The sequence below is a fragment of the Gymnodraco acuticeps genome, unplaced genomic scaffold, assembly GCF_902827175.1.
Source record: "Gymnodraco acuticeps unplaced genomic scaffold, fGymAcu1.1, whole genome shotgun sequence".
NCBI lineage: Eukaryota > Metazoa > Chordata > Actinopteri > Perciformes > Bathydraconidae > Gymnodraco > Gymnodraco acuticeps.
This window is the reverse complement of record NW_022990341.1, coordinates 573,316-645,404: the sequence shown is the minus strand read 5'-3', so window position 1 is coordinate 645,404 and position 72,089 is coordinate 573,316. Positions and strand designations below refer to the sequence as shown.

At 41.8% G+C, this 72,089-nt stretch overlaps 1 protein-coding gene across 2 annotated transcripts; it reads right to left on the bottom strand.

The window, feature by feature from the left end:
- Positions 1–22,313: 22,313 nt before the first annotated feature.
- tle5 (TLE family member 5, transcriptional modulator) lies at positions 22,314–68,784 on the bottom strand. 2 transcript variants are annotated; one of them, XM_034223508.1, is made up of 7 exons: positions 67,867–68,784; positions 51,080–51,168; positions 45,297–45,360; positions 39,493–39,537; positions 28,137–28,199; positions 27,367–27,441; positions 22,314–25,788 (listed from the first exon to the last, which is right to left on the bottom strand). In XM_034223508.1, exons 1-7 carry the CDS (start codon positions 67,891–67,893, stop codon positions 25,561–25,563), a joined length of 591 nt encoding a protein of 196 aa, XP_034079399.1. In that variant the 5' UTR covers positions 67,894–68,784; the 3' UTR covers positions 22,314–25,560. The 2 variants fall into 2 exon arrangements, with proteins under 2 accessions (XP_034079399.1, XP_034079400.1); XM_034223509.1 differs by having other exon boundaries at positions 22,314–25,785; positions 67,867–68,782.
- Between the last annotated feature and the right edge of the window lie 3,305 nt (positions 68,785–72,089).

Genomic DNA, 72,089 nt, shown 5'->3' with positions numbered 1-72,089 from the left:
GTAAATGCAGCGTTTCGTTTATGCAGAGCTTTTTAGAAAACGCTGCGTATGTTTTGTCAAGTTGGTGAAGATGTTTCTTCATTTCAATGTGTTTTGGCACATTTATGTTTTTATATTTGCATAGTTTCTGAAGCTACGGTGCGTGTCTCCTAATGGTACAGTAAGGTTTTGAGTCGTGTGGCGTGGTTACACCTGTCGGTCACGTTACTAATGTTTGCTAATTAGCACTGAGCACAAAGTAGAGCTGAAGCCAATAGGAAATAAATCATTGGTCATTGAGAAAAGTATTTGACTAAAACTGTTTTTTACCAGATGAAAATATTGGAGAGTCACAAAGGTTATTACACTTCATCTACAAATCTAATGCCAATCATATAGGCCTTGAGATATTTGTCAACAAGTGTCAGACCCACAGACAGATATGTGGATCCCTGGAGCCATGACGAAACAAAGACGAACAAAGACGGTACAGAAGAGACAGAAATAACGTACACTGAACAAAAATATAAACGCAACACTTTTGTTTTTGCTCCCATTTTTCATGAGATGAACTCAAAGATCTAAAACATTTTCTATATACACAAAATAACCATTTCTCTCAAATATTGTTCACAAATCTGAAAAAATCTGTGATAGTGAGCACTTCTCCTTTGCCGAGATAACCCATCCCACCTCACAGGTGTGGCATATCAAGATGCTGATTAGACAGCATGATTATTGCACAGGTGTGCCTTAGGCTGGCCACAATAAAAGGCCACTCTGAAACGTGCATTTTTGCTTTATTGGGGGGGTCTGGGGGGGGTCCGAAAACCAGTCTGGTGTGAGGGGTAGGATTAGGGTTAGGGTTAGGGTAATGTTGTGAATTGAGTGGCCTGTGTTCGTCGTCCATAACATACGCCTGCCCATACCATAACCCCACCACCACCATGGGCCACTCGATTCACAACATTACCCTAACCCTACCCCTACCCCTCACACCAGATACTGACTGGTTTTCGGACCCCCCCAGAAAAAATGTCTGATAGTGAGCACTTCTCCTTTGCCGAGATACGGCAAAGGAGAAGTGCTCACTATCAGACATTTTTTCAGATTTGTGAACAATATTTGAGATAAATGGTTATTTTGTGTATATAGAAAATGTTTTAGATCTTTGAGTTCATCTCATGAAAAATGGGAGCAAAAACAAAAGTGTTGCGTTTATATTTTTGTTCAGTGTAGAAGAGAAGGAAGACAGCGGGGCTTCTCTTGCAAAGAAGCAGTCTCATGACATTTCAATGTCAGCAACCAGAACTACATTTTTGCCTGTGCAATGTTTTTCTGGTCAAATCCATGTAACACACCGATCCAGTGACAAAAAGTGAGGAAAATATCCATGATTTTCTTGCATATCAACAAAGTAATCCCAACTCTCCATTACACACATTGCTCCACGGATGGTCCCCTGACACAGTGTTAGTGGAGGGAGTACACACACACACACATTAGCGTGCCAAGACCATTTGAGCGAACACAGCCCAAGTGGAGTGGGGTTTGGACTCTGCAGTAGGTAATGGAAACTGGCATGACAACCCAGCGCCTCACACTGAGCTGATTATGAGCCACATTTTCTACTTTATTACTGCTTTTAGTTACTGCAGCTGTGTGTTTAGACAAAGTTCTTTACAGTGGTTTTATTTAATTTCTTTAGCTTTGTTCTCAGTGTGCAGATTAGGACATTACAGAAGATCTAATTTGACTGTTGTTTTACTCCAAGTTTTGTTAGCCAAGCGCATTGTGTTTATTTGTTTATATTCATGTCATAAATAAACAAATACCTCCATCTCCTAGTGACCCATCAGAGTTTCTGCATTACACACGTTTTTTTTGTATGCTTCATCAAAAGGTATTTAAATACATGGAGCTTTAGGCCTCCTTTCAGGTTATTGTAGACCAAGTTTAATATGTAACTCAATGTTATTCATACGTAATACAGGGTCCCTGCTCCATTTCTCTTTTAGGTGAAGGGTCTTTGGGCTGAAACACATTGAAGACCCCTGGGTTAAAGGTTTCATCAATTGAGTGGTGCAAGAATGAGTCCTAAGACCCAGAAATTAGTTTGCATTTTACAACTTCCTGTTCCCTCGTCTCAAAATCAGTTTTTCGTATGCCTAAAATAAGGTCTGTGATTAACCCAAGCTGAGGAGATTTTTACGTTTTGTTCTATAACATAAACTACGTCCGTCACTCGTGAATATCCAACATTTCTATGTGTCATAAAAAAGGCGGTTGTTAACAAGTGACTAAATGAGACAGCTAAACGTCATCACGGCAAACATTAGCCGCCTTTAGCTTAGCAGTGGTGCACAGCCATGCGACCCTTATGTACTCTGGTGATTTACTTAATGGGATTGCATTTAAGTTTGGAAAATGTGGTGTTACTAATTAGATATTATCCTGCTGAACTATCGTGTTAAGTATCATAAATGACTGTTTGCCACCGATCAAATCCAATGGGGAAATCCCATCGGCTTTTTGTCAAGGTAGTCCTTGTGATGCTAACTTTGGGGACAGCCTACACAAATGTGTCTAACTGCATGACTCTAGATCAGCTGCAGCTCTGCTCTCATGCTCTGCAGCTACCGCTCAGCTTTGAACTGAACGTAGGTGGAGATAAAGAAGATGATCAGATGTTGTTTCTACTTGTGGCACCTACTGCCCTGACATACTATCATGTACTTCTGCACACATAAATGATCAACACACACATGCACACACCAACACTGAATGAGCATAGTGGTACACACACATTAATGCACTATGGGAAGCACAAACACACACACGTGCATGTTTAAACAGAAACTCATATCTATGTCACTGCAGGCAAATGAGCACACATATCAACACAGGAACTCAAATCATTACACACATAACACACACACACACACACACACACACACACACACACACACACACACACACAGTTAAACAGAGTGACATTAGTAACGCTAACCCTCTGAGACAGATCCACACCGTGCAAACCAGCCATCAAACGCAGCTCACCTCCCCAAACATTAACCTAGTTTCCTCCCAGACTCCCCTCCTCTCCTCCCTCCTCACATTCCTGTTCTCCGTGGCAACCGTATCCGTGACTGGGTAAAAGGAGGAAATGGCATCATCCGGAGCGAAGAGATATGAACTGAAGGGAACACGAACATAGAGGAGGAGTGAAGGGGAGTGAAGGAGTAAAAGGTTATCAGTCGTTTTGGCATAAACTGTTAAAGGAGAGGTTTATCCAGAGTAGAGGCCCTTACACACTTTTAAATAACTATTTTAAATTGCATGTCAGTACATTTTCTCAAACTGTAAATACTTCATCACAGAACAGGAATATTTAACAGTTCCTAAGAAGATTTTTGTGAGCTGTTGCATAATGATTAAACCATTATAAAACTACGACACTGAGGCTCCACAACTTTATTACTTCTTTCAATCTTGACAAGGCCATGCCAAAGCCACTTTTTACCTTTCATTATAAAAGCCTGAGACATATAATATTGGCAGGTTGTCATTTCACATTTTCGTGCCATTCATTCATACTGATATTCTGGAGGTTTGGGGGTCTAAATAAGTCTTGGGTGAAGTGACCCTTTGAATAACTCGAGAGTTTTGGGGTTTTTTCAGGCAAGTGGAGCAGAGTAACCTTGTCTGGCCAAATGACACCATCTGGCAGGAAGAAGGGACAGCGTGGTCAGCCAGAGAATGTGTGTATGTGTGTATGTGTGTGTGTGTGTATGTGTGTGTGTGTGTGTGTGTGTGTGTGTGTGTGTGTGTGTGTGTGTGTGTGTGTGTGTGTGCGTGCGTGTATGTGTGTGTGTGTGTGTGGAGTGGAAATTGCTTGGGAAATCAGGGTGCCTGAAAGAGAAATGAAAGAGGTTATGTGTCAAAATGTTTCGTGTGTGTGTGTGTGTGTGTGTGTGTGTGTGTGTGTGTGTAGAGTGGAAATTGTTTGGGAAATCAGGGTGCCTGAAAGAGAAATGAAAGAGGTTATGTGTCAAAATGTTTCATGTGAACAAGTGTGTGTGTGTGTGTGTGTGTGTGTGTGTGTGTGTGTGTGTGCGTGCGTGTGTGTGTGTGTGTGTGTGTGTGTATGTGTGTGTGTGTGTGTGTGTGTGTGTGGCCTAGCATTACTATACTTGTGGGGACCTAAATCTGTTTACATAGTCACGTGTGGAGACTCACCTCCCTTATGGGGACAAATTGGAGGTCCCCATGAGGGGAATCATTAATTTTAGGGTGAAGATTTGGTTAGGATTAGGATTAGCGTAAGGTTTAGGGTAAGGGTTAGGGTTAGGCATGTGTTGGTTATGGTTAAGGTTAGGATAAGTCTCCAGGAAATGCAGAGTATGTAATGTTCCCTGAAGTGATGTATACATGGTATGTGTGTGTGTGTGTGTGTGTGTGTGTGTGTGTGTGTGTGTGTGTGTGTGTGTGTGTGTGTGTGTGTGTGTGTGTGTGTGTGTGTGTGTGTGTCCGGTTGGATGATTTTCTGGCAGCAGACGAGGAACATCCAACTAAAAACAGTTGTGTAATATGTTCCACATCCATCACTTTGAAAAGGGAAACTATTAACAAATTGTAAAAAAGGGCAAAAACGTTGGCCTGGAGATACAATCCACAGATGAAACAACACATTATACAGAATGCCTACTTGTAATATGATGTATTATTGTGTATATTTATACACTACATCGTAATCTTGTAAGAATTTGCCTCCATTTTATGGTACAGCGTCCTCAGTGACAGCAACGTTCCCTCAGAGAGTAAATGTCAAAGTGACATTGAGCGAGTATCAAGCGGGAGGGTGTGTGTGTGTGTGTGTGTGTGTGTGTGTGTGTGTGTGTGTGTGTGTGTGTGTGTGTGTGTGTGTGTGTGTGTGTGTTGTATGTGTGTGTGTCCTCGTCTGAGCATCCCCTGGCTCTGGAGCTGGCTGACTGTTCCCAAGCTGTCAGCAGACATTGACTCAAACCCTTATACACTCACCATCTATCCATCACATCCATAAACACACTGAGAGAGACTTTGAATCCCCGCGCTGAAGGGAATTAAATCGTTTTTTAGCTTCCTCAACTGAATTATGTTAGAAAGCAATACTTTTTTATAAATATCTAATTTGCTGCGTCAGGATTTGAATTTGTTTCGAGGAAATATTTGATTATTGAACTCTCTGCCAGTCCTATTAAGGTTTCAACGATTTCACTGAACAACAGGAAATCTCTCTTCTGCATTTCTGTTCCCTCCTGCCTGTCTTCACTAAATGATTCTTGTTGAACTCATGGAGAGATACTGTGCAACTAGATATTGACTGGATGTTTGAAATAAAACAGTTTACACAGTGTGCAACCAAACATTGTTTGTGAGGTAAGATGGCCAAACGTGAAGACGGAGTAAAAAGACGGTTCTTGGAGCTGTATCATTACATTACATTACATGTCATTTGTTAGACGCTTTGATCCAAAGCGACTAACATACATTCAGTACTGTTGACAATCCCCACAGGAGCAATTTGGCGTGAAGTGTCTTGCCCGGGGACACAACGACATGCTGACTGCAGTGGGACTCGAACTTGGTACCCCCTGATTCGAAGTCCAGCACACTACCCGCTGAGCCACAGCCGCCAAAGTGGCTTTCTGGTATATATGCGGTACAGGAAACACTTTTGTATTCCTAGCCAATCCCTGCTTTCCATGCATAAACAGGAAAGGGAAAACCCAAAAGCCAAGAGGTTTCCCCCTCATTTACCAAGATGTGAAGATAAATACACATAAAAGAGGACAATACTCGGTAAAACAACCGCACAGTGAAGAGAAGTTGTTTGAGATCTTGAATTAGCCAGAAAAACAAAGAGTGTCGGTCCCAGATAACTCTGTCTTTGGTGAACGAAAAACAAAAGGCACATTTTCCAAGTTCAGAATAACCTTCTTTGGGACTCGAAGCATAATCTGACAAGCTCTTACTGAGACTCTCACAGTCACTCACAGAACTGATACGTTAAAAAATGAGAACGGAGCAAAGCTTCCAGAAAAACAGACTTTGTGAAAGCTTCACAGTCAGCATGGAGAGACAATCAGAGAGGCTGCTGCTGCACAATGAGCTCATCAAGGACACCAGCACATTTATGTAAGAGCAAGGAGGTAACTAAAGGCAAGGCAAGGTAACTCAAGGCAAGGCAAGGTAACTCAAGGTAACTCAAGGCAAGGCAAGGCAAGTTTATATAGCACATTTCAACACAAGGCAATTCAAAGTGCTTTACAAAAATGAAAGACATTAAGAAACATATTATAAAATGACATTTAAAAACCCTAATTTAAAAGCAAAGATAAAAAGATAATAAAAGTTACAGTTCAGTTTAAGATATGAATAGTTGAATTAAAAGCAGTAGCAAAAAGAAAAGTCTTCAGCCTGGATTTAAAAGTAGTCAGAGTTGCAGCGGACCTGCAGGTTTCTGGGAGTTTGTTCCAGATATTTGGAGCATAATAACTGAACGCTGCTTCTCCATGTTTAGTTCTGACTCTGGGGACAGAAAGCTGACCAGTCCCTGAAGACCTGAGAGATCTGGATGGTTCATAATTTAGCAGGAGGTCAGAAATATATTTTGGGCCTAAACCATTCAGTGCTTTATAAACCAGCAGCAGTATTTTGAAATCCATTCTTTGACACACAGGAAGCCAGTGTAAAGACTTCAGAACAGGAGTGATGTGATCCACTTTTTTAGTGTTAGTGAGGACTCGAGCAGCAGCGTTCTGAATCAGCTGCAGCTTTCTAATAGATTTTTTAGTGAGACCTGTGAAGACACCATTACAGTAGTCGAGTCTACTGAAGATAAAAGCATGGACAAGTTTTTCCAAATCCTGCTGTGACATTAGTCTTTTAATCCTATATATATTCTGTAGGTGATAGTAGGCTGATTTAGTAACTGTTTTAATGTGACTGTTGAAACTCAGGTCAGAGTCCATGACTACACCTAGATTTCTGGCTTTATCTGTTGTTTTGAACATTGCAGACTGAAGCTCAGCGCTAACTTTTATACATTCTGCCTTGCCTCCAAAAACCATTACCTCAGTTTTATCTTTGTTTAATTGGAGAAAGTTCTGACACATCCAGTCATTGATTTGTTCAATGCACTTACTCAGTGTTTGAATTGGGGCATAGTCTCCTGGTGAAATGATTATGTAAATGTATGTGTCATCCGCATAGCTATGGTAACTTATTTTGTTGTTTTTCATTATCTGAGCCAGTGGCAGCATGTAGATGTTAAAGAGAAGAGGCCCCAGGATGGAGCCTTGAGGAACCCCACATGTCATATGAACTTAAAACAAAGAACTGAGACGGATAGACGTCATCTCATTTTCAAAGACTGAAGGCCTTCACACATCTTCAATCGAGCATTTCGAACTTTGTGTCGTCTGTTGGTCACAGATCTGTATCTTTCATATTGACGGTATTTCGAGTATTTTAAAATGCTTTACTGTTTTCACAACATGTCTAATTTGGTATGCTGTGTTAAAGGCTGTCTTGTCCATGCTGCTGCACTATGAGCTTGTCCTTTCTGTAACATTTATTGTACAATCTTCATCTTTGAGATAATAACATTTTGGAGGATTTTGCCCTCTGTATTGTATGTGTTTTTTGTGGGGGATTTTATTTAATTGTCTATGTGTTTTAAATGTGTTATGACTGTTGAACATTTTGTAGCTGTGTTTTTTAGAAGTGCTCTATAAATAAAGGGTTATTATAACATTATAATCATTGTTATTATTTTGACTAAATAGTGTATCTTGTATGTATGTGCGGAGAGAGCACAGGAGAAAAACAAGGTAAGGTGGATTCATTTGTTGTCAGCGGCAATGGATAAATCATAAAACTGAGCACTAAGCTCCCCAAAAATACTTCTTAAAAAGTGTTTTTTCAGAGTCTAATCCCAAGCCTCCCGTTCTCCCAGAGATCTGAGTCTCTGTTGTTAAAACTCAGCAGACAGCACTGTACAAATATAGCTGAGTAACTAGGCCTACTGCAAATAGAACAGAACTGAATTTAATCAAATCAACACAGCGTGCTCGATGTTGAACATCCAGCCTCTGGCAGCCCCGCTCCGCCTGCTTCCTCTCCATGCCTCACACACACATGCACAAAGAAAAGACACATGCACAAACACACATTTAAGCGTCAAACATGACCTTATTTCCCCCGTGTCTTATCCCAAATAACCCGTACACCAGGGGCCTTTAATCAGCCCATAGGCAAGCCAGGTATATACAGACCTGTTTATGGTGCGTACAAAACTAGCCCATTAAAATAATTATACATAGGCGCTATTTCGCCATTATAGAAAAGTACACAGTGATTTAGCTCAGGATTGCTAGCTTAAGTAATCTGCACATAATGATTCATGGGTAACAGTTTGTACATTCTGTCCGATGGAGTCCCGCAGATCTGCCCGTGGTTTCATTCACTCTACAATCCTGGTTTGTTTTTTGCCAATAGTTCAGCGCCATTGGTCTGTAAAAAGTTAATTATATCCAGGTTGGTAACGCCAAAACTCCTCAAAGTCATCACAATTTCTTGTTTATTTCTCCTTTCTCTGCGACAAAATTGCAGAGGTACCATGCTGCGAATGGATCTGGCCCTTCCTACATCCAGGACATGGTTAAACTGTACACCCCAGCGCGTGCACTACGCTCTGCATCAGCCAAACGACTCGCTGCACCCTCGCTGCGAGGGGGACCCAAGTTCCCATCAGCAAAAACACGTGGGTTTGCTATCCTGGCTCCAAAATGGTGGAATGAGCTCCCCATTGACATCAGGACAGCAGAAAGCTTGCACATCTTCCGGCGCAGACTGAAAACTCATCTCTTTTGACTCCACTTCGAGCGATAGAATTACTAACAAAGAACTGCTAACAGAGCACTTATATACTTATATACTAATAAAGGACTGGCTTATCTAAAGCCAGTTGAGTAGCACTTGAAATGTTTGGCTCTATGAAACCTGATGTACTTATATGATTCTGTTTTCTTCAAGGTTGTGTCCTCCTGGTCGAATGTACTTATTGTAAGTCGCTTTGGATAAAAGCGTCAGCTAAATGCAATGTAATGTAATGTAAAAAATGTGTTTGTTGTCCCACATTTTGGGCTGTATTCAGACTCTGCGGACATGGCGGATGAATTTATTTGTGTCACAAGGACAACTTAACAAACTATAGCGGACTGCGATTTGGCCTTTAGACTCTCGTCCATTTTGTGTTAGTTGGGCTTAATGGGTTGTTGTTTAAACAGATAGACTCATCTTTGCTGTAATGTGTATTTTCTGATATTTAATTTTTTTAAATGTATTATTTTAAAACATTATCAAACAATAACTTATTTGCCACTTTAATGATAATCTCTTTTCTTTTTGTCTTGCTCCACTGTATTGAAATGTATCTATTCACCAGCTAAATGCAGCAAAAGACACACACATTTGACGCACCATATAGCCTACACTTTTGAACATGTATCATATTTCTCATCAAATGAATCACGCTCAGCTTTATATCACTGACCAGCTTTCTGCAGGTTGCAATTATCACGTCATAAATGGTGTTTAGACACAGGGAGCGTTAAGCTGGAGCAGCAAAGTGACTCTGAAGGCTGGCCTCTGTTTGCACCGACACTCAGTTAATGACAGGCTTGTGGTGGTGGTAATGTGTGTGTGTGTGTGTGTGTGTGTGTGTGTGTGTGTGTGTGTGTGTGTGTGTGTGTGTGTGTGTGTGTGTGTGTGTGTGTGTGTGTGTGTGTGTGTGCGTGCCTTTGCTCTACCGCCTCTATTACTGAAGACAGCCGTCAGTCAGTCTGCAGGCGGAGCGGCCGGGTCCAGACGGGGTGAAGCCGCCGGCTGAGAGTGAACCGCAGTGCAAACACACCACACAGAAACCACATCAACACCCGGATATTTACTGCATCTGAAGGGAGGGAGAGGAGGGAGGGAAAGGAGGGAGAGGAGAGAGAGGGAGAGGAGAGAGAGAGAGAGAGGGCGAAGTCTAAACGAGGTGTTGTAGAGTGTAAAGGGAAATGAATCAGAGGTTGTTTTTTTGTCCCACAGCGGGGACATTAACAGCGTGACAACTGCAAAAAGACATAGCAGCTGAAAGGCAGGGGCGGTTCTAGGGGGGGGGGCAGTGCCCCCCTAACACTGACCTCTGACCCCCCTGTGGCCCCCCTAACAATGAAAAGTGTTTTGTTTTTTTTAAATGTTAAATGTGTTAGTGCAAACATTGCACTATAACTTAAGCTGAAGCTAACAGTAATAACTATAAGATCTATCTGAAATAAATAAGTGTACTGAAACAAATACCAGTAACTGTATTGCATTGTTTTCTTATGCGCAATTACTTCATACTGTCTAGTTCTCTTTTTCGTCCTGCATTTATTGTGCCCCCCTCAGAAAATAACTGGCCCCCCAGTGGCCCCCCCCCAGTGAAATTGGTCTAGAACCGCCACTGCTGAAAGGCAAAAAAAAAGAAGGAAGCACATGTGTAATACACAATGATAGGTGTCATTTACTCTGGGGACACTGGGTACATGTTCCCGCAAATTATTTAAATCGCTAGACTCAAAATGTAGCTAATGCATTAGATTGACTGAGCAGCTAGTAGCTAGAACAGCCTTAAGTATCCTTTGTTTTTAAGCGGCCTTCACATATGCGATCTGCTCTCTGCAAGGTGGGCGCAGAGCCTTGTAGTGAAAACAGCTAGTTCAGTTTTGTTTCTATGGTTAGCTCCCCTGCTAGCGAGCACTACTTCTTACACCTGTCATCTGATTGGTTGCATGTCAACAGGTCAGTGGTAAACTACAACAAAATCTGAAATACATTAACTTTCATCACGGGGCGCTAAGTGACAATTTCAAGCAGCCAGTATAACAACAGCTAATAGTATAAAGTGTATATTGCATATGAGCAAAGTGGTTGCGACAGTCAGTATTGTGTGTGTGTGTGTGTGTGTGTGTGTGTTTGAAGGACACAAAAAGGGAGAGAAACGACAGGAGGAGGAGTGTTGGTAAGAAGGATGAAAATAAACTGTCGGTAGAGAAAAAGAGGAGAGCAGTAGGAACGCAGTAGACATTTACACAGACCAAGAACCAAATTTAAGCATTAAAAAAAGGATGTAGTAGCTTTCCATCTTTATCCCCTCCGCCTGAAGCCCGCTATATTTACTACTGACAACCGAGTCTGGAGGAGTCTCCGTGGAGAAATGATTTATTTGAATAGCCACCTTCATGCATCCTTAATGATATATTGCAGGTAACCGCAGATATCTACATCGGGATGCTATGTCCTAATTTCTCTGTTTTTATATCATATTAAACTGAATATATTGCGGTTTTCACTGACAAAATAAGAAATTGCCGTCATTACCTTGGACTTTGAGGAACTGGGATGTACTTTTTAACATTTATAGAACAAATATGTCATCTCTTTATAAGGAAAATCATTGTCAAATGAACCGATAATTAAATAAATTGTTGGTTGCATCCTTAATCCTTAAACTCTGCCTCTAATGCAGAAAAAAAAAGTCAGAATTGTTGGCCTGTGGACATTTATTACAGACTGCAAAAGAAAATGACCTAAAAGAAGTATAATAAACCTAACAAGATTGAGTGCTTTCTACTGCATGAGCAGCAGCTTAACTGTGATCCCTGCATTTTTAATATGAAGAACAAAGAACACAGAAAATCAACATGATTATAATCCTGAAGTACAAGCTGGCAGGAGAACATTTGTGAAGCACACAGACGAGCGAGAGGATCTAACATTAGCATCAGTGTGTTCAGGAGAGTAACTAGCAGACCATTATCTTGTGTTTGTTTGGCTCTCGCTGCAATGCTTTTAGGGCCGAGAGCGGATAGAAGCAGCAATAAGGGAAAAGCAGGAGTGAAGGGGAAAAGAAAATGGGCAAAAGAACAGTAAATACAGAGAATAATGGAGGCAGGAAACAAGGATATTGATAGAAACAGAGAGATGAGAGATGGAGAGAGAAAAGTACAAGTGAGGTTTTTTTTTTCAAGGTGTATCAGAGGAAAAGGGTAGAAACAGGGAGGGCGAAAAGGTGTAAGAAGAAGCCTAGTGTTGTGGTGCGTTAGCCCGAGGTGTTTTCATACTTTGAGCTAGCGCTGATGGATGGAGTTCATAAGCAGATGAATTAGTGATGAGGATCAGGAGGAGAGTGCTTTCCAGAAAACTACAGGGACGACCAAACATAAGGATTAACACGAGAGAGGGAGTGAACTCTTGAACTGTCAACACACATCATACCAACACTTCAGTGCGATCTGAAGACGCGTCAGTGTGAATGCTGGTTCCATTTGGTACAATGTGGGTTTAAGTCAAGAGGTTTTTGTCTTTCTTAGACTAACATTTTCCTGGATTTAAAGCAACATATTGGTATTCAGGAGACAGAGAGTTGTAACGTTACATGTTAGTTCTTGTCACAAACTAGCGAGGCGAGAATGTTGGTCAAAATAAAAAGGTAAAATAAAATGACGGTAGAAAAATAAATTATATCAAAGAAGCGACTAGTAGCCTACTGTAAATGCAAATTATTTAAAAAATGTTTTATAAGACATTTAAAAGTCAATAATTCATCCTGCCTAACACGTCGCTGCAAAAGTGTGAGTAGAAACCAATTAAAAACATTTAAATCAGTAGTTAATTATCTTTAACTTCATATTAAACGTTAATGCAAATATCCTATAATCGGACTATCAACAGATTGTCTTTAAAGGTGGGGTAGGTCATTTTGGAGAAACCAGCTCGAGTGCGCTAGAATTTGAAAATACACAGCCGGAAAAAATCTTCCATTTCCTTACAGAGCCCCTCCTCCAACACACACGAACGCACACATGACCAATGAGGGCACGAGATAAGTTTGTGCACAGATGGAAGGCTGACAGGCAGGTAGGCCATCCAGTTACTTTAGCCGGGCCGGCTCAGATGATTGGTCGTGCTTTTTACAGCGCCACGGCTTCCACAGATGAATGAATGAATTTTTATGGATTTTTTGTCAAAGTACTTAAGATATTCATTGCTATCGGGATGTTTAGAGCATTCCATGGAATATAACAAAAAGTGTATCTCGAGCCGGTTTCTCAAACTTACCCCACCTTTAATGTAATACCAATATCACTTTCAGATATTATTTGGCTTCCACTGTTTGACAGAATAACTTACAGCACAGAGAGAACAGGTGAGAAGGTTTCCTGCCAACTTATCTTGGCATGAAGGAGGGCCTTTTTTTAAATAAACATGTAGCTACACAGTGCTCTGCGGTTTAAAAAAAAGCTGTCAGTGAAAGGAAAACGTTATCCAGCTCCTCCATGATGACTTCTCTCTGTAAGATTGTGAAATATTGGCAGGAACTGACAAGCTTTGACTCCGCTCATTGATTACGTTCCGAGTCTAAGTCTCGGGTTTCACTGTCGACATTTTGGGCAGCTGAAAAGAAAATATCTGTCAGACCTTGTTTCAACACTGGAAATATGTAGAGGGGAAGTGCTGTTGTCAGATATTTGGAAACATTAGAAACACATACATGTACAGCAGCCACAAAAAGGGATCCCAGAGGGTTTGCATTATAACTGCTGCATGTACTACTGTTTGAAAGAAGTCAATATCTTCAAAGAATAAAAGGCATTTGGATGTACAATACGCAACACTTATGCATTTAAATTGAAAATAAATATGTCCTTTCAATCAAGGTAACCTTTGTGCATGCGCTTTGTATTCGTCTGAGTGTTCAAGGTAAGGTTACAAATCACGTGTCTTTCAACCACATCTCAGTGGAAGGATTTCAAACTCCAAGACAAATGAGCGGACTATGTTGACAAAAAAAGGATCATGAGACGCATCTGAATTTGACTGTGAATGGATATTCTGAATGGAGTTCTTCCTTTCCTTCACAATTACTATAATTACCTGTTCATTCCCAGTTCATGTGGGTGTTTGTGAGAAATGTTTCTTATCACAAAAAACAACAAAAAAGGACACGTCCAAAGAGAGAACTCTAAAACATATGAAAGAATAAGAACAAAATATGAGAAAGACAGAAGATGGAAGAAGAGAACAAATAAAAGCTGGTTTCTCCTTTTGCAGCCAATGGAGGAGGAAGAGGAGGAACCGTTTTTCAAGCTGCAAATAGAGCTGGAGAAGAGAGAAAGAGAGGGCACTTGCTAAATGAATTTGGCTTTCAGCAATGGGGAGTCTACTCCACTGCTGTGACGGTAATGTGTGTGTGTGTGTGTGTGTGTGTGTGTGTGTGTGTGTGTGTCTCCTTACACACGAATGATTTTGCAAGTATGTGAGTGGAAAACATTAGCTTGCGTGTTTATGCATATCTTTTGGACAGGCGACTAAATAATGTTCCTGAACGTTGGTGGTGGAGCAGGCGAGGATGTGTGTGTGTGTGTGTGTGTGTGTGTGTGTGTGTGTGTGTATGTGTGTGTGTGTAGGTGCACTGTCACCAGGATTGGAAGTGACAGGCAGGAAGTATCAGAGGCAGCTGGGTAACAGCCCACTAACCACACAGGGGAGGGAACTACACTGGAAAACATTACCAGAGAGAGAGGGAGATACACACATGGACGTAGATACACACATGGACGTAGACACACACATGGACGTAGACACACACATGGACGTAGACACACACATGGACGTAGATAAACACACATGGACGTAGATAAACACATGGACGTAGATACACACACATGGACGTAGACACACACATGGATGTAGATACACACACACATGGACGTAGATACACACACATGGACATAGACACACACATGGACGTAGACACACACATGGACGTAGATACACACACATGGACGTAGATACACACACATGGACGTAGATACACACATATGGACGTAGATACACACACATGGACAGATACACACACACATGGACAGATACACACACACATGGACAGATACACACATGGACGTAGACACACACATGGACGTAGATACACACACATGGACGTAGATACATGGACAGATACACACACATGGACATAGACACACACATGGACGTAGACACACACATGGACGTAGATACACACACATGGACGTAGACACACACATGGACGTAGATACACACACATGGACGTAGATACACACACATGGACAGATACACACACACATGGACAGATACACACATGGACGTAGACACACACATGGACGTAGATACACACACATGGATGATACACACACATGGAGAGATACACACACATGGACAGATACACACACATGGACGTAGATACACACACATGGAGCCATTAGCATACCGCACCGCTGTCGAACAACACCTAAATACCTCACGATGTCTATCTAATTATGAACTTGCTTTACTTTCACGGAACACATTTTTGGTGATAACAAATGTAACAAAGTAACATATTTACCAACACATGTTCTACGCCACTACATACTTACATTTAAATGTGTGCTGCGTCGGTTCAGCCATTCTCCGCAAGGGTTTTTGAAATTGGTCCGTGCGCAAAGCATTGTGGGGATTTTAAGGACGCTGTAGTGTAATGACATCACTATGTAACACTGGCACTTCCATTGGCTGGCGCTCAAACACATTGTACGTGATAGGCTAAGGGGCGGGATGTCTATAAGCGGTTGATCACAACAGAGCCGGCCAGCTAACCAATCAGAGCAGACTGAGCTCTGGTTTCAGACGGAGGGTGAAAAAAGGTGCTGCAGCTAATGTCTCAAACTATTCCTTCACATGTTTGATGGTTCTTAGACTGGAATTTGTGAAAATAATTTTCTCAGCGTATTTCCAAGATAAAGAGAGAGATAAGGAAAGCGACGCAGCGTTGGTTGAAGTCATTAGGAGCAGAAAGAGATTCAGAGCCAGAAACCAGCGGCGGAGAGACGGTGAGTAATGGAGGGAAAGATGAGAGCCATTATGAGTCAAACATGAAGACGGGATGGGAGATGAAAGACAAAACTAAAAGGGAGTGTGAAAAAATGAGGTGAGATGATGAAGAGAATAACAAATGAGCGAGGAGAGAGAACAGAGAGGAGAGGCGGGAGGTCAGAGAGGATTTTAAAGAATAAAGACGAAAATATCAGGGGAAGGTCGGAGACGGAGACACGAACACAAACATAACAAATAAACGCACCCATACCGACTCACACGTTGAGACAGCTTTTACACACAAACATGGAATCATGCTGACATTTTTTGCACACACACACAACAATTAGATAGAAAATACACATACATGCGCACACATTTGTTTGTGTACACATACAGATGCACAAACACACACACGTTGAGATGCAGCCTCCACACACACACTTTCGTACACAATATTTACACACACAAATGGAATGATGCCGACATTTTAGCACACATAAACACACCAATTAGATATGATACACACACACACACACAACCATTCTATTTTCTTGTACATAAACACACATCAACACACAAGACTAGATACAATATCAACACAGACACACCCACTGCCAAATGCCGAAATGTGTGCACACTGACAGTGACGTGTGTGTGTGTGTGTGTGTGTGTGTGTGTGTGTGTGTGTGTGTGTGTGTGTGTGTGTGTGTGTGTGTGTGTATTGGGCAGCTACACAGAGAATAGACAAGATTATAAAAGCAGGCCAAAATACGGTTTCCCATGGTGCATCTCTGGAAGCGTCTGTATTGGAGAAAGGGTTGTGTCAACACTGACTGCTCCTCCAGGGAGAGGGGGGAGAGGGAGGGAGAGAGAGAGGGGAGAGAGAGAGAGGGAGAGAGAGGGGGAGAGAGAGAGGGAGACAGAGGGAGAGAGAGGGAGAGAGGGAGAGGGAGAGAGAGAGAGAGAGAGAGAGAGAGAGAGAGAGAGAGAGAGAGAGGGAGAGAGAGAGAGAGAGAGAGAGAGAGAGAGAGAGAGAGAGAGGGGAGAGACAGTAGAATGTGTGTTTTTGTTTTTCCATGTGTGTGTGTTTGCCTGACAGACACGCACAGGGACGACAGATCACACTAAGAGCAGAGGAGGAAAAGGAGGCGTACAAAGATACATAGAGGAAGCCTTTGAGCAGGGAGAATGCAGAGAGGCCTATAAAAGAGTCTCAAAGTGGCAGCAATGGGTGAGGCAGAGGGGGGAGGAAGAGTGACAGTGATGGATGGAGGGACGTGTGGCGGGTGAGAGGATGGAGGGGAGGCAGGCGGAGATTGACAGCCTCCTTTTCCAGAGGACAGATGAATAAACCGGCGGATGGAGGGAGAGAAAAGGGGTGAGGGATGGGTGAGGGGAGGTAATGAGAGATAGAGTGCGTCTCCGTAATCAAGCCATAAAGAGAGAGCGGGAGAAAAGACGAGAGGCTCTGAATGAGTCAATCATGATGAATCAAGACGCTTCTCGCTCTCCGTCGCTGTCTCCCTCTTCCTGCTCATCATACACACACACACACACACACACACACACACACACACACACACACACACACACACACACACACACACACACACACACACACACACACACAGTTTTATAGCAGTGGTTTCCAAACTTGTGATCATTTTAAATTAAGTTCAATCAGCCGCCTCACATGGAATACATTAAAATATAACTGCTATTTCCATTATATATGATATACTGTAAGAGACCCAGTCTTTATATTAAAAAAAGGCCGTTATCATCGTCATGTGACTTGAGGGCAACGGTTTTAAAAGCCCCAAGTTTGCTGTATTGGCCGTCGCCATCTTGTTCTTTTTTTGGGAGACAGAAGTGAAACGCAACTATAACTTAACGCTAAAAGGTGATTTATAAGCAGGGGTGCACATAACTTTTTTGCCCTAGTTCTCAAAGGAGCACCTGGAGATGTTGCTTGGTGCTCATCCTTAAAATGAAATAAATAAACCGGTCTTTAATTGTCAGACACACGGCACAGAACACACAGAGGTGAACATAGAACACACATGCAGAGGCGAACACAAGACAACATTAGCACGACCAGTAATCCTACAAGCTGTCATCCCTCCTGACTGTTCTCCTCACTGTCTTCCTCTCTGTCAGACATGGTAGCTGATGATGTAGGCCTACTACTTTCTCTCTGGTTGAGTCTGCGATTAGCTGCTTGCATCCACAAGTCAACAGCTGGGTTTGGGTCGAAAGTCCAGTTTTAAAAGGATATGTTTGGTTACTGTCCTATAGTATACATTGGAATGATTTCAAACCTGTTTATCCCAATAATTATAAAGGAGTGCCTTGAAAATATGTGTTTACATAAATTGTGACCAAACCGTTTGAACGTAGACTAAAGTGAACTATCTAAACACTCAAGAGTCCTTACCTCACTGAGCTGTAGTATCAGCCTCTCGGTCTGACTGGAGAGGACTCTCCCTCCACATTATTGTAGACACATCTTCTTCTTATATCCGCAGCTAGCACCAGATTCTAATAACAACAGCGCCGGTACCGGTGCACCCTCCCTCTCTCCCTCTCTCCCTCGCATTTTGGCTGTGAGCTGCGGGCGCCAGACAAGCCAACATCTCCCATTTTCATCACTTACAGCGCCCATCGTGCAGGGCAAATGAAACGTGTAACCGGGGTGAAAAGGGTGTTACATTTACTTAATTATGAATGTTGTTACATCAAGGCCGAAAATTAGGATGAGCACCAACAGTCAAAAATGTTTTTTTCCCTCCCAGAACTACCAGCGCAGCGCCTCCACAGATCTGGCGCCCTAGGCGAAAATCAACGCCAGTGCGACGGCCGGCCCTGAGTTCATATGCAACTCGCAAATATCTTTCTCTCTCTCCTCTCTTCTCTCTTCTCTCTCCCTCTCAATGTTGGTACGCAAATGCGCCTTTTTTCAAATGACCCGGTGCTCTTTTTTTGGCCGAGGTGCGCATGCGCACCTGCGCACCAGTTATGTGCAGCCCTGTTTATAAGCTCAAATGAACTTTCATTAACTGACAACACATTATGAAAAGGTTAAAGTTGTAAAACAAAAACCCTGACAACATGTGGCAGCAAGCTGACAATCACAAGGTAGCCCTGCTGTAAACTATACGCTTCTTTAGAGCACAATTTACCAAAAATGAACATCATGCTGAAGTTGAGAAGAATTGAAACTAGGGATTAAGACCATAAACTTGTCGGAATTGTTTTTACTGATGTGATAATTAGCTTTGAAAGGGTCAAAGTATTAAGAGGAAAACACTGACGACACCGTGGTAGCGACCTGTCAATAACAAGGTCGCCCTGCTCTAAACCATACTCTGCTTTATTGTCTCTTTAACTCTTAAATGCACAATCATTTACTTAATTAACATCACACTGTATTGGAAAAATACTTAATACTAGCAGTTAAGACCATAATCTCGTCAGGAAAATGTTAACTGAGTTAATAATGTGCCTTGAAAGGGTCAACGTTTTCAGAGGAAACACGGAGGGCATCCAAACTGCAACACTGGGAGCGGCCTGTCAATCACAACGCAGCAACGCCCCAAAGCATAACCTGCTTTATTGGCTATTTAAACATGAACGGCACTAACATTCACTATATGAACATCATGCTGTAAAATACCTACAACTAGAGATTAAGACCATAGACTCATTAGGACAATGTTAAGGTGAGAAAAATAGGGACTTTTCTCATATACTTCTTCTAATCAATCTGACTCCTTTTTGCTACCTGCTGGTTATTAGATGTAGCTCTGATGGATGCCATGGTCAACGTGATTCCTCCGTGAAGTTGTATTAACACAACGTCACAGAATACCCTTCAGGTGAGTGGAGTGAAGTGCATGATGGATAAAGTACGGCTTGAGTGCACTGCCAGTATTACCTCATGTGGATATGCAACTAACTCAGTGTCTTAATGAATGCATATAAAGAGGAAGGTCACACTCAGAGAGACATCAGAGTGCCCTCTCATTATATACAGATACACATAATGGCACCTATTGATAAGAGCACAGTTGCAACCCTAAGTTAAAGTTCCATCAATGCTTATATCTGACAGACGTTTGGTCTGTAGCGTAGATGGGGACATTGTTTGCAACTTTAAAGGGATGTTCCTTCTTGAATTGTTTAATTTCCCTTCCTTTTTAGAAGCCTAAAGTGTTTAAAGTATTCCTATAATCTCAAATTATAGGAATACTTCAGTTCAATCATCTATACCCTGTCAGATGTATCTTTGGTCTGGCGGAAAGGGAAAACGCAAAAGCATAATAGGGTCCCTTTAAATGGTGTATTGAGGAATATTTCAGATGCAGATTAATACACATTTAGTCCTCTAATGTGTATAATTTAAAATAGACTACAGTGGCCTTGTTTGTTGGAATGAATAAAAAAGTATTTAACATTTTTTGGACAACAGTGAATGTCTATAGCGCAGAGGAATATCAGATATTCATTATAAGTGGGATCAATTAATTGTCAGATTTGGTATTTTCATAGGATTGGTTGACAATAAGAAACTTCCTCAGTGTTATCCTCTAAGGTGCCACTAATTAAACAACTCCAGGCTCTAATGTGCTCTACAGAAAGAGACGTGATGAGAGGAAACCTCCCCTCTGCGTCGCTGCGTGTGAGGAGCGTGCGAAAAGACAGAAAAAAGGGAAAATAGGGCACTTTCATATTTATTCAAGTGTCAGATCCAGAGCTGTCTGCGGGGACAGAGAAAGAGAGAAGGAAGAGAGGAAGAGAGGAACGAGGGCTGCAACCACAGGAACTCTGAGGATTCACACGCGTTTCTTTCTCTCAACACACACACTCATCTGCCTGCATGGACACACACAGAAAAAGGCAAACAAGAGTGATGAGATAGAGGAGCAAGGATGTGCCGTCATTCTCTCTCACTCTCTCACACACACACACACACACACACACACACACCACACACACACACACACACACACACACACACACACACACACACACACACACACACACACACACACACACACACACACACACACACACACACACACACACACACACACACACACACACACACACACACACACACACACATCAATCAAAAATGAGCTGTGGATTCAGCACAACATGTTTCAGGAGCATCTAAATGAGGATTACGCGCAGGAGTCCAACAAGCCGTGATCCTCCCGTCTCCGAGATGTCACATCAATTTCTGGGTACACGCGGTGCTGAATAGATAAACCTTCATCAAGGAGAAAGAACAGGAAGCTCCCTCTCCAACGTGACACACAAACAGTGAAGCACATGTGAGAGAATACCTCAGAGCAATTACCTGCTGGAGTCAGGGAGCAGAGGAGCGTAAATCAACACTTCCTCCTGCTGGAGCTGAGGGGAACTGCAGGACGCCTGAGGCAGGGAGAGAACTAAGGATGATGGATGATGGGTCTGAAACATGAAATGGACCGGCAATTCACAACGCCATGCAAGCTTGTGTTATCATGCTATTTTTAGGCATATATTATGGGTCTCAGATATATACAAATTTATAAAAAACATGTCTATGAGGTGTTTTGCTCAAAATACCAAACCGATCATGCATTTTAGACATCCCTCATATCCCTCTATTTCAGCCCTGTGAGAGAAACGCTGATCCTCTGCTGGCCCCGCCCCCTTTTGAGCAGCACACTGTGACAGACAGTCTGCTCTGCTCAGATACAGCTAAATGCTCCCGTGATTAAACACCATCATGTTCCAAACCACTTCAAGGATTATTTCTGAAACAGTATGAAGCTCAAATGCTTATTTTCTTGTGAGTTTACTACAAGGTGAGTTCCTTTTTTAATTTCCTCCATTTGTACACATTGTCTCTCCAGGTTAGCTCTGAGTGTTAGCGATGCTTGCTAATGTAAACAAAGTCCATATTACGTCGAAACACATCGCGCATTGTTTCTGATAGCAACGTTTTTGATAGTGCCGCGGGTCCGCATTTCCGATATCACGTCATATCGGACGCAAATCTGGATCAGCTCCGTTGTACCCCCGTTTTTAGAGATTTGGGTACGGAGGAAAAGAGACAGGGTTTTATTTTCTGACACTTTGTGAGTTCCCTGACACACCGGGGACACATATGTTTAAAAGATGTAAAAAAAGTGCATTTTGCATGGTAGGAGACCTTTAAAACCCTCTGAGGTAGGTTTGCCCATCTTAAATCGAGGTTTTCAGCATGAACAGTCATCCAAATGAGTTCATTTCGTGACCTAAAACAAGTGTACATTTGTTAAATACATTAATCATTCATAGTAAAGGCTTAAAGTAAAGGAGACAGAGAAAAGCAGTTGTTTTATGATTTGATTGACTTTATTCGTAAGGCACCAGAAGTCCTTCCTTACTGCAGAACATTTCATATTATTTATAGTAAATGTTTGTTGTACTTTTTATAGTTTCTTTTTTTTCTTTTTTCAATGAAGCTATGATTTCAGACACAAAACATTTTTTTTTTTTGCCAAAGTACACACTTTCAGGTTTTACATTATGCACAAAATAAGTATTTAAAAAAAGACCTTTACAAAGCTCAAAACGCTTACAATGCTTCACGCTATGGGGCAAAAAGTTGGGGGGGGGGGGGCGGAGAGTTACGGGGGTCAGGGTCCAGAGAAGAGGGAAAAGGTCAAAGGTTGAACGTACTGCAGTTTCCCCCCTGGTGTCACATCAGTTTTTGTAACACAATAGCACAAGAATCATCCAGACAGGAAAAGATGTGGCTATATACACATAAAGCTTTCTATGTAGAACTGTATAGGGAGACGAGCGCCTCCAACTACTTTAACAAATACATAGAATTTCATTTGTATGTTTATAACGTCAGCTTTGTAACTCTCGTTCTAGTTCATATCGATTAATATTTAAAAAACAAAGAAGAGGAGAAAAAAACAAGTGCATTGATCACAGGAAATGTGGACCAAACATTCATTTAAAAAAAAAAAAAATGTCTCCACTAGAAATCAATCATTGCTGGCTCCCCCGCTGACATGCATTGAGTGTGTGTGTGTGTGTTGCTTTGTCTACATGTATATGAGGGGAGGTGCTGCAAGAAGAATAGCAGGTTAGCTTTAGTTTGAGTAGGACAGCAACCATGTGTGTATCAACCATGCACAACTGTTTACACACACAGACACCACAACACAGAAGTCACCGACAGCATCTGATCTGAACTTGTAGACACATGAAGGGTTTTATTCTGAATGCAGTAACGTGCAATGTGTATACTATCGCTTCATGTGCTTTATCATCATCATGCCTAAGATGTTTTTTCAAAATAAAAGCTTTTAACACACTCCACATGAAGTCATTCTCACAGTGTAGCCATAACATCAGAGAGGACGCTGAGAAAGCGTGTGTCGGTCCAGGTGTGTATAACGGCTTTGAACACAGGTTGTCTTCAAATTAACACTTAAAAACAAACATGCCTAATAATATCTGTGGATCGACAGTCTGATCACCACTGAGGCTAATCTGTAATTGAATGTTTGCAAAATAATCCAAAAAATGGGTTAAATGTCATCTAATGTTGTGTAAGAAGACTTTAAATGGGGCCATTTTGGCTGCTACTAGACCCTTGTAACCCCCCACACACACACAGCTGTTGATTGGATCGTTACTTAGATTGGACTGAGTTTTATGGCCACTTTATCTCAAATAATAGTTCACTGGAGCCCAAATCTGCATTTTATATTGACAGTGGACATTTGTCTGGGATGGTGAAAGCATTTCATGATGTTGCCGTGTAAATTAGAATAACCCAAACGCAACAAAAACAGTACCATATTGTCAATCCAGTGTTTCTTCTTCCCTTCACACGGAGTGTTTGATCAGACAAATAGTCAGTGTGGAGGTTCCTTCTGGAGTTTCTTTGTGTGTGTGAGTTTGAGACGTGAACATGAGGATTATATTGTATGAGTGTTAACTACGACCCTGAATGTGGGATTCTTTTGTGGCATAGAGACAGAGGTTTGACGTGCAGTGGTTTTATGTCATGTTCCAAATATGTGAATTGCTTGGGGCGCTACGAAGATACCAAGATTTTGAACACAGATTCGTTCACAGACATCACATTATTCCCAGGACAGACCCGGCCAACTTCCACCTGACGAGGGGCCTAATCAGACAAGATAATTGAAAACAGATCCTGTGGGGCTGATGGGAGTTTTTACTCAGCGGAGCAGCTGTGGAGGACGCTTGTGCTTCATGTGTGAGTTCTGCACTGAGGAAGAGTTGTGGAGATGTCCCACTCTGTATGGAGCTTTTCTGTAGTGTTGATGTGTGTGTGTGTACAGTGAATCAAAATGAACAGTATTTCAATCTGAATGTACCGAGAGATCTAAAGCACGGGGCCAGTAGTGTTTGTTTCACGCTGAGAGACAAAGACTTCATGACACACTGGGCCTGACCGCATGCAGAGATTAATGTCACCAGTCTTGCCCTGTATATTAAGTTAGTCCACACAGGAGGGATAAATAAGCCGTTGTCCCTGGTGACACGGCCTGCACTCTGTCATTGTCCTGTCCTCCTTTTGCTCTGAGAGGCGGAAGACACACACTGCCCTCTGCTGTCAAACACACACCATGCACACACACTCCCCCTCTGTGCTAATATTAGTGCACATTAAAAATGCAAAAGTTGGTGGGAGTCAGGCGGCATCTCCGTTCATTTAACCACCGGAGAAAGGGTTTCAGCTGAGGTGCTGGGAGGATATATCTAACGCACCTCACAGGGTCAGATGAGGATCAACAATAACAAGGGGGGGTTTATTTACTTAAGAGGGTTTGTTATGTACTCCGAGTCGCTCAGTGGGACGTTTATTTCCTTTCTCTAGTTTCTGTACGGTAGATGTCTTCTGAATACATCCGTTTTTGGTGTGTGTGTACGGGACGTTTCCATCTTTAAGCGGGACATTTTTAAACACTTCTGATCTGTAACAGTCCACTGTTTGGACTGTAATGAATGCATGCATACTGCACTGAACCACATATCACCACTGCAGATCTGTCAGACCCATTTCTTAGGAAAAACATGGGTTTGGAGGAATCCTGTGTGATTGAAGATGTACAGCTCGCCAAAGACTCCTACTGTTTTAACACCTAGTGTGAGTTGAGTTCAGTATAACAAGGACCCGCTTAGAACAGAGGCAAGAGGTGTGTGAGAGTGGGAGGAAGAGAGGCAAAAAGAAACAGGAGACAGGATGATAGAGAGCAGTCTTGATTTAAAAAGGTAAAACACAAAATTACTGAAACTTAATCACATAGAAAAAAGGACAGTATTTGAAGAAACAGGAGACGCTGTGATGGCGGTAAAGAAACAATTGGAGTAAATATGAAGCGATCAGCGCTAGTCTGATTTAAGGGGCAGGTGCCGAAGCTCTCCCGTTAAAAGGAGGAGTTTAGGGGTCTGTAGCGGTGGGACTGAAGCCTGTTAGCTAAGGTCAGAGAGAGAGAGAGACCAGGGGAGAGGCTGGAGGCCAAAGGGGGCTCAGATCTGGGTGTTCAGGTCTCTAGACAAAAACAGAGCTGAATGGGGGACACCTCTCTAATCGGACTTGTCTCCGTCCTCCTCGCGGTGGCTGTCCACGCCCTCGCGGGACGCTTTCTCCTCCTTGGCCATCTGGGCTTGGGAGGCCAGCAGGGAGGAGAGGGAGAAGAGGCCGGAGGAGGTGGTGACGGCGGGGAGGCTCGGCTGGCTCAGGCCCAGCGGCAGGGGGGTCATGGGCAGGGCGAGACCCTGGAGCTGAGACAGCTGGTGAGCCTGGAGCTGCTGCTACATGGAACACAAACACACACAACTTAGGCACAGCAGCACACACACACACACACACACACACACACATCACTGCAAAACATTGAGGAGAGAAATCTGCACAGACCTATTATACATCGCAAATGATGTTTAATATATAACCCCCGAGGCACGCTGCTAATAGCTCAGGCACAAAAGGATGGATGAGGGAACATATCATAGCTACAATACATGCTGGGTAGGAGATGGAAAGTCTGCAGCACACATAACTTATTTATAACAGACGCAATTTCTCAATCTATATCGCCCCGAGAAAACAAGCAAGAGAGGAGAACACTGTGCACACAACAGAGGTCTGTTTAACATACAAATACATGGAAGAAATACCATGGGATACACGCCTGATTTAAACGTACACAAAGAGACACATTGTACACACATTTGACGTCAGGACAGTGGACAATCCTGACTGACCACTCCTACAACAGCTCTGCTTTACATTCAGAACCAGAGCTAACAATGTCCTAGTCGGATATTAATGGCCATGAAGAAAGGCATACACAAATGAAAATGGTTCCCTGTGCTAAGAAGAGCAAGTGTAGCTTTAAAAGCAGGCCTGTATCCTCTGTATTTAAAGCAGGAGACACAAAGACAAGGCGCCTCTTTGAATCATGAATCACCGTGATGGAGTGGCTATGCTAGCTAACACCAGACGCATAGTAAAAATGATGGAGTGGCTCGGATAGCTAATACTAAAGCTCGGGTAAAATGACGGAGTAGCTAAGCTAGCATCTAGGCTTGTATTGATAAAGTGTAGCCGGCTAACGTTAGAGCCAGAGATGAAGGATGACAGCGAGCAGCTAATGCCTCCAACATCATTCTGTTTTTTACCTACTAGGGATGTACGCGTTCAAAGCTTCATTAATAACAACTTTTAGTTGTATTGCACGGCTATTCATTGTGTAAAGATGGTACTTCTGAACAGTTATGGATAGATTAGGCCTGACTAATATTATAAGTGTTAAATATTTGTAGAATTCTAGCGGTGGATGCAACACAACATGTTTGTATCTAATAATATACACCGTTACAATCTATATTGTTTAGGAAAAAGCAGATTGCACACACCTGTATTAATAGGGTGGACCAGCAGCAATATTAAAACACACCAAAAACAATATTTAGACAACCAAATATGTGTTTATGTTGATGACACTGAAGAGTTTTATTCATTAAAATACATTTTATGGTAAAAAAAAATTTAGCTAATTCAAAAATCTTAGGTGTTTTTTTTAACTTAATTAAGACAGACATTTAAAAAGCAAAATAAATCTCAGTTAAAGCTTTTCAATCTTTTTGTTTGTATAATGGGTACAGCCGTAAAAGCTAGCTTATATAACTATATGATACAAATGTGCCCATGCAGTGAAGGGTTAAGGGGAAATCTAACTATTTCAAATGATAGACATTATTCACAAACTATAAGCCAATAAAGGAGAGGCATTCAATTAAACAGTAGAATTGGTGATAATGATCAATAACTGTGACTTCATAAGCCCATGAAGCGGGGCAGGGGGGGGAGGAGGAAGAACATCATACCCTTATGATGGAGTTCATCTCTGGGGGGGTGACCTGCTTGGCCCGCTCTATGGCTGCCAGGACCTGCTGCTGGTGCTGGAGAGAGAGAGAGGGGGGGAGAAGGAAAGAGAGAGAGACAATAAAAGCGAGACAGAAACAAGGGAAGGAGAGTTTGGGAAGGGGGGGGGGGGGGGGGGGGGGGGGGTTGAGAGGTTAGATCAATATCAATAGTCCCAACAGAGACCCGACAAAAAACACACACACACACACACACACACACACACCACACACACACACACACACACACACACACACACCACACACACACACACACACACCACACACACACAAATACACCACACACACACACACACACACACACACACACACACACACACACACACACACACACACACACACACACACACACACACACACACAGTAGGCTGGTATGCTGTGGAGGTCAACGCCCTGGTGGGCAGATAAGAGCCAGGCTTATCTGAATCACACGACCATTTATTACGCTGACACACACAAACATGTATAAAAGGAAAAGAGTGGGAGTGGGAGGAAGAAGGGAATTCTGGGAGGACAGATTGAATATGGCAGAGGAGAGTAGGGGGAGGAAGTGAAAGTGATTTGCAGAAGGGGAAGCGAGTGATGATGAATGACAAGAGGAGAGGAGTGAGGGGTCGTGGAGGTTGGGAGGTAATGAGGCGGGAATGAGGCTGATCTCATTCCAGGATGTAAGGAATAGTGCGGGGGGTCAGGGGGTGAGAGACGTCTCTTACCTCCTGAGACAGGTAGGGGAGGACTTGTGCGCAGATCCCGTTCAATCTCTTCACTATCTCAGCCTGAGGAGAAAGAGATATTTCAGTTAAAAGGATCATCAAAAACAAAAACCACATTTCTGATCCGTCCGTACTCAGGACTTCATTCGATTGACTGTTTTACACTGAAGCGCATCAACAGTAATCTGGTCCTTTGCATTCATCTGCTTTGCAATGTGGTGTACCCTTACCCTACTAGTACCACATTGTTATGTTTACATTCTTGCATATTTATCGTTGTTATAACTGTGTAGAAACGTGTTAGTAGGTCAGTCAGTTAGTGTTTTTTAACGTATTATGTTTATATTGTGTACTCTGTAGATACTCAAGAGAAAGAGATCTTTGTTATTAATATGTTTATATTTACGGTCGTTTCTTTTATTCATTTTTTATTTCATTTTTAGAGTATATTTAGTCTAATGTTTCAGTCTAGACTTCGGGCGTTTCTCAATGTTGAGTAAAGCTGCTCCAGAGCCACTATTTCAAGCACACTACGTCATCGAGTGCCGCCGAAGGACTGTTCCAATGTCCAGCATACTTGGAATTCTACCGAGCCCGGCGTACTTCGTTTGGAGACATTTCGAGGGCTGCACATGTGTAGACTCCGGTCTTAAAATCCCCACAATGCTTTGCGCACGGACCAATTTCCCCAAATCTGTGGCGGAAAATGTAAGGCGGGGCTTCTCATATGACGCACACACTTGCTCGCCTGTTCCACTCTTCGTTTTCCGAATGCCAGGAAGTATTCTTGCCTCGCTTCTGAAGCAAGACGCTCGGAAGACATGTGCTACCAAGCAAGCGTCCTCGACATTGAGAAACACCCCGAATCTCTAAGCAACCTTTACCCAAACGGCAGTTAATGGTGTATTTGCTGGAGACTATTTTGGGATGCAGATGACTTTGGTGCTTAAGTTAGAAGGGTGAACATAAATACGTAAACTTCGGTGTTTCACAGCTTCGTCAGACAGAAAGAAAAGCATGTTAGATTTGTTTTGTGCCTTTCACGCGTTCCCTCACGACTGACTGAGAGTAATAGCAGCACAGAGCGTTCTGTAAACAGTGAAGTGAAAGAGGAATAATATGAGAAGGGTTCCCACACCTTCTTAAACATCTACCTCAAGGACTTTTCAGGCGAAATGCCCTCACATTTCAGGAACCAAAGCGTCATTGTTTGTTACACGGATCAAGGTTAATTACAGATACAACACTGATCTTTTTTATAATGAGAGCTTGCGGGCTTTACAGAAGCTCACAGACAACAATTAAAAAGAGAGAGAGGCTTGAACGTGTGAATACTTCTCCGTTCTGCTGCATTACAGTGAAGGCAGACTGAAACATATATATATATATAAATGAATGCACTTTCAATGACCGATGTGCGTTAGCTTGAGGGATTCCCCCCCTTCGAATTTGCTAACTGTCAAGGACCTGTGGTAAAGATGAAGGTCAGTTATGTTGCTTTTATTTGTAAGGCTTTCCCAAACACAAGACATCCAGCACAGTCTCAACTTCTCACTATTTGTTTCTGGATGTCGGTCACCAGCATCTCCTCCTGATGTCGTTAAAGTCGGGGCTTTTACCGTGTGCCGTCTGGGAAGTCCCTCGACCTCGTCATGGCAAGATTTAACGACTCCATAATTCCCTGACCTGACACAATGACGACCGTAACCGATAACAAATAATGTGTAGTCCTAACCCGACATTAGTCCACAGGTTTTTTCGCATGAGCAGACCTAGGCTCAGGACTATGTTGGTGAGAACAGACTGGGCTTGAACAGACTGGGCTTGAACAGACTGGGCTTGAACAGACTGGGCTTGAACAGACTGGGCTTGAACAGACTGGGCTATATTTGTTCGATTTCTTTCTCACGATTATCACTAGACAGCGTGAAGCTCGTTAGGTAAGGCAAGGCAAGTTTATTTATATAGCACTTTTCAACACAAGGCAATTCAAAGTGCTTTACAAAAAATGAAAGAGATTAAGAAAATGGCATTTAAAATCAAAAGTGGGAAAAACCCTCAAAGGACGGCTATTTTGAGGTCTTTTCCAGCACACGTTTGCATTCAGCCTCATGTGAAATGTGTTTATTACTCTGTTATTTAGGCGCTGTTGGAACAAGTGATCATTTGTTCAGGTGTCACAGAGAGGCGTTGATACATGAGGGTGACGTTTTATGTGCCGAATGAAAAAAAAGCCCACCCACTCTTATCTTACCATGGTGGTGTTTAAAACCCTAATCATGTTTAGCATCAAAATATAGTTTAATAAACACATTTAAAAGTACTTATGCAGAATAGCCCATTAAATCATTGTATTATAATTAGAAATGCATTCATTTGATCATTTTCAAGTTGCACTTATTATGCGGTGGCTTGATCATATTATCATCATGATTTAATTGAATTTAAAATCTGATCTGCAAAGTATCTAGTAAGTAAAGCTGTTCAATGAATGCAGTGGAGTAAAAACAAAAATGGTTGCTTCCAAATCGTAGTGGAGAAGAAGTATACGATGGAAATAGTGAGGTAAACAAGTAGCGCAAACATTTGACTTAAGTTCAGTACTTGAGTAAATGTTTTTAGTAGTTTTCCACCACTAAAAATAGCATAGTAACCGGCTACATACTTAATGTGTATGTCCAGCATACTGCCAACCATTAACTACTATGTATGATCTGTATGACTTATAATACTGACGGCCGCAACATTTTAAAAAGGAACCTTTATATTCCGTTATATCCTCGAAGACAGCGTAGCACATTTCGAGTCATTGCAACTGCCAACAAATTTGGTATTTCAATTGGACTGGAGCCCATGAAAACGTATTATACTTAATACAAGTATGCAATGCATTGTGGGGCAGTTGAGTAAGCTCACGGCTTAGTAAACAATCGGGACTTTCTTGTGTACAAATGATCCACATACTATGCGGTGTAAATACATGACATACTACATTCAATTAGATGTTATACTTTGTATGAAAAGTGCGCCATTATAATATTTTAAAAACAGGACAAAACTCTGCAGATCTGGAGCGCAACATTTCATCGCCTTATTTTCTATGTTTGTCATTTTGACATCACAGTTGTTCGTTGTCAATTCTTGGTTTGTTCTTTATTCAGAATATCAGAAGAATTATCCTTTAATTCACATAATACACATTATACTCACTATACTCACTATACACATACACTCATCGGCTATGACCTTCCCAAACCTGGCACACATATCCTGCAACACACACATATATATACACTGACACACACACACACACACACACACATATATATACTGCAACACACACACACACATATATCTCCCAACACACACACACACATATATATACTGCAACACACACATATATATCCTGCAACACACACATATATATCCTGCAACACACACACACACATATCCTGCAACACACACACACACACATATCCTGCAACACACATATATATCCTGCAACACACACATATATATCCTGCAACACACACATATATATACTGCAACACACACACACATATCCTGCAACACACACACACACACATATCCTGCAACACACACATATATATATCCTGCAACACACACACACACATATCCTGCAACACACACATATATCCTGCAACACACACATATATATATCCTGCAACACACACACATATATCCTGCAACACACACACATATATCCTGCAACACACACACATATATCCTGCAACACACACACACACACATATCCTGCAACACACATATATATCCTGCAACACACACACACACACACATATCCTGCAACACACACACACACATATCCTGCAACACACACATATATATCCTGCAACACACACACACATATATCCTGCAACACACACACACACATATATCCTGCAACACACACATATATATACTAGTGCTGTAGTCGACGCATCGACGTCGACTTCAAAATATCGTCGACGACATATTTCCGCATCGCCACACACACGTGGGTCACCCAAAGCAACAAGCAGTTCGCAATCGCACTTCAAACACAATGGAGACTGAAACGGCTACCACCTCCTCCTCACAGGATTGCGCACGAAGCCCTCAAACGAAAACATCTCGCCCTAGGTCTTCAAAAGCATGGGAATATTTTAAAGTTAGTCCAAAACGCAAAGATATTTATATATTTATATCTCACTGAGACTGCAGCTTGACCGGAAGCAGCAGCTAGCTGTGGTGGCTACCATTAGCAGCTAGCATTTGCTCTCCGATTTTTACATAAAATGGAATTATGGATTATAAATTCAATAATTTTTTTATACATAGACGTTAAAAACCTATGGATTAACCGATTCAGCCGCGTTTTTTTCTCATTTTATTGCCATTGAACACGTCTTTTGATCAGATTACGGTGGTGAGACGATCTCCCGAGAAGCTCTGTGAAGGTACGTGTTGTGATGACTGTATTTGCTTCCCCTGTCGCGAGTCCGGATCACTCAGTGATGATACTATGTACCTACATAATCTGTGGAGTCTCAGCTTTAATCGGATATATTGTATGTGCAGCTACGATAAGTAATAAGGGTACTTTTATCTTGAGTTCTGTGCCAATGTCCGTTAGCATTTTTCGCTCAGGGGTCATTTAGATGCTTCTTATGAGACTTGTGTTTTGTTTTGGTAAACATGGTTTGTATCGTCAGTTAGCTGAGATTATTTCCGTTAATCTGGTATAACACATTAATAGGTTCTTAAATATTAAGATCTCCTGAGACACAGTATCGTGAAAATTAATTTTTTTACATTACGTTTTTTTTACATTACGTTTTTTATGAATTGAACAACAGAAAAATAATCGTTAGATTAGTCGACTAATCGATCAAATAATCGCCCGATTAATCGTTTTCAAAATAATCGTTTCCCCCCAGCACTAATATATACTGCAACACACACACACACACATATCCTGCAACACACACACACATATATATCCTGCAACACACACACACACATATATATACTGCAACACACACACACACACACATATATCCTGCAACACACACACACATATATATCCTGCAACACACACACACACACACATACATATATCCTGCAACACACACCTCATTAATTAAGTTGCTTGTACTGAATACTCTTTCACAAACCAGTGGAAGCACATGCAAACACACTGTGCATCACCCATGACACACACACACACCTTTTCCCATTTCTGGCCGAGCACATTCCCATCTTCCTCACATGCAGGTCTATTATCACATTTGGTTGGTAATCATCCAATCCGTCTGAGATATGCAAAGCAGCAGTAATTGTGTTCGAGCCTAATTTGTGGCGCGAGGAGGAGAGGGGCCTCATTACACACACACACACACACACACACACACACACACACACACACACACACACACACAACAACCTCACACACCACCACACACCACACACACACACACACACACACACACACACACACACACACACACACACACACACACACACACACACACACACACACACACACACACACACACACACACACACACACACACACACACACACACACACACACACACACACACACACACACACACACACACACACACACACACACACACACACACACACACACACACACACACAGTTATCTGTGCTCTCTATTATCCCCCTCTCAGTTTCTTCCTCTCTTTTGTCCTTTACATTTTGCCTCTAGTTTTCCTCAAGTGCTACTGGAGCACACATTCACTGACGGGCACTTTGTATGTGTGCACGTAACGCATACATAATAATACAACTGGGCTTGGACACGGGACAAACACATCAGAGATGTGGAAGAGACTGAATTCATTGCTGTTGGAGATGTCTTTAAATAAGCTTTATCTTTTGTAATTTGAAAAATGTTGACTCAATGAGGAAAACAAACACCGATTCAGAAATGTGTTTGAGTTGATTTGAAATGGGTTTCAAGGAAGCATGGAAGGCAGCCTAAACAAACGTAACATTTCACAGACTTCCTCAGGGTGTCGAGCGTTTGTCCCTGAATGAGCTGCACTGTTTGAGTTCTGCTGCTTCCTGCCAGGAACACAACCGGACGTGATGCTTGCTCATAATTATTTTAACAGCTCAAAAAGATTTAAGACATAGAAATAGCCCTTTGCAGTTATAACAGTTACGCAATCTGACCAGCAGTAGAAGAAAGTACTCAAGCAGGTAGTACTTGTGACACTATTAAGCATGTACTCTTTCTAATCTACTAAAGTTAAGAAGGAAATACTGTACTTTACTACAATGGCTAGTTACTTTGAAAATGTATTCACACAGAAATCATTTCGTCCATTAGCACAATATATGATACATTTAAACTTTCAAGGGGTCCATTATGTCTCATGAGCCCCTGTTTGATAGGTCAGTAGGTTTTTTAACGTTTTATATTACCCATCGTTTTGATGATACTGAAAAGAGGGAATGCTCTACAAAATGTCGAACATTGTAAAACAATAGCCAGCCTAATCTCCTGCAGTCCAAAACACAAATATATATTAAGGGTACGATCACATAAGAGGTAGAAAAGCAGCATAGTGCAATATTTGCAGATGACTTTCTTATTAAATAAAATAAACAGTCAAATAATGATCCTATTATTTCAGCTCTTCTGTTTTTAATTATTTAAAAAGCTCTACATAATGATGCCATCACACTTAACAGAAGTAATTAGTCAAGAGGGCTTCTAGAGTTCAACCTATAGGCGCCCTCGTTAGGCATGAATGTTGTGGGAATTGGGAATACTGTACAGTGTGTGCATTACGACTGCTTGTGCATTATTTAGACGCACAATAAAAGTACATACACTACATACATCATAAACAAACCACAGATGGAGATTTATGTTGTCAGGCAAGAAACGCATTCACGGAGTAAAGAAGATGGGGAGAAAACAGAACAAAAGGAACACAAAGGGGACCCGGCAACAACAATGGCGCTTCATTCAACATATTCCCATTTCAATCCAGATTTCAACCTGACTTCTCTTCACCGGAGTTCCTTTCTCACCTGCGCTGCAACCCTGGACCTATATAGACGTTACCCAGAAGAGCAGAATGTGAAACCCAAATATCCCAACGATTTGAACCGGACATTGACCAGACTTTCCCCTGCCAGAGTCCCAGAACTAAATCTGTGAAATGTCAGATTGAGCCCATCTGTGAATTGTCCGGATGATTCACAATGACTAAGTGTTGATGTTTTTATTGCGGTTGGCTTTGGATAACAAACACTACCGTTACTGTAATAGTGTATTTACAGGTCTCTGACCAAAACAATAAGAGTAGAACACATCACCCCAGTACTCAGATCTCTGCACTGGCTACCAGTAGCTTACAGAATCGATTTTGAAATTGTATTGGTAACTTATAAAGCATTCAATGGTTTGGGACCCCAATATATGTCTGACATGCTGCCCTGTTACGAGCCCCCCAGAGCTCTGAGATCATCGGGGGCGGGCTTACCCATTATTGTTCCCCGGCTCAGAACCAAACACGCCGAAGCTGCTTTTAGTTTTTATGCTTCCCCACAAAGTGAACACACTTCCAGAAAACCTGAGGTCTTCACCAACGCTGAGTTCTTTTAAGTCGAGGCACTACTTTTTAGAGCTGCTTACCCAGAAGCCTTTTAACTTGTTTTAGCACCTACTGTATTTACAATGTCGTTTTTAAACTATTTTGTATCTCATTAATGCATTGTTTTTATGAATCTGTTATTCCATTATGTTTATTTATTGTCTTACTATTATGTGTTAATGAGGATGTAAAGCACTTTGAATTGGTGATGAAGAAGGGGAATTTACATAAATACGGCAACTAAAGTGTCCAACTGATAGGACGATTAGATGTGGGAACTTTGGTCGAGAAGGGCTGAAGTCACAATTGTGATACTATAGAATAACGATAGTCATGAATATCTATTTATACAGGTCATGAATCCCTGACTAAGCTTCCAAGTATTGCTTACCCCTAAAGGTATAAGAAAGAATAGAGATAAGAAGAGGTAAGGTTTTTTCAGAAGATGAGAACTACGACATTCTGGTTGGTTGATCAATAAGCTCCCATCAAGGTCTCAGTGGAAAGAATACAGCATATTTAGGGGGGTCGGGGTGGTTGATTTATACAGAAATATTGCGAGTTTGGTGAAGCGGATTGGCTCTATTAATAGGTTGGATGGGCGAATGGGTTAAAAAAAAAACCTGGCGCTGCACATCACAACACAAAGGGATATTATAATTGGTATATTTCCTGTTAGGTCTAATAAATAGCATAATTGTTTGTTTTTAGTATTGCCTTTAGAAGTGCCTTGTGTTTAAATGATAAAATTAGTACACTTGCATGGAAATCCACTTTGCTTTGGTGTTTTTATTTTTTGGAAATCATATGAATGAGTGGAAGTAGATACTGATTGGCTTTGAGTCTGTTATTGTCATTTAGGTATAATGAATAACGCAAAATCTATTCAAATGCTACATTAGCCTATTTAAGTTTATTTATAAATAATTGAGGTTTCACAAGTAGAATTCACTGCAGCTTATACAGTTAATTTAGAGTTTAATGGCTTTTCATTTGTACTTCTACCCACATAGATCAATCGATGGCTTGACAAATGGGTTGTAGTTTAGGCGACCAAATGAGATCACCTCTGACATGATCAATCTCCTGTGTTGAGCTACATGTGTGAAAGGGCAAGCCTAAACCTGATGTGTGGAGTTCAAATAAGAAAACTGGTAAAAGACAAAACGGAGAAACAGAGACAAGAGAGAAATGTTCTGAATTGAGTGGGACAGAGTGATCAAGAGGGAGCAATTGAATGTGTGAGAGAGAAAGAAAGAGAGGGAAATAGAGACAGAGGTGGGAAGGGAGGAGGAAGAAGAGGAGGTGATGATGGTGGGGGGAGGGACTGGCTGTGCACAATAGGCCCAGACATGAATGCTCCTCGACATTCATTTCCACACATCCCCTTCAATTTCAACTCTCTAATGGAACTAGAGATTCTCTGCACCCACTTATACTGTGCACCAAGCGCACCGACACACACACACAAATGCACTAACACACACACGTGCCATTAACACACACACACATGCTTATAAACACGTGCCATTAACACACACACAAATACATATGCGCTAATAGAAGGGCACCACATCAACACTTAGGCAGTTGCAAACCACACACACAAATGTACAATATCACAAAGACTTTTGGACACACAGATTTGAATCCACACACACACACACACACACACACTTTCATTCCTTTCAGATAAAGGAAAAGGGTGGGATGAACCGCACACATAAGTCTCAGCCTGTGTGTTTGTGTGTGCACCACAGCCATCTTGTGCATCCTTACTCAGTGTGTGTGTGTGTGTGTGTGTGTGTGTGTGTATGTATGTGTGTGTGTGTGTGCACCACAGCCATCTTGTGCATCCTTACTCAGTGTGTGTGTGTGTGTGTGTGTGTGTGTGTGTATGTGTGTGTATGTGTGTGTGTGTGTGTGTGTGTGTGTGTGTGTGTGTGTGTGTGTGCATACATGTGAAGGTCTTTAAATCATGGGAGCTGCTACTTCTGCGTGACCATTTGTCAAAGCATTCTCGGCTCTCCCAATATGGCTGTCAGCGCGCACCGTCAATCATAAAGACGGTGTGTGTGTGTGTGTTAGTGTGGAGAGGCAGCGCCAGACGAGGTCACCGATAAGGGCTAGCCCTTTAGAGGCCCATCGCTCTCTCCCTCCTACAGGCTGAGCATAAATTACTCCCCCGGCTTCAGCCACACAAACTGTTGTACGGATATCGCCTCCTCACCCCTCTGCTGCCTTTTCAAAATGGCCAACAGATTCTAGCTGCACCGTCTACATTCAGGAAGGGTCTCTTAAGATATTAGCTGGAAGTTTTATTATAGTTTTATTTCATGGCCATTCTTATAAAACAAAACATGTACACTTTAAGCTGTTTTTTTTGTAGTACTTGATGGAAAGGAGCAGGTTATTTTACCCCTTGCTTATAACCAATACTTACAGTGACACAAAATCAAAAGTCAACACAACAATCTAAAATCAGTGCTAGCTGACATCCTAATACTGTCTAATTATTCTTTCCTTAAATCTAAAATATGTTCATACAGCCCTTTGAATCATTTGGTAAAGAATTTCACCGTTACCACGATGCACTTTGCCAAATCAATTTCCAGAAATGTAAATGATTCCCTCATTCCCTAAGTTGGATGATAAAATTCACATCTTCTTACACACTTCATCACTGATTTGGCAACAGCCGGGAAAGCTAACCCCCTCGGCGCGTGCATATCTACACACAGCCTCAGGTGGCATCATTCAAACGTCTCCGAACACTCCCAAAGTGAAGGGAGATTATCTCTGTAATTCACACCTGCCAATCAGTGAGCTGCAGGTGTACATGGGGGTTGGGGGTGGGTAGTTGGGAACGCACAGCTGTGTCTGCATCAACAGAATAACAACATGAGGTGTTATTTTGGACGCTCAAGGTTCTGTAAAATAAAATACTTTTTCTCTGCATAGCTGATGTTAGGGGAAGGGAAGCTGGAACACTGCCAAGGTTTTGATGGCCATGAAAGTCTATGAACATCTGCAATGAGGGTATGCGATAGGGCTGCTCGATTATGGCAAAAATCATAATCTCGATTATTTGAGTCAATAATTGATATCACGATTATTAAAAACGATTATCCATTTACTTTGAAAGCATCCATTTATTGAAAAAGTATGTTTTTAACAGTTGATTACCGTGAACTTTAAGTATAATTCAACTGAAAAACCAATAAAAAAATAAAATAAATAATCGTTTTATTTCGATTATGTTTTTTTCATAATCGTTGCAATCCAAAATCGTAATTGCGATTAAAATACGATTAATTGAGCAGCCATAGTATGCGATGAAGGATTGGTAGTCCTTGACACTTTGTACACTCATCGTCAAGATTCAAAATGATGCTGTCTGAATCACAAATGGTGGGATGAAATAACAAAAAACTCACTTCTGTATTAGTTTAATTCGACAAATCTGGTTCTTTTGTTCCAAGTTGTGAAATTGCAGTTAATCTTATACATTGGTTTTTCCAAAGCACTTCAAAGGGAATGTGCCCTATCACACAGCTGGTTTTAGAGGTGTTTTCCTACTCACTGTCGCACCAAGTTGCCATTTTATTCCATCGCATGGTACGCCACTATTGTCCACCACGCATGGACTCGCATCAGGTTTGTATTTTATGTGATGGGAACAGAAGATATTTGTATAAAATGATTCAATCTAAACTCACCTGTTTGTGCATCTCAATATTGAGCCCGTAGGACATCTCGTAATACTGGGAAGAAAAAGAGGACACAGCGTTACAACATAGGCATCAAATAACTGTAACAGACCATCTTCTTAAACTACACTGAACAAAAATATAAAACGCAACACTTTTGTTTTTGCTCCCTTTTTTCATGAGATGAACTCAAAGATCTAAAACATTTCTATATACACAAAATAACCATTTCTCTCAAATATTGTTCACAAATCTGAAAAGATCTGTGATAGTGAGCTCTTCTCCTTTGCCGAGATAATCCATCCCACCTCACAGGTGTGCCTTAGGCTGGCCACAATAAAAGGCCACTCTGAAACGTGCAGTTTTGCTTTATTGGGGGGGTCTGGGGGGGTCCGAAAACCAGTCAGTATCTGGTGTGAGGGGTAGGGTTAGGGTTAGGGTAATGTTGTGAATCGAGTGGCCCGTGGTGGTGGTGGTGGGGTTATGCAGGGCTCGACATTATAAATGGCCCGCTGGCCCGGAAGCACTATTTAGACACCGCGGGCCAGCATAGGCATAGCGTACTTTCCACTTGCCCGCTCGGGCCACTAAAATATTGTTTAAAAAAAATTGTTTCCTGTGGTATTGGTATTTTGACTAGCAATTTAGTTAAATTGTTTCGTTTATCAACGCTACAACATAGCGTTTCGTGAGTCGCTTGTCGTTGTTGGGTGAAAAGCAAACAGCTGTTTGCTGCGGAGCGCAGCGGGAGCAGGCTCCCGTGAGCGTGAGCGGGCTCCTTCACTACAGACTATCGCGCCACCTAACCATTCGCCAAAATGTTTTTAATACCAGCGGTAACCGGCCAAGCGCCGGGCAAAAAACAATCTTCAAATAAAAGAAAGTCACCGGAGGAGTTCAAGGAGAGTGACAGGGAGTATGAGAAGAAGAGGGAGAGAAAGTTTCAGCCAGCTTGATCGATGGAGTTGGCTTCTAGTGGTGCAGTGACGCATCCTAAAACCCTTTTATAATCTATCGATTAGATTTATGATTCGAACATTATAAAAGTAGGGTAGACATGTGGAGATTATCCGGCTGAACAAAACGTGCATTTATCAAACAGGTTTGTTTTCCACAGACCTTATTTCGAGCTATTTTCCAAAACCCTGTGGAGAAATCCCATTGCTTTCTGTCGAGGGAACCAGCAGCTTACTTCCTGGTTTTAGGATGCGTCACTGCACCTCTCAATATGATGCCAATATAAACAAGGTCTTCTGTCGGCTCTGTACATCAATGCCGACCTATGCTGACAAGTAAGTGAAGAGTAGACAATATAAAGGTATTGGCTTTAGGGAAATGTCCCAGCAGTTTAGGATAATGAAGGATCTAATCTGATCTATAGCCATTACATTTCTAACTCCTGATGACAGGAAGGCAGAAAGTGCATTATACAAATAATAATACTCATAATAATAGCAGACATTTTTTAACAATGACCACAATATCATTATTTTAATAAACCAAATATGAACAATTGAGGAAAATGAGGAAGAACTGATGATTCAAATGTTGTAGTACAAGTAGTAATGTAGTTAGTGCATAAATTACTATTGCAACAAATGTGTTAATTTTCTTCATTATTAGTAGATTGTTTTTGGACGAACGCTCCGGGCCAGTGGTTACAATGGTGGGGCCAGTGACAATACAATTCCACCGGCCCGGAGGGCCAGTGGAATTTTTACCCTTAATGTCTACCCCTGGGTTATGGTATGGGCAGGCGTATGTTATGGACGACGAACACAGGCCACTCGATTCAGAACATTACCCTAACGCCAACCCTACCCTTTTTGTTCAGTGTAAATTAGGCAACGATTGCTGTGAGGGACCGATCGTGTGCCGTTCACCTGATGTATGTTTTAGTGATATACAGTATGACTATAACAATGTGAAGTCAGAGTAGTGCTTCCTGGTAACTCTAACTGTACAAATGTGTCACAATTTTAAATATTTTTTTAGATTGAAATCTAAGTGATACAAATTATTCTTCATCACGTTGTACACAGACACAAAGAGAAGAGAAGACACACGGTGACGAAAAGGAAAAGGAACAGAGAGAGAAAAGGCGAGAGTAGAGAAAGAGCCTCTGTAGTGAGTGAGTGAGTGTGTGTGTGTGTGTGTGTGTATATGTGAGTGAGTTCAGTGTTAATGAGAGGGCCACCCTCTAGGCGTCAACCCTGTTAATCACCCACTCTGTCTGCAGGGGGGGGCTGGCTCTGTCACTGGAAAACAAACACACAGATCTCTCACACATAAATGTGCACGTACATACAAACACACACACATTTCTGTCAATCACTTGCTCTGACTCACACACACACACACAATTGTTGTTTTCTATTGGATCTCACACTGACACTATCTTGTACGGGCAAGCACATGCATAGACACACTAAACACACACTCACACACACTTTTTCTCTGTAGCTGCTTGCGCCCACGCGGAAGCTCCCTAAAGTAATTACAGCGCTGGGGAAATGGAGGTGCTGCCGCCGGCCGGGGGAGTGGGGCAACCTGATATGCTATTAGAGAAGGAGTGGGGGAGGGGGGGTGCTCGTTGTGGGGATACAAGGCCGGGCTTGCCACTGATGGAGTGGAAGTGCGATTGAAAGTGTGTGTGTGTGTGTGTGTGTGTGTGTGTGTGTCAGTGGAGGAGGAGGGATGAGCTGTATTGCGTTCATAGCTCAATTTTATCGCAACATTTTGAGCTGAATGTGAAGACGGTTTTGACTAAAGAAAATCCCTTTGTATTTCACATAAAGATATTACATAGAACTTTATGAAAATAAATGATTCCCCAAAATGAATTGAGCGTCCGTGCACATTTAGGTTACAACTAGAGTCAAGCCAGGTTTATACTGCCGCCTCACACAAGTATCAAATTCCCAATGAGGAACGAACAAGAAAAACAAACGTGGGGTACAACGCCGAATCGTACACAACGTTGCAGAAGTGTTTCATTGGTTTGCATTTCATCCACTCTTTCACTGGGTGACATCAGATTTGTGCTTGTGGTAACCATGGCTGCAGGCAGTTGCATTTATAAGAAGGCGACAAACATTGTCTTCTATTTTAAGAATGGTGTGGCTTTGAATCATATATGCTTTTACACATTTACTTAAGAGGGATGACAACAGTGTGTTATGCTAAACCAATAATCGTAGTTTTAAGCTTAAGAACAGACTTTTTTTTTCTTCTTTCTGTTAAGGTGGATAATAGATCAGAGTGCATTGAACCGAGGCGCACTACTGGAGTGTGCAGCATGGACTGCTAGACTGGGAAATATAACACAATTAATGAGAATAAGATTATAAAAGATTGGATATTAAACTTTGATGAAAAAGGTAGGACCTATAACAGATCCATACTGAGCTGGTAAATCCTACACAGAACAGAAACAACAGAGAGCTGAACTTCCCCGTAACACTTTCAATGACCGTGTATTTTTACGGCTGTGTCTGGTTTCTCTTCGTGTTTTGATTTGGCACCCATTAGGCCAAAGAGTAAACTAGAAGCAAAGCACTGGGTTTAAAAAATATCCCCAGCTGCAAGCCTTGCACTTTAGTGAACTACAAACGGATCATTACAAATACCAAACCATGACGGAAACTCTTCATTTTCCTTTCCGTAGCGATAGCATCAGCCTGCAGGCTAGCACACATCCTGCTGGACATTAATGCTACCATCAAAGAAATCATGTCAACTGGAGGAAGGTTCTGCAAACCAACTAAATGCTAAATACACTCCGCTCCTCCGCTCCCTTCACTGGCTTCCGGTAACTGCTAGAATCCACTTCAAGACACTGGTACTTGCGTACCATGCTGCGAATGGATCTGGCCCTTCCTACATCCAGGACATGGTTAAACCGTACACCCCAGCACGTGCACTCCGCTCTGCATCAGCCAAACGACTCGCTGCCCCCTCGCTGCGAGGGGGACCCAAGTTCCCATCAGCAAAAACACGTGGGTTTGCTATCCTGGCTCCAAGATGGTGGAATGAGCTCCCCATTGACATCAGGACAGCAGATAGCTTACACACATTCCGGCGCAGACTGAAAACTCATCTCTTTCGACTCCACTTCGAGCGATAGAACTGTTAACAAAGCACTTATATACTAATAAAGGACTGGCTTATCTAAAGCCAGTTGAGTAGCACTTGAAATGTTTGGCTCTATGAAACCTGATGTACTTTATGATTCTGTTTTCTTCAAGGTTGTGTCTTCCTGGTCGAATGTACTTATTGTAAGTCGCTTTGGATAAAAGCGTCAGCTAAATGCAATGTAATGTAATGTAAATTCAACAAGCACTTTCATCTCGATAAAAATAAACTAAATGTAAAATATCTAAACTAAAAAACGTGTCCTGATGTTTTTTGATCATATCCGATGTTCTCCTGTCTGTTTCCTGACATGTCTGTGCTGCTGCTATCGGGCCGGCATTGAGTGTAGTGTGTTTGTGAGGTTTTTTTGCACTCACACCTCCCTCAAACTCAGAGAGGAAGTGTGTATGCGAGTGTGTGCGAGTGTGTGCATGTGTGTGCGCCTGCTGATGGTGGAGAGAGCAGTGCGGCGGCACAGATTAGATGAGATTAAAGCCAGTCAGAGGATCAATTAGAGGCAAAACATCAGACGGCAACACAGCCACGGCCAGCGACAATGAGATTAGCCCTGAGGTGGAGCAGAGAGCAGCGAGCAAACATGTCTGTGTGTGAGAGTGTGTGAGTGTGTATGTGTGAAGAGAGGAAATGAAGGTAGTTGGAGAGAGAAAGCACACATACAGTTTTCCCGAAACAAAGGGAGAGAATAATAAAATACAATTACAATTCATTGCAACTATGGTTTTATTTGTGTAGCTTTGGCTAACATTGGTTATAATAAAATGGTTCTTTTCAAGCTAACCATTGAGACCTGAGGGACACCACTTTGCATGGATCTGGTTATGGAAGGGAATTGGTTCTCAGTAAATTCCACAGTTCATTTTCATCATTCAGAGAAAAGCAGAAGACTGTCACATGCTTCCAAATGATTATGAACCGTTTCAAACAAAAGAGCTAAAGTCTCTCTCCCACAGTTTTCTCTTTCTCTCCGTCTGTTCGGTCATAAAGGGACAAGGACAGATAGTTCAGCTTTTTCCCAGAATACAATTCAGTGAATGGTTTGGCACACACTGAACTGAAGTGAGAGCGGTTCCTTTTTTGTATTCATTTAATCAATCTTGTTTTTTTTTGACAGCAAGAATGATCATTGAACTTGACTGATCTCAGCAACTTTAACGAAGCCATGAAACGAGTTAGAATTCACCAGAATTATATTTAATGGAGGTATTTTATATTGAGAAAGGTGAGAGAGAGAGGTGGTGGATTTGGGGGAGAAGAGTATTCATTAACAGAGAGGGGAAACTAGGGCTGGGGAATATATCAATCACATATCAATATTGTGATATGATAGATTTTGTAGTAAATATTGGATATCCTAACTTTGCACAAGTGTCCTCTTTTCCTGGTTTGAAAGGTTTCAACACATTAAAGTGATATCATTCCAATTTATTTGTATTCAGTCATTTTAATCCATGTTACTGATGATTATGAAAGTTAGTGAACGCACCAATAGCTGACAGCAAAATATGTTAATATAATGATACCTAAAAGAAACCACAGTAAAGATTTTCTTTGTATATAAACACAAACATGTAAGAATCAAATCGCACATTGCTCAAACACACTGGCAAAATGACACAAACCATCATGTCTGGTACACACACCCACAGAGCTTCACTCACCATGATATAATGGCGCTGCATCTCTGACTTCTCGCTGGCCAACTTGTCACACTCGAGCTTCAAACTGCGGAGAGAGGAAGAGGAGAGTCAGACCTTGTTATTCAGCTTGACAGTCTTCCACTGTAAAGTGCTGACGCCAGGTGACTTCCACCCCCTTCATCATTATCACCAGCAGCTCTGTCATGCCTTTCATCATCACTTCTTCGACCCTCATCACCGGCACCACCTCCATTGTCATCATCTGAGCTGTCCTCACAGCCTCCATCATCATCATTACCGCCGCCGTCATCATCCTCACCTTCACTAGTGGCAGCGTTTCCACAAAGCTTGACAGGGTGTCGTTTGACACGAGGAGGTCAAACCCAACTCCAGAAAATGTCTGGAGAATGTCTGCTTTCTAAATCAAAGAAGATGCACTGAAGAAAAAAAGTCTAAATATAGTGTTGGGAGCATTTCTTGCGTCCAGTCCCAGTGACAGCCATTAGCTGTAATCATGTCAGCGCTGATGTCACGCGAGGCGACAGGACAAAGGAGGACACGTCAACAAGTCACCCTGATCGTGAAATGAAAAAGACAGAGGGGGAGACAAATTCCTCTCGCTGGCTTTTGACTGAAGCAGCCAGTTACAACGTGCCAGTCTCAGAAGGCATCATGCGATGTGAGGACAGGATAAGACTCAGATCACATAAAGATATGCGCAGGCACACGGTGGATAGCTTCAGATTTAGGATAAGTCTGAAACCTGTTTGATGGTGTGTGTATATTTATGCTGGGATGTTCTTCTCAGCTGTCTGCAGGAATGACAGCTCGATTAGAGTGAGCGCTGGCTGATTCTTCATCGCTGTTAGTCTTAACTGGCAGGCTGAACACAGTGTAACACAGGGCTGTGGGCTCACGCTGTATTGTGCTTCTATAATTATCACAGCAGCTGCAGTGTTCGCTGAGTTAACGGCAGGGACCACACTTGTTTATTGATTCATAGTATAACAGTGATAATATATGATTATCCTATTTAGTATTTGAAAGAGTTCATGCTCGTGATTATGCTTTAAAAATACACAAGTATTTATTTTGCATTTTCCAGTGCATGCTGAATTAATAATCTATTATCCACCCCCACTGAGGGACTGGGGTCTATTCAACATGTATTGGGGACATGTTGTTGGCACACACACATTCATGGCACACAATGTATCAGAAGCTAGAAATCCCTAGAAGTCCAATCAGAAAAGACTGAAGTTAATTTTAAACTCAGGACCTACTTTCTGCATGTTGAAACCATGCCACCCAGTTTAGAATCTATTGCGTGAAATATTTATTCTAAAAAAGAGCACAGACATCTTGTAATGACCCAGAATCGTTCTGCTCTTATTGTGCTACTGAAAAACTCACTATTCAGTACACTCAATACTCAGAACCTCTTTCAAAATATAAAAGTTAACGGCATAATTCACTGTGATCAATTACCTTCGCATAAGTCTCAGAAGTATTATTACTTCTGGAGTCGAATGAGGACAAGCAAAGGCCTTGTGTGATGTTATCATTATTTCAAATTAGCTTTAATTGCGGCGCATTAAAAGTAAAAAAAGCTTTGAACAATTTAAAACTAAGTGGTAATTATTCAGCCTAACAGTGGTGATGGTATTGTTTGAGGGCTAACTACTTGTTTCAAATGCAGATATGGATCAGCTTTTGAAGGTCACCCATTATGCAAAATCCTCTTCTTCATGTCTCTTCTACATCAACATGTGTCCCCTCTTCTTCATGTCTCTTCTACATCAACATGTGTCCCCTCTTCTTCATGTCTCTTCTACATCAACATGTGTCCCCTCTTCTTCATGTCTCTTCTACATCAACATGTGTCCCCTCTTCCTCATGTCTCTTCTACATCAACATGTGGAAAGAGACTCTGAAAGTTTCAGGAACAAAGATTCTCTCTCTTTTTGTCCTGATCCATTTCTATAAAAACCTGTCTGAAAATGATCTGATTTTGGCCACTTTATGATGTCATAACGATTTTTTGGCTTGTGTAACCATTAGCCAATCAGCAACCAAGGTCCCCCCCCCACCTTATCATCTGAATCTCCTCCTAGAGCACCATTGTGTTCTTTGTAACCAGATATCTCTCAGAGGGGCGTGGGGAGGGGCTCCTTATTTTCATCTAAAGTAACAGACAGAGAATCAGCACTTTGGAAACAGGGCTGAAACAGAGGGGATTATGGGTAATGCTGCAATGATCTGTTTGGTGTTTGGAGCCAAACACTTCAGAGACATGTTTTGTGTATATATATATATCGGAGACCTTTAATGATGATACTAGTAAACAATAGAGAGCAGATGCAGCCAGATATAATCCAAAGAAGATGTGCAGGTGAGAGGCGCATGAAGGCCCAACACATATTACATGTTAGACGCTTTTATCCAAAGCGACTTACATACTCAATACTGTGGGCAATCCCCACAGGAACAATTTGGGGTGAAGTGTCTCAGGGACACAACGACATGCTGACTGCAGCGGGGTTTGAACCTGTGACCCTCTGATCCGAACACCTACGGACAACCCACTACGCCACACACCTCCATATTTAAAGTGAGGATGTGTTTTGTTGTATGCGAACACAGTCAGACACTTCACAAGATATCTGTGGTTTATGCCATGGCACGCAACAGATATCCAACCTGAGCAACAGTCATGTGTTGAGGGGGTGGGCGGTGCTTCTTTGTTGGGCAGCTTTATTCTACCACCTATTCTTTCGTGTGTGTGAGCAGCCTCCACTTATCCAAAACACTCCCCTTCCCTCCTACATAAAACCCTTCCTGCTTTCCCTGTGTACATGCGTAGGCTGTGTGGTGGGTTGTCATGACGACTGGCCTCCCCGCTGCCAGCCTACCTGGGATTGGCTCTGTGCCTCCTCTGATTGGTGCTCAGCAGCCCCCGGGCCTGCACCGCTGCTCTCAAACGACACTTTGATGGAGTTTTATTGCAGATTCTTCCATCTCTAAATCGCTCCTGCTGTCATCTTTATTTTGATTTATGTATTCCCTGATCTATTTATGCATGTGAACGAGGGGAAGGGATAGGGGGTGGGAGAGGAGGCGGGGGTGGGAAGAGGAAGACAGCAACAGCTACAATGCTCGCTACTATCCCCGGGGGAACGCCTGCGGTACATTTGCCGTTTAAAGGCTTCGGCAACAGACAAGCGCGGCGCAGAAGCAAAGTGCTACAAAGCCTTGTCTGTGGCTCCCGAGCCCCCCCCCGCCTCATCTCAGCCCCCCGACTGAGTCAATAGACACTGTATGCATGTTCTGTATGCTCAGACAAAAAAGGTTTTCTTTCAACTGCGCCCTGGCTCTCTGAAGAGGGTTAAACGGTGCTGCTCACCGTTATGGGAATTACAGAAACCAAAGGCGAGGGAAAAGACGCGCCGGGTGTTATTGCCGCTTCAGAATCCTCCGCAAACAACAGCGAACAGACCAGAGCGGGGATTTTGCTCACAATTTGCCAGGCTTTCATCTGCCTCCGTCTGTGTCTGTAAGCCGCGGAGGAAGGTTCTGGGAGAACAGGTACAGAGGAACAAACCAACCTCCTCAGGAAGGAAGACGGGCTTCAAAGACTCCGCTCTCACAAAGAGAGGATCTCTCTGAGAGATACAGACCCCGTGGCGTCCCACCTCTTTATAGCAGCTATCAAACAGATCAGTTGAGGTCGGCCCGGGCACTTTTGGAAGTGCCTCAGACTTCTGGTACTGCAGCGGTATTTAGGCAGATCAATGGCCGAGGGTAAACGATATTGATTTAGGCATGAATCAATAAAGGAAGTTGCATCAGTGAGCAGTGTGGTGGTAGAGTTGAGGAAAAGAGGAACAAAGGCAGACTTCTTCATTTTTATCACAGTTGACAAGCGCGTCTCTAAAGCCTATGCTACGCTTTTCTGCAATTATTTATTTAAAGAGTTATTTCCAAATAATTTCAAAAACTGTTTTAATTCTTCAAGCATTGAAACAATTATTCTGCTATGATTTATATCTGGGATTTCCATTACTTTCAGTCAAATGTAATTTAAAAAGAGCTTAAAGCAGAGATTATGATTACATTGGTGACTAGCATGGATGTTTAGCTAGCCCTCTGTAATGAAGCAGAGGATTGGGAAAAGAAAACGTTCTTTTGAACTGCAGATAAAAGTCAGGATCAGACATTTAAGGGGGAAAATGGGATAGAATCTATTGTTTTAGTTTTTGTTAACACACTGATGTCCAGAGGAACTGCTAAATAATATAGTAAATATTCATTATTTTGTCATTCATTACAAATTGAGTGGCTGCTTGTAGACAAAATGCACATGTTTGCATTGCTCATCTGATCTACTGTACCAACGGTAACAGTAGCTAGGCATTCAAAAGGAATGTATTAACTGGAAGAGTGCCAACTGAACACTGTCTTTACGGCACCTATAATTAGTTTCAAATTCTACATTTCATTCCAGGGAACTTCTTTGGAAAGACCTGTAACATTGTGTGAAATTAAGAGTTGAAAAAGGCCATACGTTCATATTAAAACCCATTTATGGCAGGCCATTTTGCAGCTTAATTCTGCACTTTAACATTTGCTCCTGTTACAAAATTGCGTTAGAAAAAGGCACACACAGTAGGGGTGTAACGGTTCACAAACATTTCCGTTCGGTACATACCTCAGTTTTTAGGTCACGGTTCGGTACAGCAGAAAAAATGATCACAAAACATCAAATATATATATATATATTTTTAATTATTATTAAACTGATAATAATGTATTCACTCAAATAAATACTAAATATAATAAAATAAACATTAAGGTGCAGCATTTTGATGAACTGAAATAATCTGTATTTGAACTGTACTAGTACCTAAGCAGCCAGTTTGACATTATGACTTGCTTGTCATTGTATTTTCATGTTTTTTTAAAGAAAGATGAACTTGTCCACATTGCTTGCCGAAAGGGCAGATCTGCTGGCACTAACAATGTCTCCTGATGTGGAGAAAACCCTCTCGCTAGGGACGGAGGTAGCAGACACAGCCAGGTAGCGCTTTGCTAACATGGCAACATAAGGATATGTGGCGTTTATAATAGCTTTGGCTCGGTCTGAACTCTCTGCGAGTGGTGGAGGCTTACATGCTAGCGGGAGTTGGGTTTGCACTTCAGTCTTTTGGTACCGGTGATATTCACGTTCGGGTGATGCCTTTTCAAATGAGCGTGCAAGTTTGATGTATTGCCAGCCGCGTAACCAATGTTAGTTGAACAATGCCGACAAACAGCTTTGGTTCGGTCCACCTGTCTTTGTCCGTCATCCTTGAACGTAACTGCGAAACCAAAATGTTCCCAAACCGGAGACTTCAATGATGCTGGAGGATTTTCAGCTCAACTTTATCTGCGTTCGCCATTTCCTCAAATTACTGAACGCATCCCTCTGACCAGCTCTCATAGTATGCCTCTCGTCCAATGAAATGACTTGCTCGCTCTATGACGCGTTGAACCCAATGTGAGCAAATTACTCTGAATGCTGCGACGCAGCACCTGAGATTACTTCCAAAAAGTTGTTCACGTTCTCAATTTTTTACGTTTAACGTACCGAATATTTTCGGTACGAATACGTATACCACCCCTAACACACAGTGATACGTGTGTTGCCTACAGAAAGACTCCTTATTACAATGAGCTGAAGTCATCAGGTTGTGGTATGTAACCGCTTCCTCTTTGTATTGTGTGTGTTTGCATGTGTGTGTGCAGGGAAGTGTTTCTGACCGCACCTGTGGTATTGTGCTTGGAGGAACTGGAACTCATCCTTGATCCTGTCACAGGAGTCGGAGGTTGTGAATTTCAGCTGCTGCGATGAAGCCTGCCAAAGAGAAAAACACAAACATTTAGTGAAATTAAAAAAGACTAAGAAAGATGAGAGCAGAGTGAGAGAAATAATTAAAAACATGCACATTAAATCAAGCAGTTTTCAATTTGATGCAGTCCAATGGGTACAGCATTAATAAGAAATTGGTTGCCAAGTATGTTTCCACACATAAGTGGCCAAATGCATCAAACCTTGTCACCTCGAGAATAAAACTGAGCGTAGAAAAAGCAGAAACACGCATTCCTATTGTTTCCGACATCTTTTTTTAACCCCATGCATGCACTGTTCTGTACACACACACACACCACACACACACACACACACACACACACACACACACACACACACACACACACACACACACACACACACACACACACACACACACACACACACACACACACACACACACACACACACACACACACACACACACACACACACACACACACACACAGCACACACACACACACACACACACACACACACACACACACACACACACACACACACACACACACACACACACACACACACACACACACACACACACACAACAAAATTAGCCATAAATGGATGTTGACACTCCCCCTATTTAACTTTCTAAAGACATAACGCAGACTCTTTCTGTCCTCGGTCTGGCTCCGGCTGTACAGTGACAAAAACCGTAAGAGTTATTACCCCCGGCCATTATGAACAAAAGCATATGTTGTGACCCATGAGCGAGTCAAAGTTATTATCCAATGTCTGATATTATTTTAAAATTCCTTGATGGCGCTCCAACAAATGGTGACAGTATATAACTGTCTTGCTTATCCACTTTTGTATTTAATAAAGAAAACAGTTTGGACATTAACTAATTGAAAATAATTGGTAATGATTGCCATGGTGTCCAATGTTTTCCTGTGTAACCTAGCACAAGTCTAGGAAGGGTTACACGTTCATATCATTTAGCCTTATGTTCACCAAAAAGGCACAACTGTGCACCAAATCGCCGTATGTCACGTGGAAGACTTTGTTTGGGCCTCACACAGCAAGCCACATCAGCGCTCTTTCACATAGCCGGGATGTTGCCATCAGCCCTTATTGTAATTCTGTCCACACTACATTCCCCAGGCAGCAGTGATGGCCTGGCTGTGTGTGAGAGCACAGAAAGCATCAAACCCAAATAGGGACAAAATCTCATTATTTCTCAGCAGGCTGCATAATGGGTCAGGTGGGGAAAGAAAAAAAGAAAAGAAAAAGAATCGACATTTCCCCACTACGATTGAGCAGGCATCAGGAAAAAAAACATCAGAAATCTGATTGCCGCACTTACAGGAAGCTAGCCCGCCGCCGTTAGGAGTGACCCATCGCTTTGTACCCTGCTCCCCGCAGCATGCCCCTCAGCTTCATTTTTAACTACAAATAGGCTGCTTCGCATTCACAGAACCATGGCCAGAGAATATGCTAAGCAACAGGATTGCTTCAGGTTGTGCTGAGCTTCAAAGCCTGAATATGTTTTTGCTTTGTGGCTCAGCAGGCAGCGACTGGCTCTAACATGGTTAAGGGTTGGGGGGTGAATTCTTATTAAAGCCTCCCAGGGTAAACATACATACTCATGTTATTTTATTGGTTACAAAAACAACTAAATTCCAGTCCTGCCAAACGGGGAATGTGACCTCAGCCATTACACACACTGTCAAATGTCATGATAGGGGCTGACATTATATTTCTGCCCCCACACACACATAAAAAATAACCCCAAATCACACAAGCCATCCGCTGCTTGGAGACAGAGGCTCCGACTGTAAAGCAGAATAACCTTTTTTTATTATCTTTCTGGCCGGTATAGCATAGAGCAGCAAACAACAGCTTGGGTCTATGCCACACTGAGCCTGTGTCAACACAAAGCACTTAGCTACAGGCAGCCATGAAACTCACACTGCAATAACGGTACCCTGCACTGGTATGGATCCTGAACACTGTGTGTGTGTGTGTGTGTGTGTGTGTGTGTGTGTGTGTGTGTGTGTGTGTTAGGGCTGCTCAATTAAATCGTATTTTAAATCGCAATTACGATTTTGGCTTGCAACGATTATGAAAACAACATAATCGAAATAAAACGATTGATGTTTTCAAAGTAAATGGATAATCGTTTTTAATAATCGTGATATCCTAGTGCAGTGGTCGACAACCAGTCGATCGTGATCGACCGATCGATCGCGAGTGTGGTGCGGGTAGATCGCGGACCGTTAAAAAAACAAAAGAAATAAAAATAAAAATAAAATAATAATGTTTGAAAAATACGTTTTTAGATGTACACCTATCATCCACCACCCCGTTAGCAGCCAGTTGATTGACATATATTTGAGACACCTCAATAATATAATACATTAACCGTGCTTTACGTGAACCTCATTATGACACGAGAGGACGGCAGGACTGCAATTTCCCGTGTTCAGTGAATACAACAGAGGCAAGTCACCAGACCAATCAGAGAGTCGCATGGAAATACACGTGTGCTTGTGTCCTTCAAGCTCGGCTCTGTGTGTGTGTGGCAATAGTGCATTTAGTGTGATGGAGAGAGAGGTAGGGAGAAGGAGGGAGAGGGAGAGAGAGGGACCGGTGCTAGCGGGGACCGTGATGTTAGCATCTGGTTAGCTAGCTGCACTAACGGACATAAGGAGCTGTTTCCACAACAAGCTGGAGGAGAGTCCTCCCCTGTCAGACTGAGGGGCTCAGGTGAGCTAAAGGACTCCGAGTGTTTAGAACAGTTTTGTCACAAATTATTCAAAAGATTATTTCCGCGGCACACCTTCATATGATCATTATAGTTATACAAACAATAAGAGAATAAATGAAAAACAGGTATGAAATACTATATGGCAGTAAAACAAGAATACAGTTTAAAAGGGGAGTGATTTGTAAAATATCCATAAAGAAAAAGTAAATCTGTTTACAGTTCTGTTTCATATGGGTGTTGAGAGATGGATCCATAGATCTCTTCATGTTGCTCTCAAAGTGCACCAGATTGATGCTTTCAACTTCAATATTTAAAAAAAAAAAAATCTTCCCGGGGGAGCATCCCCACGAACCCCCCTAGAGGAGGTGAGGTCCACCCCCCACTCATAAAAAATAGCACTTTACCCCTGCCTATATGCCGTGAGCTGATTATGGAGCCTTCATTGTAACAGTAATTCAGATGCAATTATATAAAAGGCCTCAAATTGGAAGCACTGTCTGGGCCGTCTTTTTCACTCAATTCTGCAATAGGTAGATCTCGCCTTTCACCTAGGCCGAGGTCGGTGATCTCGGGCTTAAAAAGGTTGGTGACCACTGTCCTAGTGTGTGTGTGCGTGCGTACAGGTTGCCCCGGTGCCTGAGGGTAGCGTTGTTGCCCTAGATCCAATTTCCTCCATGTGTAGTGCAGTATGCAAACGTTTAAAATACCAAAGTTTGTCAGTCAACATCCCGGGGTAGAGGATTGCACCCCTCGGGGAAAACAGAGACAGACGAAAAAGAAGACGAAGACAAAGAAGAAGAGGATAAGGGAACAGAAGATGTGTAGACAAAAGTGGTTAACCTACAAGTATTGCCATCAACATAGTTCTTGTTCGGATCAAATATCAGTGAGAAGAATGATTAAACATATTGAGGTGAAGGTTTTGTTTATCACCAATATCAGGACCGTGTGAACTCCGGAACAACATCTCTCGGTTATCGTTCGTTATCTTTTATAGGCATAATATAGTTGGTAGCAGGCTTTTCTATTGGGGAGAGGAGTTCTATAAACCACAACATTAAACATGATCCCAGAATACGCTTTACAACCAGGCCATCCCCTTTTGTTTATGTAAGCGAGGAGAGAGTGGTTATAACGTTGGAGATATGACAGACCTGTGTATGTCAAACATTTCATTATATAATGAAATGGCTTCAGGACATGTTTTAATGTTGGTGTAATGGTTGCAACCAGACAGAAATATTTTTGCAGTGGTCTGCATCTGGGTGCCTGGGGGAACAAGATAACCGTCACACTTCACCTTCTACTGGAAATGTTTCACAGATTTCCAACATAGATCAGAACTCTCCAGCGAAAGGATGTTTTTGCTAACTCTATATTTGGCTAAAGGCTGGCAATCATTTAAAAAAGATGGCTGGAGGTGATTTTGGTGCACACGCTAGCTCACAACCCTGCTAACAGGAAATGAAGCAAGACCATTTAAAGCAGGGGTTCTCAAAGTTTTGATGAGTGAGGGCCAATTTAGGTACCCAATATTGGATTGAGGGCCGCCCAAGAAAAAACGGAACACAAAATAATTCCAAAACAAATCCTTTCTTTATTGTACTAACCAATTATACATACAGTATACATTAAGAACTTGCAGAGGACACAACGTTGGGTTATCTACAGACAGTGACTAGCTAAAATCGCTAGCTAACTCCCGTTACTGATTCTGATAACTTACAACACATTTTCCGCTTAACCGCAACTCGCGAGATGCCTAGTTGCCATGCAACCAGTAGTCTAGCAAACTTTCCACAAGCTGTCATTCATAATTTAGGAATGACAAATCAGGGGGCGCAGTTTTACCATTCTTAAATTCCATTCTAATTCTTACTAGATACAACCATGGAGGATTAAAATATAACGTATGCATTTCAGCGTGTCACATTAACTATCGCAGGCCGCCAGAAACATTTCCGAGGGCCGCCATTGGCCGCACTTTGAGAACCCCTGATTTAAAGGAATCATTTATAAAAAGAAAAACAGAACGCTTGCACCAAGTTCACATGTAATTAATGATATTGGAGGGTTTGATCATGTTTGCATCATAAATCTCAGTGTCATTGAGGATCTGTACCGAACAAATACGTTTAGCTAAGTCTGTAAGATATATTAATCGGCCGGGTTAGCTCACGATTCAATAATACTTCATTAAAAATTGCATTCATAACATTTTTTAGCCTTTAACGAATATTTAGCTTACTGCAATTTTTTTATATTTAATATAAAGTCCATGTAGCGAATTTGATAGATTGCGAGTAATGCGCAGCCCTTTGTAGCTCAAACTGCTAACAAAAGTATATTCAAGATTCAAAGATTTGTTGCCTTTATTGTCATGAGCTCAACAGTTGGAGAGTAGTTGTTGGAAAAATAAATCTTAAGGCCGCCTAAAGTGCTAAGTAACAACAGTCTAATGAACTTGTTTTGCTAATGATGTAATCTAAGTACAGTATAACATTCTCAATCAAGGTTATCACAAAGCAGCCTAAATCCTGGATCAAACGTCCAGCAGGGCTTTGAAGGACGCTTCTCACAGTGCTAACCAGAAACCTCTCCACTACACAACCGCACTATGTAAGCTCTCCTGGCTTTGTGCAATATACACAGCTAACAATGTTTATTATCCCTCTCTCTGTCAGTGACCAAAACAAGGTGCTCTATGGGGGCCTGAGAGCCCACAACAGATGGATGCCCATAATGTTAATGAAATACTGCCGTAATATTGTGACACATGCCATCTGCTGTGACAAAAAAAGGTGCCTACATGCTGTGTGTGAAAATGCAGCGAGGCTAATATGTGTGTGTGTGTGTGTACACTTTTGTTTGTTACAGCAGAGTAGCCTAAACAATGTGAATGTGGCGGAGAAGGATATGTGTGTTAGAGCAAAACAGAGAGCCTTAGCGTATAATAAGTGTGTGTGTGTGTATGTATGTGCGTTGTGTGCACGTGTGTGTGCACGCAACTGTGTGGGGTGTGATAAGCCTCTGTATGATGCTTGGCTGCCAGAGGAACAAATATTCACTGCTATGAATCATACACAAGGATACAACAGCCCACACACACTCTGCCTAGCATACAACATTTGCATAGCACGCATACACACACACACCCTAAATGTAGGACAATCTCTAATTTGATTCTACCCTGCTCCTTTGAGACGTAATTAAAGCATTAAAAAGCTTTGTGCGCTGGTGAGGCAATTGAGACAGTCTTCAGCGAATAAATGGGATTCATCGTTTCAGGAAATTGCTGCCCCACCCCCTATCCCCCACATCATCACCCAACCCCCCCCCCCCCCGCCTACCCCTCCTGGCCTCATCATCTGGTCCAATCCATGTGAAATCTACTGTGAAACATAATGTCTATTTTAAATAAGAATCAAGCTAAGGCTTTTTCTGCTCCACAGATCAGTCGACAAAGGCGATGGGAAGGGGAAGAGATTAAGGGGGGGGGGGGGGGCTTGGATTTACACATAACACAACAGTGATTAGATACACCAACATTCATGAATATAGTACATATATCCAGTAGAGTATTTAGACACACACACACACACACACACACAGAGCACATACACAATTACCATACACCCAGAAAATAACAGCAGGAAACATGGGAAAACATCCTCCTCCTTATAAATCCTGCCTGAGGGTAGCGGCAGTGTGGGGATTGTATTTCCTGGAGCACTGCCTGACTGTTTACATCTCAGTTGGAGTGTGTGTGTGTGTGTGTGTGTGTGTGTGTGTGTGTGTGTGTTGGGGGCAGGGATGGGGCCTTGGCATTGTAATCACTCACTAATGACTGGATGTTATCTCACTCCCACTTTTAAATGAATGCAGAAGATCTACGCTGACGAGCAGTTGCCCTATTTCCCCACGCCAGGCTGACTGTTTGCTCCATAGCAACAGTGCCATGGATGCCATTTGAGCCACCATGTCCATCTCAGACACATTATTGTTATTCAAGAGATCACACTATGACTGAAAAGAGTGGAAATCATTTGTGTGGAAAGCTAAATAACCATGAGCCTTTTTGAGTTGAAATGATAGGAGTAAATTAGAGCCTTGATGTGAGCGCAGTACGTGTGTCGCTTAGAAAGATTGCTGCTCTCTTTTTGCCGAGAGCAGGTAGAGAAGGTGGTGTTTAGATGCACTATTGCACAAATATTTGATTCTATTCAACTCTGCATTTTCTGAGCCTATTTCCTTTAAAATAAGTAACGAAGCATTCACCCTACCGGAGGGCATACTTATGCCTGGCTCCGTGTATATGGTGAAGACAACATGTGGGGTATGTGTTTAACATGTAGGCAAAGCTCTCAGCAAAAATCCATCATGACATGATTCACTGAGCCAGACGTTAAGCCTTTTGCTAATACACCAGCAGCAAACAAGATCACATCTCCATCTAAGAATAGCTCTGACCAAACAATCCCACCTAAATATCCCAGATTAGTGTTTGGAATAAAGCGTATGTGCGCAGTGATCTGAGAGAGGGACAGGGCTAACTGGCCCCCATCCAAGCCAACTCTGTCTGGGCCTTGCTATGTTAGCTGCTCACTGAGTATGTGTGTGTGTGTGTGTGTGTGTGTGTGTGTGTGTGTGTGTGTGTGTGTGTGTGTGTGTGTGTGTGTGTGTGTGTGTGTGTGTGTGTGTGTGTGGAGGCTGAGGAATAGGATTGTGTCTTCAGCCGCTCTGGACAGAGGCTTTAGAGCGCGGGGAGAGTCTAATCCTGTTTGGGCCAGGAATTTGATTTTGATTATTATCTCTCACAAACCAAGCCATGGCTTACCCCCATTTCTACAGCACTATCCCCACAACACACACATGTCCCCCTTGCAGCCCAACAGATTTGACCTCGTTAAGACGCTTTAAAGAGGATTATTCTACTTTTATCACTTCGAGTGAAGTGCGCTTGCAAACATAGGCTTGGCATGGCTCGGCCTCCCTGCCCACTCTGCAGAACTGTCTCGACCCGCTGTGTAAGGCCTCAGGCCGTTCAAGCGCGCAGTAGAAACACACACAAACATGACACTTAAAGCACACTGCCCTGCTCGCACAAAAATGTAGTGAACTTTACCCACAAACACACACATGTATGTATGTACACAAACATAGCAGAAACAAGGTGGGGGTAAGCACGCACACACACACAAAGGAAAATTGTGCAGAGATTGCAAAGCCAAGGGAAATGGGCAATTTGTCAAGAGTGGGGAAAGTGGTGAGGCCGACAGGGCTGTGGGTTTGGAGACCAGGGCTGAGATTAAAGCCAGCCTCGCAGAAGGGGGGGCTCTAAGATTACACCCAGTACGGTTGTGGAGATGATTGATGCCTGCTTGTAAAAACCAAGGTTATTACTTACAACAGCCTGCGAAACAGGGAAGACGTGCAGGGAAGGAAGATTAGTCCCAAAGTTTGCAACAAATAAGTGGACAATGAAAGCAGAAAGCAGGAGTGCCAACATGTGGCTGACACAAGGGAAACCTCAGTTTATCTGAGGTGCACTAAAGTTCTAGTCTCTGTTCATTTTTAAAGTTTTTCAAAAAGGTAGAGCAATTCCATTCCTTGAGTCTAATCCATGGCCATCTAATCTTGACATTATGCTTTATTATAGTATAATGTCAGCACGTTTAGCAGCACGTTCACACAGGCAGCAGTACAGTGAGAATAAAACACTCATTCATTTTAATCACGCTGTGTCAAATTGTGTGTTAAGGCTTTAGTAGTGTATGTCCAATTACATTCTTTCAAATGGTCAAACAGCATCTGTAGACTCCCGACATATTTTCTATGTTTTCAGCTGAGCAAATGTGCTTTACACTTTTCATAACTTTGTATAAAACATCAATCCAACAAGTGTGTCCAATTCACTCAGCAATTGGCTAGCAGTGCAGGGGTCCGAAAGTACGGATTCAAAGTTCTCAGTATTCTTTACACAACTTCTTTCGTCACTTTTTCTTTGTAAAAACAACGAACGAATACCAATGCCTTCACAAATAAGAAAGCTCCAGAGTGAGTGCAGTTATTCACATATTTGATTTATTAATCACATCAACCCTTTTCTATTACAGCAGTCTATACCCCCTCCTACAAGTGTTGCCCTTTGTAACTACTATAAAGAAAATGCTTTTGGAAAAGCCCAATGCCTTGACATCTGACAACATCCTAGTGCATTGGCTAAATAAATGCAGGTACACATTCGTGGTAGAATATTTAGTAACGTGCACACATACATCGCTTTGTAGTGTTTTATTGCTTGATAATCCTTGAAACTAAACAATATCATTATAACGGATTTATTTGGGCCAGGTGAGCGTCTATTGGAGAATGAAAGTGTAAGATAGATAAAAATGAATCGCAGGGGGACCGAAGGCTGAAGAAGGGATTCGGCCCGGTAACATGATCTCTGACCATTGAGCTAACCAGCGGCTCAATAACAAGCATTTAATATTAGGCATGAGACTGGTGGCAGACTGGTGGACTAGCGGGGCCCTGACGTCACAGCAGGGCGGTGAAAACACCTGCCAACATGAATTCTAAACACAAAAGAAACCAGTCCTGTCTAATACAGGAAGTCTGTCTTCACCATATTCCCCCCTCCTGAACGAGGGAGCTTTGCATTGCCTTGCTGTGAGTCCTTGTGGTGCCTGAATGAAGTCTTGGTGGCGATGAGGTGCCATATTGTTCCAGCCTGGAAATTCCTGCTCTCAGGCACACAAACAGAGCAGCTAATTCTCTTGTCTGAACTGGTGCAGTGCTTCGAGTTTTGGCAGGTCTAGGGGCCCTGGCCGGGGCGGGCCAATCCGACGGCCCCCCGTCGAGCCGCTTTGTTCCAACCCATTGCACTGTTCTGCTCTGAGGAAAGGCCGCCCCGCTCCACCACCACCTCCCTCCTTCCCACCTCCCACACACTCCTCGTGGGGAGGCACTGCTGAATACTGATGCATCCACTCCACACACCCCCCTTCTTCACTCCCACACAAACCAACTGATGAGCTCTCAACTGCGTGTAAGAACGTGCACATACACATTTCTTTTTTCTTTTCTTCAAGCATCTTTCAGAATCACACACACACACACACACACACACACACACACACACACACACACACACACACACACACAACACACACACACACACACACACACACACACACACACACACACACACACACACACACACACACACACACACACACACACACACACACACACACACACACACACACACACACACACACACACACACACACACACACGAGAAATCCAAAAAACATGGTAAGACTCAGTTGACATCTGGTAATATTTATATTCATGTTCTTTCTGGTGAATTTTCAGCGATTCTTTAGGCAAGAAAAATCGTCCCAGGAAGAAAAAGAAGCACGGATACAACTTGCAAATCTAGTTTTAGAGAGAAGTTCCTAATTACGTACATGTTAACATTCATTTTGACACTTATTTTACAGGTAAAAGTTATGTAAAATCCTTCAGTGGTGTTTTCTATCGCCTTGATTCAGTTTTTTCATGTATGATGTGAACTCCAAAGAGATGTTAAAAATGTTTTTGCTTTAACTGTATTTGTACTAATGCGAACTAGGGATCGACCGATATGGCTTTTTCAAGGCCGATACCGATTATTAGTAATCAAGGAGACCGATAACCGATATTTGGAACCGATATACATTTACAGTAAAATCAGAAAATCTTGGTGTCAAAATGTAGAATAACACAAACTCCAACACAACTCAACACAACTTCTTTGAAATGCATTTAAGCATATATTACGTCTAATGAACATTTAAACATCTTACAACTGGTTTCCTCTCTGTGCCCTTTTCTTTAGTGCAGCCATCTGCAATGAGTTCGAGAGACAAGAAGTGGGCTGCAGGCTGACATGCTTAACTAACATAATGCTTAATTTATTATATCAAAACAAAGTCTATCTAGCATACAATCCCAAAAAGCTGCTAGCAACTGCAAAACACTAGTGCTAGCTAATGTTTTGCAAACTATTCAAAGTGAGGCTATCACAGTAGACCCAACGTTAGTCTAGGAGCCTCACTTCTAATATGTTGCTAAACATTTGCTAGATACATGTTGGCTAGCTAATGAGCTTCACATATCAACCTGAAAAACCGCGAGGCTCCACTCACAGCCCCCCCCCCCACCCCCCACAGTTACTCCGCTGTGAGACGCTGCACGCACCCCCAACTCTGACTGACTTCCCGCGTCCCTGTGTAACTGGGAAACTGATAGAATTGGATCATAAGATCGTGGTGTTTTTGCAACTTCAGCATAGAGGATGGGGATGTTTATTGAACTTCGGTTTAACACATGTATGGCTCTGCCGCTCAGCGCTGCTGCTTACTTCAGTCTGTGTCTGCGTTCTTTCGCACCTGCCTGTAATCTGAGAAGGTCCCGCCTTCGGGACATTGCTCGTGCACAGAGTGGTGACTGCAGCCAGAGAAACGGCCGCATCAGAACCAAAGTTTTATCGGCAATTTGATTAAAAAAAAGGCCGATACCGATAATCGGTCAAATGCAGAATATCGGCCTGGCCGATTATCGGTCGACCCCTAATGTGAACACCTAAAGCTGTATCATATGCGGCACCAATAACAAAATGCTCTTCAAAGAGAAAACATCCTAAAAGCTTTCATATAAAATGTTAAAAAAGGCATCTCAGATCCAAATCCAGGAATCATCCCTGAGCAACACAATCACTTCCTCGTGCTTGCTTTGTTAACAATGTATTACAATTTGGAAGGGGAAAGGTTGAGTTTCCTACATCCTTGTTGGATTATATCCAACACTTTGACAGTAAACTGAGTATTGTAGTAGTGCATAAAGAAGCCTTTAATTGAAAGCTAGAATTTAGGCGGTTTCCCTCTCAGGCCTTCTGTATAAAGCAGGCCAATAAATATCAGTAATCATTTTCAATTTAAATTGATGAGTCATCTGATCGGCTTTTATAAAAACCACAAATCTAACCATTTAGCTGATACTGATCAGTGGCTGGGGGTATAAATCAGAGTGAACGTGTATTCAAATGTATCCTCTCTGACTACTTCAGTCCAAATCAGTGTGTGTGTGTGTTTAAGAAAAGAATGGCTGCACCAATACACACCCCTCCCTTTCAACCTACCCCAAAGCATTTTGACAATCATCAACTGTGGCCCTTCACAAAAATCAACATCACCTGTGACCCATGGCCTCCACTCCGCCATTCTAAAGCAGGGCCTCCTGCAGGGTTCGGGCGGGGGGGGCGGTGTTCGGGGGGGCTCCGCGGGGCTCTGTTTGTCATGCTAATCAGCTGGCCTAACCTTAACGACCCAGACATCTGCTGGTCTGCGTGTGTCAAGCCCCACATTCAATTTGTTCCCCAGATACAAAAAGTAGATAAGACCCTTGAGGCTGGTAAGAATGTCGGTGTGTGTGTGTGTGTGTGTGTGTGTGTGTGTGTGTGTGTGTGTCCTTGCTGTTGATGGGTGGAAGAGAAAAATCCCTCTATTTTCATGCATGTACTAGAGCAATTATTGCCAGCAGAGAAAAGAGAGCTAAAGTGTGTTCAATGCTAAATTCTGTGTGTATGCGTGTGCACGCTTCAGTGTCTAGTACCCCCCACCATCCAACACACACACACAGGAACACGTGTGTGTGTGTGTCTGTGTGTGTGCAGCAGAGCGACGGAGAAGGGGTGGGGGGAGTTTGTTTAATGGGCGAGACAGGGGACCATGGGGATTAAGCTCCCCCCAGCTGGAGGCTTTAGAGGAAAGGCTGGGGGCTGTCCTGTTAATTCAAGTGGGCTTAATAATGCCTGTGCCCCCTCTGCCCCTGACCCTCCCACCACTACATCAGATCTGGGAGGAAACGCATGATAAAGGGAGACAAGCAAGAGGAGGGGAAGGAGGAGGGAGTGTGTCAGTGCGTGTGTGTGCGTACAACCTGTGGCCATCTCTACACTGGAGCATGGGCTCGGGGGACTGCAGAGAGATTTCGCCTCCATATTACTTCGCTGCTCTCCGGCTTTGGCAACGGGCATTTCTGTTGCTCCACTTTCACACCACAGCCAGCTTTGTTGGAGCTGCATTAGGATTAATCAACACCAAAAACAATATGGCAAATGCTATCAACTGGGTCAAGCGCTGTGCCACTATCAAATTAGGCTTTTTCCTATTAAACCAATGCACTGTGCCCGGAACAGTGGATTAGAAATGCAGTCTTTGACTTTAAAAGCTAGATGAATCCTCCCTAAACCTGGGTCTACTTTGTGTCTAAAAGGGACAACTATCTGACATAAGCAAAACCAATGCAATGTTTCTACATCCTGGCAAATCTATTAAAAAGGGAAGCACCTCCACTAGGAATGACTAACGTCTGAGCACACAATATCTACCCAAATAACAAGGAACAAAATGTCAAACTGTGGATGACGGAGATTAACCCGTAAAGAGCATCTGTAAAGAAAGCTAATGGGAAAGAATGACCCGCGTATTAAGGCCCGGACACACCAATCCGAGTAGGGCGTGTCGACGCTCATCGTCGGCCTGACGCCCATCGACGGCCAAAATCGGCTTGGTGTGTCCGGGCCTTTAGACAGGAACATCTCTCTTGTTTCTAAGTAAGCATCAGCTAAAAGCCATGCACGAGGCTCTTTATCTTACACTTTAATTTACAAAAAAAATAGCTTTGAGTATCCAAGCAAGGCAAACATCTTCTATCGGCTTCTCCATGAAAAGCTTATACATAATTGTAATGCAGTTGTGACGACCACGCATCACCACCGTTGCCAAATCCTCTGCTGCTTTAAATCCTCACACGAGAGGATCCTTGATTGTGCCTTCCATGGTGGGAATGTAGCGCTTTTGTTCACATCACACTGAATTGTAACGCTAATGGTACTGCAGAGAGAACAAAGGAAAAGAGAAGGAAAGCATATTTGGTGCTGACCGAGTCATTTTGAGAGATCCATCATCTGTCATTATGAGACAGTGCTGTTACTCTCATCCTCCAGCTCCTTATCTTTGACACTCATATCTATATGAGTGTCACATATTCTCCCCATCCTCAGGCCCCTGTGACAGGAGCAGCTGAGGAGGAAGAGGATTGAAGAAGAAGACGTGTGTGTACTGTATATTTATGTTTTAAGCCAGAGGAGAGGGTGGCGGGGGGGGGGGGGGGGGGTCGACACACAGGTGTATTTGTGGAAATGGCTTGTTGTAGCAGGTTAAGGCTGAAGCAGCTGCAGAACGAGGGAAGGGACATCCTAAATTCCCAAACCCCATATTTAATCCTGTGTGCCGGGTCTTAATGCTCCAATCAAGCAGCATAAGGGCACTCAATTGGATTAGAAAAATAACCTGCTCTCAGAAAGGCAGGCAGGCGGTATGGAGGGGCCCAGCTGCTCTCACCTTGGAGAAGGTGAGTGATTTCTCACCCCATCAGGAGGTGCCTCACCCAGAGGAAGGAGGGTGGTAAAAACAGGGCTCTTAAGTGACATTTCGTCCCAGTAATTTGCTCAATTAAGTGAAGCAATATATTATCTTAAAATAATTATGGAACAGAATATTACAAATATGGCCGCAGTTCTGTTTCTACAGCCTAACTTGAAGAGCAAACATAACAAAACTCCACTCCTTAATTGGGCTTGTCAACTAGCCAGAAGCTTGCTCGTCATACCTTTTTCTACCAAAAATGATTCCATATATGGAAGTCTTTTTATATGAATGTGTTTTGACTTTTGAGTTGTATGATGAAAAGGAAACAATAGAGTCCCCAAAGTATTTTGCACCCTAACTATGTTTTCCCTTTACACCTGAAAAAGTGGCTTTTTATGTGAAACAAAAAGGACTTCTTTGATTGAAGATATGTTTACAGACGAAAGCAAAGTAGGTTTTTTGATTTTCTGTTTGAATTGTTCCTTTAAAAACAAACAAAAATCCTCTTGGATCATCAATTTCAGAACACTTAAGTCAAACTCAGTAGGATGAGCAGCTTATACAGGATTTCACTTATCTGACAAGCCAGGCCAGAGGTTCACAAATCCTCACATCCTGCTGTCTGAAACACACATGAGCTGACTCCCATCAGCAGCAGCAGCACAATCAGGCTGCCACACACACTGGCTGCCAAAGGGCAAACACATTCATGTCACAAAGACTTTCAGGTTCTAGCTCCGGTAAACAGCTCTTCTGCTTTGAGTAGTAGAATAACTTGCGGTGGAGACAAGACGTTGCCAGGGAGAAGCAGTGGGCACAGTCCCTGGCGACATAAAATACTTTCTGCTGTTGTGTTTACCTGCGCTGCACTGACATGCACACACACATTTGTGTTAGATTCGCCCTTGCAAAGGAAAGATGAAATGGCAGCCAAAACCTGAAGGTGAAAATACAGGCTAGTCACTACATGTGGGTTCCTTTTGGCACAGTAATAAGCCAATTAAGTTGACTTATTTATTCAATTTTAAGTACCGGGAAAAAAAACGCCAAATGTTTTGTTGGGCGATTAATCCAAGAAAGAAAAATCGAAACATTTGTTGGTCAAAGCTTCTCAAATGCAATGATTTTATGCTTTTTGTTGCAGTACCAGGTTATACAAAGGAGTATTCAAGGGTGTTTTTATTTAAAATGAAGGCGCCTTCAACTGTTTTATGGCATATTTATAAAAAAAACCCGATTAATCCATTAAATCAGAAAATAGTCAAGTAAACATCAGACAACGTAACACATATAGGGTTTTCAGTAACCAAGGCTAAAAAGCGAAGATTAATGTCGGCACAAAACTCTCTTTTCGCGATACTCTTCATAGGTCTTGCTCGTTTGCCATTAGTCTGCACAACATAAAGAAATGTTGCGTCTTGCAAAAACACTGTTAAATAAAGTGTTTTTAAACGAAATTACTTGCAATAAACCGATATAAAGTGCACTTTCTGTGAATTCCAGCAAATTGCTAATTGATTATAGAAATAAAAAGGAGATTATTCCCATCATTCTTTTACTCAACAACGTTTTATTCTCTCACACAAACTAAACTACTGAATTGCTGAAATAATAACTTCTGCAAAGTTGTAATGACAGACATATCTGCATATTTTCACAGTGACAAGTAACACAATTCAGGAAGTCACTTAACATAAATGTTTGACCAATGGGCTGAGAGCCCTCATCCCTGATGAATACATGCCCTGGACTGAGTCTCTGTTACCATGGAAACTTGAGATTTAGGGGGAACAGAGGAGATGTGAGCCTTTTACAGTTATACAAAAATAGTGTACAATGAATTGTGAGTGGTTGACAACACCACTATATTTTGCTACACCTACACCCCAAGACATTAAACATACATTATGGCACTTTTTTCAGAATGTAGCCCATTGAAAATGCACTGACACAAGGGTGAACACATCTTATAGTTGTGAAATGTGACAGCACTTATTAGATTTTTACAGGAGTCCATTATCTGGGGAACAGTTAATGGACTCCAGTTTAAATCCCGAATACAAAATGTTTTAGTACTTTGCACTATTGTAATGTAAATTACCCAATGTCTATACTGTAGTATATTTCCATTTGAGTATTGGGAATATGTATACATTTGCTGTTAATATTATTTGTTATTATTTATATATTTATTTTATCTTTAACTCACGTGCAATGCTTCACAACACTGCTCCCAATTAGGGATGAATAAAAGTATCAATCTTTTCTCAACCATTATGTCTCTATTTTATAATGCCAAATTACACCTCTTCTGTCAAATGTACCATAATTAAACAATGCAATGATTACTGCCCAAAACTTTGTTCCTTATCATACCTCTTTACATTATATTACTTGCAAAAAAACAAGTGGCATGCATACTTTCACCTAATAACTACTGTAGAGTCTATATTTCTGCAAAAAAATGTCAAATTGAAAACCACTTACTGAGTGTCTTGATTGTGGAAACATCATGTCAATTCCTTGTTGTAGCTCTCCTTCCCAAACACCAATCAACTGAGTGCGTTGTGTTTATATTTCTCCTTGCGTTGGTCCTTTGTCCAAAGCTAGCTCTGCCTGCCTCGCACAGGAGCTGTCCAGCGTTAGCACAGGATGCTAACGGTAGCTAGCGACCCCACTAAAAAAATAATTAAGCCGAATATAAGTAATTCACGTCGAAGTAAAATAGTCCTTGTCTGGTTGGTGCTAGACCATTCAGTTGCACTTGTCCCAACACCGTGTTTAATGTGTCAGACAACAGGAACCGTACCAGCAGATTTTAGCTAAAGCTAGCTAATTCTTCAAAAGCTGTCAGTCAAAATGATCCATCGCAGTTGAAAGCTTTCCGCGTTTAACGCTCGAGCGGCAGACGCTAACTCAACGCGTGTAAATATAAAAAAACGTTACGGTCACCGTTTATGGCTTTAAGCTAGGGAAACACGGAGGATAACGGTGTCTTCCTTTTTCTTGTGGCGGTCCTTCAAAGCAGCTCAGGTCTCTTGTTTTCAGCTACGACTGTGCTGATGAAAAAGTAAAGAGGAGGAGTAGAAAAAAAACGGTCTAATTCTCAGAAATAACAAAATGTCTGCGGGTTCGTTTAAGTTGAACCGTCCAACGGCTACAAAGAAGTCGTGCGAGTGGTGGGAAATGGAAATCAGTGTCGTCGTAAAGACTGTTAATTAACTTTAAATTAAAACGACACAAAGCTGGAGATAAACTCAGAACGTTTATCCGTGGAGAGTCGTGGAGGAACGAGTGGATTCTTCAGTGGTGGTGAAGCTACAAAGTCAGTCCATTCCTGGAGCTGGTGGGTAGAGCTGAGAACGCCCCACACAGACCCACCGCGGATAGATCGGCGGGGCGCCGCGGATCTACACGCCGCAGATCTAGCTCCTCAGCCGGCTGATATCTGGGCAAATAGCGCCTCATGTGGACAAGTCCCCGCACCGTCACTGCCTGTATTAACGATGATTTAATAATAATAATAATAATACTACTACTACTAGTTTCAAGTGTCATGGTTTTTATTGTCATGTGTGCATAGCTGCAGTGTAGTTATGACAATTACAATCTTAGGTCACAGGCTCCTCCAACAGTGCAACACAATAAAACAGCACAAGTAAATTAAATAGAATAGTCTATATACAGTAATTGGAATATTTATATGTATATATGATATATGTGAGTTGCAAACAGATGAATGTTATGTATGTTCTTTCAAAAGTTCAGGTGTGTAACAGTCGTATGGCCTGTGGGATGAAACTACTACGAATAATAATACAACTAATGTTAATACTACTACTAATAATGATATATAATAAATACAAATAAGGACTACATATATCCACGAAAAAACACAGGAAGTACACATCAAATCCCTCTATTTCTACATATCTCTATCTATTCACATTTGAATATATTCTCCTATTCATATTTATTCCGGATTTCATGTATAATTGAAAATCAGAAAGACTGAATTGGTACTTTATCGTTACAGTAGCTCCATTTTATAATAACACATTAAAGTTGGAGAAAAGTAAAACAAATGTACTTCAATAAACTGTATACCAATACATATATAAAACGTGTATATTACAATAAAGTAGTACATTGTATTATATTAAAGCTGAAAATGGTTCATATGGTTAAGTCCTTACCGAAAAGTATTATTAAGATACACAATATTGCTTGACAAAATGCAGTTGAAGCTCAGTCCATTATGCTACACTCTAAACATATTAAATTAATATTAATTACAAATATTATTCCATCATTATAACTTTTACTATGAGTTCATTGCACCTTATACTAGGCCTATATATTATACCTCGTACTAGTATAACATCGCATATGTGAAGATGTTATACCGTCTTACCTTGTAAAAAAAACATGTTTCTAATTTTGCTAGATTAATACAGATTAGTATCACATTCATAACTAAATCATAGTTTTATTCTGGCACATATATATACTAGACTGGCTGCTTTAAATTCAACATGTATCCTTATTTCCTAACTTTGCCCTTATAACTACTGTGAAGGAAATAACATTTGTATACTATAATACTCTGATATACACTTTTTCTAATAGTTGCAACTTACATTTTATTTTAAAAGTTTGAATAATCATTATTTCCCCTCACCAGGTCTCTGAACATTTATAACATTTCACAAATAAAACGTGTCCGCCATAATGGTTCAATAAAAAGCTTTTAAAAAGAGCGTCGATATAAATAATTGTTTAACACCTTAGTTGTTTAACCCTTAGATGCACGAGTGACTGGACCCTACACTTTTCCATAAGTGGGTCAAAAAGGACCCGTATTAGAATAATGTGTTTTTATGCTATTTGTCATTTTGTCACTTGTATAATATTTAGTATTATATTTTGGTTCACACTAGAAATATTTAATATACATTTTTCACTATTTATAATTTTTTTTTACATTTAGAATTTTTTTTTCTTTCCCATAGGATTCCATAGAAAATGCATGCGGGTCATTTTTGACCCACTTATGGAAGCTTGGGCTAGCAATACAAAAATTACAATTTCTTAAAATTTAAATTGCATGATATCCAAAACATATTTTTTGAGGAATAGCTGGAATATGAAATGATAAAAAAAATGTAATTACAAAGATACTTCAAGAAAACCACCTCACCGGGTCCAAAAAGACCCAAGCATCTCAGGGTTTTAAGAGAAGAAATACTAAACCATTGGATTGCATTATTTTCGGTATCAGACTTCAATAGTTTGAAAGTGGTATTATCCTTTAATCACAATACAAACAGACTGCAAATAATAATGTACAAGGATGCAATAAGAGAGTATAGGAACATATTTTATTCCAATTTAAAACATTTAAAGGAGAAGGCTATGAAAATCATTTTCATGTTTGAATGAGGTTCAGGCAACAGTGGTTGAAATGAAACATACAAAAGAGAAATATGGCTAAAATACTGTAAATCAATAACCATTAGGACCCTTTTTCATGAGGGCGTTGCATGAATACAGTATCTCACCCCCCCACTTCCCCCCCCCCCCCCAACCTGACAAACACATGCAGTAAAATGACATTTATCTTAAAAACAGCAGTTCATCATTATCTTAAATATAGAATAAAATTGTCCTTTTTTTTGTTGGTTAATTAATCACGTGTTTATTTGTTTTAAAAACTGGACCATGAAATTCACCGGCCCTTTGATTTTTCACAACATTGGCACTTGTCAAGAGTCTGGCTTTACAAAGAAAGGGGATTGGCACACTCATTGTACATCATTTACATTTGGTACACTTAAAAAAAAGAAAAGAGAAAGAAGAAAAAAAAAATCAAACAAAAACACATTACTTTCAATTTGTACACCACTACACAAAGTTTATTTTTGACTCTTTTAAAAAAGTCAGTCATCTTAAGTGGTCCTAAATACACGTGTTAAGGTGTGTCAACCTCACGAAAGAAATGCAAAGATAGCTTTTTAATATCACCGTATGTCCATCCCTCGAATCAGAATGGATCTCAAGCTTAAGCAATAGCCATCAAAAGTGTACACATACATACGCACACACACACACACCTCGGAGTACCAACGAGTGCTTTAACGGACGTCTAAGTTGCATGAATGCAGCGGTGCAGCTTCAGTGCCTTCGACCCGGGGAAAGATACACAGTCCAATAAAGTAAATCAGGGAAAGAGAGCGGAGAATGGCGGACATATAAACACAGAGTATTCATTCTACCGATTACAACCACCAACACATTACATAATGGTCATTTCAGTACCTTCACAAGTCTTTCAATAAATACAGTAATACTGAGGCTTAACACACAAGCTTCATTTGGAAAAGAAAAGACACCAAAATGTAAAAGTGAATAAGGAATATTTCGTATCTTTTCTGTGTCGGATGTTGTTTGGCACTGTGTACTAAAAACCTTCTAAATAACACAACCGGGATGCAACTAGAGATCATTTTTATTTCCCTCGATTAATCAATTAGTTGTTTTGTTTTTTAAATGTCAGAAAAGGGTGACAAATGTTTCCTGATGCCTGCGATTACCTCCTCAAATGTCCACAACTCAAAGAAATTCAAATGTTATGTCAGAGAAGTAAATAAATCACAAGATGTTAACATTGAAGACGTTTGAGTCCAAGATTTTGGACTTTTTGTGTAAAA

What these genes read in the sequence shown, in the direction of transcription:
- tle5 (XM_034223508.1), bottom strand. Translation starts at nt 67,893, where the DNA reads ATGATGTTTCCACAATCAAGACACTCA. An exon ending in ATATTGAGATGCACAAACAG is followed by an intron (nt 28,200 to 39,492) that starts GTGAGTTTAGAT and finishes CTTTCTCCTCAG; the next exon opens with GCTGAGATAGTGAAGAGATT. An exon ending in AGATGAACTCCATCATAAGG is followed by an intron (nt 25,789 to 27,366) that starts GTATGATGTTCT and finishes TGTTCCATGTAG; the next exon opens with CAGCAGCTCCAGGCTCACCA.